General features: G+C 25.7%; 1 protein-coding gene across 1 annotated transcript; it reads left to right on the top strand.

The window, feature by feature from the left end:
* The first annotated feature begins 17292 nt into the window (after window positions 1-17292).
* LOC135924372 (annexin A6-like) lies at window positions 17293-70424 on the top strand. The gene is made up of 36 exons (XM_065459428.1): window positions 17293-17338; window positions 19008-19159; window positions 22492-22591; window positions 22651-22712; window positions 22754-22876; window positions 26390-26521; window positions 26857-26941; window positions 32598-32692; window positions 32744-32857; window positions 33122-33212; window positions 33304-33383; window positions 33429-33485; window positions 33553-33748; window positions 33808-33866; window positions 33907-34029; window positions 40364-40448; window positions 51289-51383; window positions 51438-51554; window positions 54082-54172; window positions 54220-54299; window positions 54354-54410; window positions 54482-54677; window positions 54766-54824; window positions 54875-54997; window positions 55054-55134; window positions 55711-55782; window positions 62511-62592; window positions 64586-64680; window positions 65071-65184; window positions 66990-67080; window positions 67137-67216; window positions 67263-67319; window positions 68370-68562; window positions 69958-70016; window positions 70098-70220; window positions 70283-70424. The coding sequence occupies exons 1-36, from the start codon at window positions 17293-17295 to the stop codon at window positions 70355-70357; spliced, it is 3540 nt and encodes a 1179-aa protein (XP_065315500.1). The 3' UTR covers window positions 70358-70424.
* The last annotated feature ends 1665 nt before the right edge of the window (window positions 70425-72089 follow it).

The raw sequence follows: 72089 nt of genomic DNA, 5'->3' as shown, positions 1-72089 counted from the left end.
GATAAAATATTGTCAATAACAAGTATGGCTTGTACAAATTTGCAAATCATTTCGAATCAAAGGTTTGCAATAAAACAAATTCAATTGGCAAAAGATTGCCTGATTAATTTGAGAATTATAATTTAAATTATTGTCTTTTATTATTTTTTAATCCTAATTGATAATAACACTTAATTTTTGGGTGTTTTTTTCAAAGGCACAAGAATTTATGAAGGAGAGAAATCTACCTTTTGATTGAAAGTTCTAGACTTCAAACATTACAAAGGAGAGGTATATGTACTTTCATTATTTATAATAATTTATTCTGAGTTGATTTGATCATTAGGCAGTTTAATTAAATGATAAATCGATAAAAAAATTTATATCAAACATCACACCCTTAGGAATGGCATAAAAGACATTCATTAAGGATGATATTGAGGATATTTGTGAATTTTACTATTTAAATTCCGGTCAAGTTTTTGAAAAAATGCCCAAGTTTCGAAATATATATTATGGCTTAGAGGTCTGCATAGGGCGGAGTTTCGGCACGCCCGCCCATCTAAGTGGGCGGGCGGGTGGGCGGGTGGGCTAGCAAATATTTTTTAAGAACGGGCAGAAGGGCGGGTTATAAATGTTTAAACTATGGGCGGGTGGGTGGGCAAAATTAAAACAATGGGAGGGTGGGTTAAAAAAATTTAAAATCATTTAAGTAAATATTAATAAAAAATTGTTCCTATGAACTTTTTTGGATATTAATAATTAAAATGTCATTTTTTGGTATCATAAATTTTTTTTATATATTTAAAACTAATTTGGTGGAAACGACTAAAAAGATATTTGCCAAAGCTATCAAGATTAGCAAGAAAAATATTGGCAATTCCAGCAAATAGTGCTTCTTCTGAACGAGGATTTAGCAATGATGGAAGGCCTTTAGAACAAATAAGAACGTGTTTGAATCCAGAAAATGTGGATTCATTATTATTTTTGCATTATTATATACATATAATTCAATTTTATATTTATATTATTTCATTAATATTCTATTTGATCAAATAAATTATCCATAATTTAAATTGAATATTTTTTTATGAATATAGTAATTTACTAAAAACTTTTTGTATAGGTGTAATGCTGAATTTTTTTTTTATTAGATGCTTAAAATATTGAAAGAAGGGCCATAATTAAATTTATAATAGTGGGCTTGGGTTAAATTTTTTTTTATAAATAGTGGATGGGTGGATAAAAATTTTTAGACTAATGCCCGGGCGGGCGGGTAAGGAATTTTAGACTAATGGGTGGGAGGCAGGTATATTTTTTTTGAAAACTATGGGCGGGCTGGACGAGCGGGTTTAATTTTTTTAAAACCATGGATGGGCTGGCTTATGGTTCAAAAACCCACCCATTTCAGACCTCTATTATGGCTAAAACGAGGGATGTAATTATTACACATGACCTGGAGGTTAAAGAATCTAAAGATTTGTCAGATTCTGAAAATTATAAAATTATTTTATTAAAAGTAATATATTTAACTTCTTCTTCTGATGATAATTTTTCTGAGAATTATGATTAAGACTGGAATTCGTTTATTCTACCTTATTGTTTACTTTAAAAATTTTCTCTTTTTTATCAATTTTATTAAATATTTATTAACCAATCCTACAACCTCATCTCATATACTGTCAAAAGAGTGTTAAAAATATAATTAACTGTTTTTTCGGAGGGGTAGGAACTTTAAGCTGAGCAAGAATGAGGACATTCCATATTTCTGTATACGTCTTATCATCCGATCTGTTTTTATATTGAATGTTTTTTTAAATATTTTATCAAAGAATGTTTTGTCAGGTGAAGGAATAACTTACAATAGGCAAGATTAATTGCCACGTCATTGAAATTAAAAGCTAACAATTTAGGGGGTCTTGAGTCATTTGTAGGCGCCAAAGGGGCTGATCGATATTACTTTACTAATACCATACTTTTAAAAATTTTTTAACCCAAATGTTTGGTTTTTAACGTTTAATCTGATTGATTTAATTATTATGAATTATGAACAACATTTTTAAAATTATTATTAGCAAAATTAAAAATATAGGCTTCATACTAATTAAAAATGAAAAATTTATACACCAAAGTGTTGATTTAAATTATATAAGAATAAACCTTGAAATTGTTAATAATATTTAATTTGAAAATTCCCCTAATATAATGCTGAAAGGATAATTAAATTTCAAATTTTTGGAACCCCAAATATATTTTAAACAATAATAATGACAAATCGTTTTTTTATTAAATAACTCCAAAATATTTATAAGTTAAATAATCAAAATTTAATATTTATTTCTTTAAACTAGCATTATAGTACACTTTGTTTGAATTGAAATAGGTTAAAGTTATATAATTTTTTTTCTAATGGCTATATCTATCATTACCCCAAATTTAATTTTTCAATTATTCATTGGAATTCAAAGCCTCATACTACTAAATGGACAAGAGGGACAAAGATTTGGAGTAATCTTTTTAATTAAATACTTTATATATTATTGCACTATGATTTTATTTGTAACAGAAATGTGTATTTTAACTCAAATCCGATAAGTGATCATTCTAACAAAGAATATTAAGTTTGAATAGGAAATATTTCGTAGCTAAAAAGATTGCCACATTTTAAATTATTAATTAGAGATTACATTGTCAAAAGTAAATTAGACAAAAATTGGAATATATTTAGGTGCACATCGTTAAAAAATGATAATATTTATATATAAATTCATATTTATATATAAATTCATATTTATATATAAATTCATATTTATATATAAATTCATATTTATAATACATCATATATTGAGCTATGCGCATTTTATTACGTTGTAACTTAGGTAGGGGTACAATCGTGCCTGCTCCAAATTTTAACCCTCAAGCTGATGCCAAAGCACTGAGAAGCGCTATTAAAGGAATCGGTATATAGTAATATTTAATTTCAATTCTTTAATTTCTAATCTTAATAAGTTGTTAACACTTTTTTTTAGCATATATCTAATCTATATCACTCAGGCGCTTAGTCAGAAATTTTATAGAGGGAGGGGAATTCAATATTGAAATGATATTTTTTGGAACATAAAAATTTATGAATCATCATATAACATTTATTAAAACCAATCATATTCTGAAAAATGAAAATTTCAAACACAAATAATAAAATAATAGAAAACACAAAATATTTAAGAGCGAATATAATATTGTTATAAAATATTATAGCTCTCTAACCCGGAATGCAAATTACAATAAATATTGAATTTAGCACTATAACTTAAAAAGTTGATCAAAATTTAGTTCAAAAATGGAAATTTAATCTTCTTTATATTGCGCCAATTTTTCAATAATTTGTTTTGTAAATGAGAATTAAATCTCTATGTATGTGTAAATTAAGTAACGCCTGTCCATTCAATCGAATTTTTGATGTCGTACTTCTGAGATAGGAATTTATTCTCCGTAATGAAGAAAAAGTTATTTCATTTTAATTGTTAAAATATAGTTTATAATTAATCCTTCATACCAAAATTTAAATTATGAAATTAATTGATTAGATATAACCTCAGATGCACTTAGAACTTCTGAATAAAATTGAGTTAAATAATAACAAGATTTAATACTGATGTTGTGGAGCTTAGTTACTGGTAGTATAATTGGAAATACCTCATCAGTTAGTCCATGGAATTGATTATGAGCCATAATAATATTAAACAGACAGAACTTTATTTAAATTTTATGAGGTAAAACAAGTTATTTTATTATAAAAATAATATTAAAATTTTATGAGGGCGAAACAAAAGAGGAATAAAAAAACTATTTTTAATTTAAGCTCATTTAAGGATAAACAAAAGAGGGAAAAATTAGATTAAAACAAAATATGGAATACCATATTTAACAAATACTAAGACAGATTTCTAAATAATAGTATTTGATAGTTCCTTGATTTGAGTTAAAAATGTATCTATAGGTAAAATAAAAAAAGGTTTATTTATAGTAATTCTCAAACGATTGCCTAGGTTTAAGTCGAGGCTTAAGAATCTTAAAATGATATAATCTCGCTTTCGCCTCAATAATCACAAAAATTTCATGAAATTTTTGGTCGATATTATCTCGTAGTTTTCTAAATTGTAATATAATAACATTCGTGTAACCATAGCCAAATGACATTTTTTTGAAAAATATCAAAATTGTTATGTAATTACAAAATTTATTAATACATATTTCAATGTGAAAAAAAATCGGCTTTCGAATTTAATAATGTATCAGCTTCAAATAAAATATTTGGTTCAGGCCATTTGACATTTCTCCAAGGACTCTTCTAGATCCAAAAATGTTGTAACAGCTCGATGTTAAAGGTTCAATTATGTAGGGCATGCTTTTAGCAGTTTATTCTTCTTCTAGTACACGATGTCTTAAAAATAATTCTGCAAATTCTATCCAAAAAATAATTAATAACTTTCTGAAGACCTTATTTCTTCATTATCTATCTTTTTAGATTCTACATTTTCTACAGTTTTATTTGCAATCATTGTGCGTCAGATCAGTTATTATGATTGGTATTGGGTTTGGGTTATATATTTTTGTAAATATGTTTCAAATTTGTGTAGAAAATTAATATTAATACACAAGAAAGAAATATAAAAATTATTGGAACTTTTTGATAAAATTTATTAGAATATAACCTATTTGAAATAGAATATAGCCTATTTGTGCACAATTAAAACCTTATATTTTTTCAAAATTTTTGCTATAGGGTAAAAGAGAGTTTCTCCCCCCCCCCCCGGTTTCTACGCTATTTTCTGTAAATTCTATTTATTTACGTTTTTAATCTTAATTTTTACGGTAAATATATTTCATGTGTAAAAATTTATTCTGTAATTTTTAGAAAATTTTCCAATGAACATTTGAAATTAATAAAATATATAATAACTTTCCAGAGATTTTTTTTTATGTAAATTTAAAATTGCCAAAATTTTGACGGAAAAATTATCTGAAATTCATAGGGTAGATATATAAACATTGGAATACATTAAGAAAAATGATTGGAGCTAACATATATAATATATATCAATCATTTTCTAAACTTTTTTAAAAGAACTCATCATTTCAATAAACATGATATGATAATATGATTAACACTCCTTTATGAATCATCTAATCATTTCGTTTATTTAGAAGGCATATATAATTATAATACATAAAACATTAGGTATATTATTTTATAGTCTGGACCAATTTTTATTTTTAGTTTTTTAAAAAAAACAAGAACAATTTCTAGCTTACCTTGCAAATTAAAAAAAAAGTATGGATATTTGAGAAGATGGCTTCATTGCACATTTACAATGATGTGATTCTAAAATAAATAAATAAACTAGGTACAAATGATAAAAGATTGATAGGTATCATAGCTGGGCGGAACAATGATCAAAGACAGAAAATTAGAGAAGCTTACAGACAGCTATTCAAAGGGATTTTTGGTTATGTAAGCAAATGAAAATAAGAACATAAAACCTTTTTTTTATAATGTAAAAAAGGAAGAAAAAAAGCAGAATAAAAAATGCTTAAAAATCATATTTAATAAATTTATAAAATGAATTTTTTTATAAAATTTAAAGTTGATTTTTAAACATAATTTAACAAAATATAATCGAATTTGAATAATTCATTATTCGATTTGTATTCGTTTTTGAATAGGTTTAGATTATATAAAAAACAAAACAAACTTATATTTTTTATTCGATTTTTCTCAAAAACGGGTTTACCTCTGTTTTAGCATAAATTAATGTTATTTAATCGTTATTATTATATTATTTACAGAGGGATTTAATCAAAGATATTAAAGGTGATACAACAGGTAATTATCAAAAGTTATTGTTAGCCTTGCTGACTCCAAGTGCCCAATATAATGCGAAATTAAGTTAGATTAATTTACAAATTTAGAAAACACAAAAAATTCTACTTAACCTTTTTTTATATGAAGATTTTAAAGTTACAGGAAATCCAGCAACCTATTTTGCTCGAAGATTGCGCAAGGCTTTAAGGGTACAAACCCATTCTTATATTTTATTACAAATTTTTTTTAGGGATTAGGAACAAAAGATAATGATTTAATAAAAATTATAACATCTCGATCAGAGATTGATCTGGAAGACATTAAAAACGAATATAACAAGCTATATAAAAAGAGCTTAGAGAAAGCTGTCAGGGTAAAATTTTAGATATTATTGATTGCTAAAAAATTAAAACTCTAGGGTGATGTAACCGGAAATTATCAAAATCTCTTGGTAGCTATTATCAAAGGAAATAGAAAATCTTAAATAGTTTTAACAATATTCGCATACAAATAATTTGATGATATCGTCTATTTTTCTAACATAATTTATATATATATATCTATTATTAGATATACTAATATATTTGTGAAGCTAATTATTTATGTTTATATTTCGAGTCGGCCTTCCTTATCAATCCTATTTATTTTTTCATTTAATCTCTTAAATAAAAGAAGTGACAAAACATGATGTTCTGTTTTTCAACAAATTATCCAATTCATTATTTTTTCCAATTAGCATTTCTATACTTATAGTTTCAAATTTGTTTAAAAAATTCTCTTGTTGATTTAAAAACACGATATAGTGGGATGCGCATCCCCCTGATTTGTACTATTCCGTCTTTTTTCGTAATTTTCTATTTTGAAGAATTAGATATATCATGCCCCATGTTCTCGCCAATAGATTTCATAATAACAAGCCCTACTCCCCCTATACATTCTAAAATAATTAATTAATCAGTTTGTATAGTGACTGTTAGGGCGAAAATAATTTGATCATTTTTATATTATAGAATTTCTTTTAAATATAAGAATATTGTAAATGCACTCTTAAAATTGAAAGCCCTAAATGTGTCGGTTTCTTTAATACTTTCATCCCCTGGAACCTGTTCCCTAGTGATTATGGTTTAGATAATTCTATATTAAATACAATTTGTTATTATTAAAAATTAATACATAAAAAAATTTATTTGATTGAAAAAAATATGCAAATCCTAAAACATTCTATTTTGTTGATGAATTACCTTTTATTTTTCAAATTATCTATATATTTGAATAGTAATATTTTATTAAATAGAATGATAGTAAAAAGAAAAATAAATCCAAAATACTAAAGATAAATCAAAGGTATTTTCTAAAAATATATTACCCAAACACAGGAATAACATTGCGTACAAAAACAAATAATAAAAATGAAGTAACAATGATTTTCAAAGAGTTTATTGGTAATCAAAGAGTTAAAATCAGGCGCGTACGCAGGAATTTGGTCTGGGGGGGGGAGGGGGGATAATAAATTTTTTTGAGAAATATTATTGTTTATTTAAAAAAAGCATAAATTTATTAGGACTAATAACTTTTCTAATACACAATTTTAAATTGAATTACATAAAAATTATATTAATAAACCAGCATTGAAAAACTATAAAATAAATGTGAATTATAAAATATAAAGTGAATATAACGAAGATATGAAGACCCAAAATTGAAATTCGAATTTTTTGAGCCTTTAAAATTTATATATAAAGTATAAAAAATTTAAATTATGGAAATATAAATTAATCAAAAAATTTCTTAGGAATAATTGTATTTTGTATGTCTTGAGCTAATTTTTCAATTATCTATCCTTGCTTGGCGTTAAATGCATATGAATATTCAAAAGATCCAAATCATTCAATCTAATTTCAGAAGTTGTATTTCATAGGTATGTTTTCCAGAGACTGGCAGGCCCGGCCTTCCGGGCCGGACCGTATTTTAATTTTTTTAATACCCGGGGCAGGCCAGAAATTTTTTTTAAAAAAACACCCGGACTGGGCCTAAAATTTTTTCAAAAAAAAATATCCGGGCCGAGCTGTATATTTTAAAACCAAATATTTGAAATCGCCATCATTAGCTATAAAAATCAAAAATAAATATAATTTATTTTAAAAAATTTGGGCCGGGTATGAAAATTTTATTTTTAAAAAAGGAGCCGGGTCTGAAATTTTTTTTTAAAAAAAATCCGGGACGTTCCCTGCAATGTGTATTTCTGCAGGGCTCTGTTATTCTTCTTTAAAAGAGAATGTTCTCTCATTAGTTTACTAATGGGAAGAGTTGCTAATATATATAACCATTTTAATACATTGGGAATAAAATTTTAAATGTGCTTGAAATAATGCAAAGCATCAATAGCATTTTTTGGGATTGTATACCATAGTTAACAACAAATATATATTTTTTTTCTATCACCATTTGAAAAAGAATGGAAAAGCTTTTGTGGAAATATCTGCGGATTTGTAAGTGCTGCATGATGAATTAAAAACCATTCATTTATTTGGGTTATAAATGTATCTAAGAGATGGGAATGGGACATTTGTTTTATAATACTTTTCTACTGATGCTATGTTTTGACGATGAACTTGCTTGCTGCAAGTCGAGGATGACAAATATTAAACACGTATAGCTCTGCTTTTGACTCAACAATAACATATAAAATATGAAATTCTTCATCAACATTAGCTCTAATTTCCTTGAGTTCTAATAGCTCTCCGCTATTCTCATCTTCTTATCAAGTCAATGTCATGTTTTTGAAAAGTATTATATAAAATAGTTATATAATTAAATAATACATTCTAATGAGAAAAAAAATTTGGAATAAGTATTAAATCCAATAATTTTCTTGCTTCTGAAGAAATATTTCTTTCAAGCCATTGTGATATTTCAGTAATAGCATTAATAATCGGCTCTTCTAACTCCATAAAAGCTGTTACTGCTTGATGGCCGAGACTCGATCTCGTAGGACAAGCTTGCAATTTCTTTCTCCCTGTTGGGCAAGGAGTTTCAGGGATAATTATTATTTGACTAGAAATTTAGATAAATAATACGCCACTAAAATTTGAAAATAATAAGTAAATTACACCAAGGAAAACTTCAAATCGAAATTAATTGATAAAATAACTTGATGAATGTGATAAATAAATGTAATTCAATAGATATATGAGATTGGAATAATTATTAACAAATATAAATTAATATTAACAATAATATTTTTGAAAAATATAATCCGGCATCTGCATTTTTTGACTTTGGAGGGAAATTTGTCCACCTGTCCCCCCTCCACTGGGTACGCGCCTGGTTAAAATAATATTTTTTCATTCGAGTTGGAACGAAAAAGAGTTTCCTAAGCCTTTTACACTAAATTATTATGATTTATAATCGAAATCTAACCCAATGTATCAAAATAAATTTTAGTTATAAATTTGAATAAGTTTTTAACTTGAGAATCATTTTTCAGCATAGATTTTCGGTGTAGTAAATTTGAATAAAGTAAAAGAAAAAAATTTTTTAAAGGAAAAAAGATGGTTTTGAATATTGATAAAAAATGTTTATATTTAACGAGATTCTGTTTTAATTATATGTTATATATTCTAATTTTTCTGTATGTATAAAAGTAAAAGAAATTTTATAAAAATAATCATTATTAATTTTTTGTTTTCCATTAATAGATTAGTGAGATTTATTCGGCATTTCATTTTAAACTTAATGTTAATATATAAATTTTGCATAAACTTTATATATTTTTACTTTGTAATTTAATGACCTTTAAACATATAATTTCCAAATGAAATTTTCGTAAATTTTATTTTACTTTTTAAGGACGAATTTGTTAAAATTTAACCTTTTAAAAAACTTATGTAAAAAGTGTAAATTAAAAAATTGTATATATATATAAAATTGTAAAATTTTTAGTTTTTTTAGTAGTTATAAAAATAAAATAAAAAGAATTAATTTTTACAATTTATACTTTTTTTTACTTGCCTCCGTTGTCCTAAAATGGTAGTATGTAAATAAAATTTTGACATGATTTTAGATACTGGAACATGATGAAGCTAGAAGAAAGAGGATTAGGGAAAATATTTAATTCTAAAACACGTAAGAGATGATTAAAATATAAAATGAAAAATAAATATAATAAAATTTTAAAGATGAATTATTTAAAATATGAATAAACCTATATAGGACAATAATGATAAAACAAAATCCATAGATTAATTAGAAGATTATTTAGATAGTAAAAATTTTTTTAAGGATGATGAAATACGATGAGCATGATAAAGGGATGAAGTCGCACGTACACAGATATCAGTGGAAACCGAGATACGATAATTATAATTCGAGACATACAAATAATTATGAACCAAATATCGAAACAATTATAATCCTAGAGTTTATGATAATGATAGGGGGTATAATGGGCCAAGACCGTATAATAATTTTATAAGAATTAACAATAAAAATAATTACAAATAATTATGAACCAAGATATCGAAACAATTATACCTAGAGTTTATGATAATGATAGGGGGTATAATGGGCCAAGACCGTATAATAATTTTATAAGATTTAACAATAAAAATAATTATAATAAAAACTACCTATAGATATAATAATAATGAAAATTACAAATATAATGAAAATAATTATAGAGATTATATACATCAAAACGAATCAAGATACATACCAAGATACAATAATAATCGTAACAATAATCAGTCATACAACAACAGATTTGATGTAAATAGAATGGATGATGATGACAAGGCAAATGATGATTACAAAGTTACGATATACCTTAATGATTTACCAATAGTCATGCAGATCAACACCGGGTCGCGGTATTCAATATTGCCGATTAATATTGCTAGAAAGATAGGAATTAAAGTCTTGAATAAATCGGATACGAAACTGACTGGCTATGATGGGAAAAGAATAGAGGTGCTAGGAATCGTTCAAATGAAAGCGAGATATGAAGATAAAACTCAAAACTTAAATGCGTATGTAGTCCAAAGTGACAAAATTGCATTTCTGGGAAGGATGTGGATAAAAGTTTTTGGAAACATACTTAATAAATTTGTAAAAATAATCGAGGAAAATAGAAAAGTAGAAGAAAAATTATGAAGGTACATATTACAATAAAAAGCATGAAAATTATAATTATAAATATCATAATAATAATAACTTGTATAAAATTATATTATGTAAATTAATACCAAATGTTAATAAAGAAATAGATTCTTATAAATTAAATGATATAAATCATTGATAACAATTGAAGAAATAATAGTTATTAAAAACAATAATGAAATAAAAATTAAAGAAAATAATAAAATAAAAAATTTTATAATTAATAAAAAATTTAAAAAAACTTTGGAAAAAAATAAAATTAAAACAAATATTAAAAAGAGAGGCAAGGTGATTAAATATCTTGATGTTGAAAAAGAGATTAAGAGTACGATATGGAGATCGTATGTTGAAGATGGAAGGAGAAAGATAATTTTTTTATAAAGAACAATTGGAGGATAGATTCTGATAAGAAGAAATGATTTAAATTAAAAAATAAGGGAGTAAAATTTAAAATTCAAAATATTCTATATTCTAAATTATGATTCTTATTCTTATGAATAATTCTGATCTGATAAATTATTTATTCCATTATCATTTCAATTATTCCAAAAATTATTTTATTTGAGATATATTGAACATAATATATATTTACAAACATTGATAAATAAAAAATGAAATAAATAACGAGATGAACAAGCTAATGTGAGGATGATGTACAAGGGAATGATTAGACGATAAGGATAACAAGCTAAGAACAAACCAATGAAAAAGATATGACTGAGGCTAAACAACAACAAAATATCAAATGAAAATTCTAATACAAAAAAAATGAAAAAATTTTTAGAGGGGGAAGAAGTGAACAAGTTCAAGTTCAGCAAAATTCGAAAATTCAAAGTCAAGTTTAAAAGAGAATATGACCGACGACATAGAAAATGATTGTTATAAATAAATAAAATTTTGTAAAAAATATTTATATAAAATTTTGAAAGAGAAATGGGATGATCAATACAAACAGCAAATCAACAAGCAATGTTCAACCAAGTGCAACCAACGATGTTTCATGATGTTCGATAATCGATTCAACAAACGATAATCAGATGGTCAAACAAACAATCTTAAGATATATGAACAAATGAATAATGGAGCAATTGAGAAACGAATGACTGGAAGTTAAGATAAGAAACTGAGGAAAGAAGGCATTAAAATAAAAAAAGAGGGAAATGTTAATATATAAATTTTGCATAAACTTTATATATTTTTTACTTTGTAATTTAATGATCTTTAAACTTTATATTTTCCTAATGAAATTTTGGTAAATTTATTTTACTTTTTAAGGACGAATTTGTTAAAATTTAACCTTTTAAAAAACTTATGTAAAAAGTGTAAATTAAAAAATTGTATATATATATATAAAATTGTAAAATTTTTAGTTTTTTTAGTAGTTATAAAAATAAAATAAAAAGAATTAATTTTTAAATTTTGTACTTTTTTTACTTGCCTTCCGTTGTTCTAAAACTTAACATATAATATTAAGACATAAATTTATTTTAATTTAAAAATTGTATTTATACCTTTATCAGGGTGAAATAATGATCGTATTTAGCAGACTTATAATATTTCTGGAATGTATCGAAACCGATACCAATATAAATTTGAAAAGTTATAAAACTTATATTTATGATATAAAATATCGAAAAATATAATTTTTTTTTAGTTGTCCTTAAAAGAACAGAACAAGATATTGATATATAAAAATTGACTTTGGGCAATTTTCCTATAACCAAAATTTTTAATTATTTTATGTGGCATATATTTGAAAACAAATACAATTTAACAGAATTAAAATTCTTCTGCCTATTTATAATGTATATACTTAAATTATCTAAAAGAATGGTTTAAATGTATTCATCATATTCATATTATTGATATTTTATTTAAAATAAAATAAATTTGATTTTGTAGCTATCAAAATTTTTAACTTAACAGCTAGTGATCTGCATGGCCTAATTTATCAAGCCCGGCCCGAAATTTTTTAAAAAAGATTCATCCTGCCCAACCCGATCTAGAACAAAATTTTTTATTTGTCCCGCCCGAAATATAAATTGTCCCCCTGGCCCGGCCTAAATCTTTTAAATATATAAAAATTGATTGTAAAAATTCTACAAATAAAACATAGAGCCTTGTTTCTTGCAAGAATTTAAAATATATCAAATTATTTGACAAAATCTAATAATATATATTTAAAATTTCAAACCCGACCCGTGGCCAATTTTTAAAACATATTATCCCATCCCAGCCTAAAACAAAATTATTTTTAAAGATAGACCGGGCTCGAAATTCGTATGGGCCATGATTTGTAGATCTTCAAGCAGAACAATACAAAACTTTTTAAACTTGGGAGTAATCTAAAATTGATAGTGCTAATTTTCTTTATTTTTTAAAAAGAAAAGAAGATTAAAAAGCTTCGCATAGTAGAACAGTATTACAAAACTTTTAAGACTTAGGTTTAGTTTAAAATTGATAGCGCCAGTTTTCTCTACTCCACGAGAGAAAAATTAAAATATTTAAAATAACTTGGTTTTGGATTGAGTAAAAAGATTTAGTTGTTTTAAATATAACTTTCTATCCAGTTCAAAATTAAGTTGTTTAAATAATTTTACTTCATTACTTCGTACAGAAAAAAAAAATTGGCGTTAACGTTACCCAAAAGTTTTATAATACTGGCATATTGTCCATGCCCTTTTATTTGGTCTAAATCCGAATTATTTTAAACTTTTAATATTTAGTGATAAAGTGCCGCCTTTGTTTTATGTTAATATTCTTTTATTATATTACAGACTTATTTAAAATTTACAAAATATTTAAAAGAAAATTATTATAACAGAGGATGCTAGAATAATTTATATAACTGACAAAATGAATCTATAAATAAATGTTAAATAACAACTAAATATTGAATAATTAAACAATATCATAATTCATATCCAAATTACTACATTTTCCATTAATCAATTGAAGCACCGAATATCTTTTTGATGGGGTGTTCTACCGGAATATGTCAATATTTATTGTACCATGTAATGTCTGATCAGAAATGACTCTCAGTTCTGAAATGTCTGAAAAAGCATCCAAGCCTTCCCTCTTAAAAATTAATTTTCGACTGTGGAATTTATCTGCCTTTTTATTAAGTGGTATTACCTATTAATATTCACTCTTCCCCAAACAAAATCTAAGGAATTCACGAATGATTGGAGTATATTTGTTCAATTTTCTATGTCATTACTATTCTCTTTGCAAATCATTCATTGAATAGTTTGCTTAGTGTTTTTCATTTGGGTACCTTCCTCGTAATAGGATGCATAATAATTCTAATTTGCAGAAATGATAAGTCTATTTATTCACCAAAAATGATGAATAGATTATTCACCAAATATAATGAATATATAAACCACAAAAATGATAAGTCATATTATACACAAAAATAAAATAACTTTTATTCACAAAAATGAAAAGTCTATTAGAAAAATTTACTATCCAATTCCATTAAAATCATTCCCCGAAAAAGTTTTCCTTATTGTTATGTAACGCTTTGTATACTACGGCTTATTGTGTTTAGGGAATTTTTATCAACGACATTATACCATGAGGAGGGATAACCCCATTAGTTTCAGCTACCGGTCATACTGATATCTTTTTTGGACACTCTAACATGGCCAAATGCCTTTAGCTTGGACATAAACATTTTTAATGATCGCGAACACATGTTAATGCTGCAAGTGATTGATCTCTAAACAGAGCTCTAATGATCATTATTCTCAGCAGAGCATCAATATTAGTTAGTGGGAGCAATTGATCTCTCAATGGATAAATAATGACGTCAATTGATCTCTCAAAAGATTATATCGGTTCTACTAGCAATTGAAGTGTCAACAAAACACATCATTTTGCTATATGGCCATTAATTCAAAAGTTCGTACTCATGGCGAACTGCTCAAAATGTTTAATTTGAGATCCCAGGATGAGCAATTTATTTTTAATTTTATGGTTCAGGTCACTCATATTATTTTATTTATCAACGTTAATAATACTAATTTGTATTAGTAGCACCTTGCAGAATTTAATAAAAATTATCAAAAATTACTTTTATTTTTGAATGAAATCTATTCTTTAAATTATATTTCATCGAAATTCGTTATTTTTAATGATTGGCTTATTAATCACCAGCAAAATGTTATATATTATTAAAACAAAATGAAAAAATAAAACTTAATTACATAATTATATAAGAATATAATCCACGGAAATCAAATAAAGCTTATTCAACAAAATACTTCAGACGATAACCCTTTAGTTACTTCTTGAAATATAAATGATGCAATTGTGGTAATCCCCCCCCCTTCCTGTAATAGATCAAAATATCATATAAGCTAAAATTAAAAAAACTCATCATATCACAAAAGTATTCCATTTAAACATAAACCCTTTTAATTGGGATAATATATCCAACCCCAAAATATACCTTGCTTTTAAAAATTTATAAGTCCAAAAACTTATCGCCATTTAGAGATTCTCTGGATACATAATCCAGATTTATAAACTTAATATATATACACCAGAAAAAAAGAATCAGAAGGTCCTGTCATATTTCAATGATAAATAAAGATTGGGTAGCTACAAGAATCTACCAAGAAACTCTCACTGCCTCTTGCCGGTATTGTTAAAAGCTACTTTTAAAAGTGGCGTGCTATCGCTACCGCTATTTTACAAAAAAAGTAGAGCGCTTTTAATACCGAAAAAATTTTGTTATAAAAATGTGACTTTAATCTCAAATATATATATAATTTATTTATTTTTTATTGAATTAAAATAATAATAAAATTTCTATACTGTTATCCACAAGTTTAGTGCGACGAGAAAGTATAAACTTTGCTATACTAAATAGTTGTTCAATACTAGAACTTGAGAATGCATTATTAAATTTAATATACATATTTTTTATATAAGAAAAATTATGAAAAATATCATTTGAGTATTTTTAGATTTAAAAAATGGATCTAGAGGATATCCAATAGTATTATTATTTATTTCAAAAAAATCACCTATAGTAGGTGACATTTTTGATCCGGCTAGGGTATCCTGGTTTGAAATAGTAATAATTAAAGTTACCCTCTATTAAGTTGTCCTTTGGATTCAGTCAAACTAATATATCACTAATGTCATTAAACGCCAGGGTCGATTTTTAAAAACGGCCCGATTAAGATTTTAGTCAAAATAATTTAATAAGATTGGAGATTTTGCCTTAAAGATCCCAGTAAAGTTTGGATCTGTCTTTAAATCTCAAGGCTTACATAATATTTTGGCTAAAATTTTAATCTCGCAGTTTTTAAAATTAGCCAAATCGGGCTGTTTTGCAACACTAACCAATTCAACTTGAAACTAGGGTGAACAATAACGCCATGTTTAACATTCAGTTAATAAAGATGATTTATAATATCATTAAATAGATGAGTCTGATGATAAAATAAGATGTTAATATTAATCCTTTATTGTAATTTTTAATTTATAATATAATTCTTAAATAATATCTTAAGGCCAGTTGAAACTTAACATGTTTGAACTGAGACAGAAAATCAACTTTCAAGTAAACGCGGTTTTATATTTTAAGGTCCCCGGAAAAGGCTGAATTTTTTTTAAAATATATTAAATTTATTTTTAATTTTTATATATAATAATGACGATTTAATGGTTTGAAAATATTCGGAGGTCAGGGTATTTTTTAAAGAAATCTTTTTAAGCACTGTCCGGATTAAAAAACTTTTCAATTAAAATACAGTCTGGCCCGTTCGCTATTAAAAATGTAGCGCGTTAAAGCTACAGCACTGAAAAAAAAGTAGCGCGCTAACACTTTCACTTGCAAACTACAGAAAATATGTATAATATTATTATTTAGAAAAATATAATTTTTTTGCTTTGTTTTTTGCTGTTTTGGTCTGTTCCCTCTAAATTTAATGTTTACTTATTTCGGATCCAATATAAACTAGTTAACCCTTTATCAATCATTGGTCATTTATATAATTTTTTCTCAATGTTACTTTGAAATTTCAGTGCTTACCACGATTACTGATATTATTATAATTTGTAAAGCTCATTTTTGGATGGTAGCGTAGCTTGTTTTACATTGTTTGGCTTAACCAGTCTACCAGATTTTAGTGTTCATATATGTTTAATACATCGATCAGATCTAATATCATTGTCAGTTGGTCAATTTAATTTCTGAATATTTCCAAAATAGTTTTTAGCGTTCAGTCAACCAAGGAACTAATGCTCTATGAGAGTTCCAAATGTAAACTATGGTTCTTAATTTGTTGAGCAAGGATATTATGGTTGTGCTCAGAAGTTTTTTTAAAGGTTGGAAGTGGGCATTAATTTTACCTTCATGGTTGGACAATTGTTTCTTATTTAAATAAATGCAGTAATTTTCAACAGGACAAATCTATTTTCCCGATAGCATTCAGATTCTAAAATACTTGCAATTGATCTGACACCAAAATTTATTTAAAATTTAGGTATTAAATGTTAAACTATAGGTAAAATGAACCTAGTATATTTTATTAAATTTATAAGTGCATGAATCAGTATTGGTCGGATCAAGTATCGCCAACTCTTTTCAATTTTAAGCTGAGCAGTTTAGCTAGGACATTCCATATCTCCGTAGAAGCCAATAATTAAGCATAAATTTATAAAATACTTAGTAATATTTTTTATTTATTATAACATTATTTTATAATAAATGGAAATAATACGCTAAAGAAATTCTTACAAAATCTGATTAGTGTTTATAGAATATAACTTTTTTATTGAAGGCTAAAATTTTATAATGAAAAATATAAATCAAATGCTTTGCCTCTTCAATAAACAATAATTATTAATAATTTTATTAGAGCCCCTCAGATTATAGGCTTATGAATCTGGGGTGCAAAATTAATTGCTCACGCCATTGAGATTAGGGACTAATCACTAAGTGAATCATGTGTTATTTATGGGTGTCAAAGAAGCTGATTAGATATAGCTTTATTAATAACATATTTTTAAAATGCTTTATAACATAGATATATTAGGATTGGTTTTAAACATTTAATCTGATTGATTTAATTATTATGGATTATGAACACGGTTGTGTATTTGACCGACATTTGGCCGGTCAAATATAAATTAAAATATATATTTTTAAGACAATATAAAATAAATTATAATATTAATTTTATAATATTTTTTAAATTTATTGTCATTCAAAATTAATATTTCGTTTTCCATGGCAGAGTCTTTTCTGATTCATATTCATTATCATTTTTTTATTTTTCAATCAATTTATCTGTTGTCGAGATCTTCAATGGATTTCTGTTTTAGTGGAATATTAAACAAATCGACCAATTACTCTCTGAAGAGGAAGTCGAAATAGAAATTGTTAGTAAAATGCCACTTTTTTAATGCCAGATTAAATACTCCTCCCGTCAATTGACTGGTTAATAGACTGAATTTGACCGGGCAATTGACCGACTTGTCAATAAATATTATGAACATTTAAAACATACTTTTTAAATAATTGTTGGCAAAAAATGTATAGGCATGATTCGATTCTAAATTGAAAAATAAAACTTTATACATCTAAATATTAAGTGTTGAAATTTTTTTTTTTTTTAAGAATACTGATTTATTATATAATTTGTGTAAAATAATACATAGCGTTAAAATACTAAAATAAAATAATATAAAATAAAATAAAATAAATAAAATATTATATAAAAACCGAGGTGGGGACTACAAGTTCCCAAAAAACATGTGTAGTTATATTTTAAAATTATGATTTGGAGGTTTTGTTTTAAGAAATAAGATTCTTTAGGTTCTGATGTAAGGGCTCTTATCTTATCCCCTATATTTTTTAAAAACTTTAAAGTTCCACTTGGCATATGTCCAAGGGAAGAGATGACAATCGGTGTAAAAATATAATTTGTGAATTTGGAATATTTCATTGTTTTTTTTTTCTCGGCTATATCAACCGGATTAGAATTTAAATTTTTTGGGAAAGAAGATACGCATGTGAAGTCCCAAATTAAGGATTTCCCTAAAGACCAAGGCACGGAAGTTAAACCATCTGGTCTTAAGCCATCATCTAACGATAAATTTGTAGGCTCCAGGATGTTTGGTATTCGGGCCCTGGTAAGAGAACGGCTAATAGCTAAATTAATTGCTGCATGCCTTGCATGCCTGCCTTGACTATATATACAATTTAGACCATGTCTCCCTTTGGAGTCAACTAATGTTTTACATTTGATGCATGTATGTGGTTGAACAATGTTACATCCAAGTCGATGGCCTATGGCAACTCTTAATTGTTCATCTGATAAGAGGTTACCTAGGTTACGACTTGGTAATGCTTCCAACCATTCATAGCCACTAGTACAGTCAGCATTCTGTAATAGTTGAATATACTCCAAAGGGGGGTTTGATGAGATTATTTTAAAAAATTTTTTAATTAAAGGTTCGAAAAGAGATTGGTGTGTTAAGATCGTGGGTAAGACAGCTTCAGGTGGAGCTAAAGATGTCATTAAAGAATAAACCTTGAAATTGTTAACAATATTTAATTTGAAAATTCATATTGTATAATTCATATTGTATTACGCTAAAAGGATAATTAAATTTTAAATTTTTTGGAATCCAAATATTTTTTTAATTACAAAAATAATGACAGATCGTTTGTTTAATAAATAACTCCAAAATATTTATAAGGTAAATAATCAAACTTTTAATTTTTATTTCTTTAAACATACTCATACATTATTAATTGAAATAGGTTGAAGTGAATATTATTTTTTCTAATGGCTACAATCAGGTCAAATTTATTTATTCTAATTTTCATTTGCATTCATAGCCTCATTCTACTAAATGGACAAGAGGCACCAAGATTTGGAGTTATTAAATTATATGATTAAACTTTATATATTATTGTGCTATAATTCCATTTGTACCAGAAATGTGTGTTTTTACCAAAATCCGGCAAAGGATTATTCTAATAAATAATATAAAATTTGAATAAGAGAATTTTTCGTAGCTAAAAATATTGCCATATTTTAAATTAATAAAGATTAATAAAATAAAATTATCTATTCCACTTAATAGTTTGCTTTATCTATTTATTTTACTAAAAGCCTGCCGAGAATAGAGGTACAATTGTGCCTGCTCCAAATTTTAACCCTCAAGCAGATGCTAAAGCACTAAGGAGAGCAGTGAAAGGAATCGGTATAGAATAAATTTGATCAGCTTTTATTAGATTATGAATCTTTAATTTATAATCATCTTATTATACAGTTAATTCTTTGTTTGCATATATCTATTCTATGTCATTGTAAATTCACTCTATTTAACTACGTTGTTCATAGAAGTATATAATGTTAGCTTTAACATTTTTCAGTCAATAATTTCAACAATAAATCATTTTTTGCCGACTTTATTAAATTTAAAAATTATAATTTTGATGGAAATATAGTTTAGCATGTGTAAGAAAACAAACTATGTGATTAATATAAAAAATTTTCATAATTTTTGTTATATAATTTACATTAGTTATTCCATAGATTTTAGATATAAATATAAAATTACTAAAAAGTTATTGTAAAATTAAATAGAAAGTTGGAATACTTTCCCGTAAAATAAGATATTTAAAATTTAATAAAAACTATTGAAAAACAAATAAAAGTTGAGAAAATAACACATTGATTGGAAAAACATGTTGAGGCTAACTTATAATATATATCAATCAATTTCAAAAGATTTGACTCTTTCAATATACATGATATGTTAATAAGATTATCACTTCTTTATGGTATGTAATACATTTCGTTTTTATAAGATATGTAAAATTGTATTACATAAAACATTAGACATAATATTTTATGGCGCCCCATAGGCGTAGCCAATATCTTTCTAAGGGCTAGGTACCTCCTCCCCATAACCTTTATTGGAAGTCTTAACTTTACATCATGGATCTTAACTACATATTGCAGACCTTCGTCTGTTATATTTTTAAATTATAATTTCGGCTTCTAACTTATTTATTATTAAAATGCTTTTTTCTAAAAGTTTGAAATTATAGTTATTTTAAAAAATTATTAACTTTTATTTATTTTTCTTTAAAAATTACTCCTTATATTACATAAATTCTTGGGTAGAGGAGGTGAGGGCGCGGGATAAAATTTATTTATCTCAAAAGGATATTCATGTAAAAGGCAAATTTCCGAAGATATAATCATCCCATGGCTACGCCTATGCTTGAATCAGTTTGTATTCGTCAGCCCTAGCTGGATCAGGCCATAGTTTTATTTCTGCTAAGTCTTGTTAGAAATTTATCAAAAAAATATAAATTAAATACATACGGATAAAATCGAATACAAAAATTTGATTTGACCTAATCCCAGAGAATTCTAATTACCGTTTTATTTTAATTTAAAATATGAGAATATTATATTTTTAGTTTTTAAAAATATTTCTTGAGCCCTCGTCCAGCCCGGCCCCAACTTATTTTTTTTTAATTTAGGCCCGAGCCAGGCTACGGGTTAACTTTTAGGACCTTTTGTATTATAGCGAGACCGTTTAATATTGGATTATATATTTAAGGAAGCTATTTAGATTGCGCAACTTTATAAAATAAATAAATTAGGCACGAATGATAAAAAATTGATAAGTATTATCGCGGGCAGGAGCAATGCCCAACGACAGCAGATTAGAGGAGCTTACAGTCAACAGTTCAAAAGGATCTTATTTAAAGATGTAAAAAAACAAATTTTTTTTCCCCCTAATGTAAAAAAAGATGAAAGAAGAGGGAAAAATAATAAATAACATGTTATTTTATGACCAATATTTTAAAACAATCAAAAAATTACCCATATAATAAGATTCTGAACCGATTTTTGCAAAATCAGTTATAACTCCTGTGTTTTTTAAGATATTATAAAGAACAATATATGAATCGATATCTATAACTATATTCTATAAAAGTCTCTTATAAATAATTTTTAAAATATAATCATGTTTTTGAAATTATTTGATTTATAAAAGTTGAAATTTTAATAGCGGGGTTAGGCAAACCACTGCAAGGGGCTTCCTAAATAATTTTTAGGCTATAATGAATTGAAATACATTTTTATACTTAAGAAAATGATTGTGATATTGAAAATTTGTAATAATATTGGTAGATTATATTTTCCAGAAAGATTGTAGGCCAATTAAACAAATAGAAATCGAATAATGAATTTTCGAATTCAACTTTTAAAAAATTGAATAATTTATTATTCGTATTTGATTAGTACAATTACAAATAGTAAATTATTCAATGCATTTTAAAAAATCGAATTTAAATAATTTATTAATTCGTTTTTAAAACAAAAAAAATAGAAAACAATACTTATTTTTTGCCCCCCCCCTTCCATAACAGGTATTTTATCCCAGTTATAGCTTAAATTAACATTAAATAATCGTTGATTTATTATTTATAGAGGGATTTAATCAAAGATATCAGAGGAGATACATCAGGCAATTATCGAAAGTTATTAGTAGCCTTACTGACTCCAAGTGCCCAATATAATGCGAAATTAAGTTAGAATAACTTACAAATTAGAAAAAACAAATATTACCTAACCTTTTTTTATATGAAGAATTTAAAGTTACAGGAAATCCAGCGACCTATTTTGCTGAAAGATTGCGTAAAGCTATGAAGGTATAAACTCATTCTTAAATTTTATTACAAATTTTTTATAGAGATTAGGGACAAAAGATAATGTTTTAATCAAAATTATAACGTCTCGGTCAGAGATAGATTTGGAAGACATTAAAAGCGAATATAATAGGTTATATAAAAAGAGTTTAGAGAAAGCTGTCAGGGTAAAACTTTAGATATTATTGATTGCTTAAAAATTAAAACCCTAGGGTGATGTAACTGGAAATTATCAAAAGCTTTTGGTAGCTATTATCAGAGGAAATCGAAAACCTTAGATGGTCTTAACAATATTCGCAAATGATTGATTCGATGAAAATAGAAATTTATTGTTTCCATCATGGCATACTATATATATATTTTATTATACTTTATTTCTATTTCTTAATATCAATTTTTAAAATTATATATTGATGTTTTTCATCTATACAAATTATATATTATTTCTATTATAATAATATAAATTATATATAATATATATACTTCATCATAATTTTAATCCATCATATGTAAAAATCAATGACATATAAGTCATTGGTTAAAATATAAGAACATAAAATCAAAATATGTAAAATTATATACAAAAAATAATAAAATATGAAAAAAGGATTTTTAAAAAAGGTTAGGTTAACTATACTATAATATATTTTTGAAGCTAATTATTTAAGTTTATATTTCAAGTCAATTATAGTTAAATTTAAAGGCCTCCCTTATCAATCTTAATTATAATTCTGTTTAATCTCTTATATAAATGAGATAACAAAATCTAATATCCTGTCTTTCAACTGACCATTCAATTCATTACTTTTTATAGTGGGATGCGCATCGAGGTCCTAACATTTGTGTTATTACCTCTATTTCGCATAAATTTCCAAAGTAGTATTATATTGATACCACCTCCGCCAACCATATCAGGAGGCGTAGCAATTTTAAAAAATGATTAAATTAAGAGGAATGTTGCATTAATTGAACGTCCATTTATTAAATATGTTTTAATCCTTTAAAATTCATAATTTTAGAGCTTTAAAAATATAAAAGAATTTCTTTTTAAATTTTAAGATTGGTAAATTTAAAAATATTAAATGTCATATATGATTAACTCATACAAATATAATATTATATAACTTGTGTAGTAAATTGGAATAATTAAAATTATATCTAATTTATTATTTTATGGTTTCAGACAAAGTAACTCGCGCTAGGAGCAGAAATATGATTTTAAAATGAAGGTTTCAAAAATGCATTGTGAAAGGGTTAAATATAATAATGTTATAAATGAACACATCCAAATTGAAAGCGTTCGTAAACGATATTTGTGTTTTATATAATATCCCATCCCCTATAGTGAATCCTGTCAAATAGTTTTTGGCTTAGCATGCTTATTAAACGACAATGATCTGCATCGATAATTTTTCGAACTCGCCTCGACCCGAAATAATTTTTAAAAAATTAGCCCTATCCGACCTTACTACATACTTAATTATTCTTTTATTTGTCCCCTTGAAGCGAAATAAAAATAATTAGTCTTATTAGTCCTACCGGCATCGCCCGAATTTATTTAAATATAGAAATTTTTTTTCATATATACTGTGATCCAATTGAACTGATGCCTGTTTTACTAATATATCATCAATTCTAAAAGTAATTCAATAAAATTTTAAAGATTGAGAGAAGGATAAATTATAAATATTTTTTGTAAATTTCATCAAATTCTCAATAGGACCTAAAGTTATGCACATTCAAAGTTGTAAACATAATTCAAGTTCTAACTTGTAAAAATTCATTTTTTTGCCAGGGAGAGAGCACAAAATAAGTAATATTTATAAAAACTATTTTAAATTACAAGAGAACAGGAACTGAGGGAATTTAGACAAGTTGAATGGGAAATTTGGTCATTCAAACTAACCCCTTTTATAACATGTAGGTAATATTTGTTTAACTATCTACACAAATGTTGATAAATTTGCCACTTAAATACTTTTAAAAGGATGCTTTGAGCAATTTTCCTTTAACAAAAGATTTTGATTATTTTTCACCAAAGGACTAGGATACTAGCATTCAATCTGATATATTTGAAAACAAGTGCAGATTTGTCACAATTAAAATTGCCTTTTCTAGTATCCGCTGGTAAAACCTTAGAATATAGTAAAATATATATGCGTTGTATTAAATATTAAATCAACCAAATAGCCAACATCCCTTTATCGAGGGTATCTTAACAACATCTCCATGTTTACAAATTCTAAAATGCTGGGAAGAATTTCACACACATTAAATTGTTAATTAAATGTGGCCATAACATGAGTAAAATGAATAAAAATTCGTTGTCAAATTTAAAAAATCAATAAGAGTAACTAAAAAATTTAATTAAAAAATATCAATAATACTTAAAAATTGAATTAAAGTTAAGGAAAATAGAAATATGCGGTAAAAGAAATAAAGTCGGGTTAAAAATAAAAAATATCTAGAAACAAGTGCTTTAAATTTTAAAAAATTATTAATAATTACTAAAAAATTTAATAAAAAATATCTAAAAAGTGTGATAATATTATACATACGTGATTTCTAGTTAAGCTAAAAACGTACGATAAAATTTATTTTATATAGCTATAACTTTAAGTATTGCAATCTTTAAATTAGGAACGTTAATATATTTTGCTAAATGAAAAATAAACTAGAGAGAAATTTTTATCGTTTTTGGGTAAAATACTGTTTTACCAGGAAAATTCTTAAAAAAATGAACATGTATAAGAAATTAAATATAAAATTAAAACTTCACACAAAATTTAAAGTCTTTATTCTCAAGGGTTTAAAACCTATTCGCGTTAACATAACCCATCAATCGCTCTATCCTGGTCTTCCCTACATTATTATAGGTTGTATTGATTAATTAACATCTTAAATTTATTACATGACCAATAAAGGTTAAGAAAATTCCAGATTATATATTATCTTTAAATATAATTTTTTTTAAGATATTTCACTTATTAGTATCCTAAGGGATAAGTGCTACTAGATTCAGGGCCAGTCTGTCAGTTTAATTGTGCTTACATTATGATAATGGAATCTAGGGGGAAAAAATCTAAATTGCCTTAAATGAATATTATATATAATTTGTTTGTAATATTATTGAATACAAGATTAATTTATTTTATTGGATTTGACTATATTCCGACATACCACTAGAAAATCTATTTAAATTAAAATAGATTTTGAGAAGCATTATTTATTTATTTATTGATTTTTATATGACGTTTCATAATAATGATTTGATGCATTGTTTCATACTATTAAATCTAACCATGGTTTCATAATATATTTAATAATAGTTAAAATTAAATTTGGAAAATTAAATATATAGTAGATTTTAAAAAAACTATATTTATATAGTATATAATCAATGAAAACTTTATTATTCCAAAGATTAATGTTGATTTAATTTTTTTTGTATAATATGATTAATAAACCTTGAAATTTTATTTTAAAAATTGCAAATATCATCATTTAAACGCTGAAAGGATAATTACCATCTTACAATTTTTTTCAGCAAATAAGATCAAAAAGATAATTATTAAATAATGACAGATCGTTTTTCAATTAATAATTTCATCTGTTAAATAATTAAACCTTTTTGATAATAAACCTTTATAATATTATTATTTGCTCCTTATTTGAAATAGTTTATTCATATTAATTTTTTCAACGATAACAGTGGTGAGATGACTATTAACAGGTCAAATTTAATTCTCCTGTTTTTTGTTTGCATTCAAAGCCTTATTCTGTTAAATGGACAAGAGGCAACAAGATCTAGGGTTAACTAAGTTTATATTTATGCTGTAAGAAACTAGTTTAATTTTCTGCTTTAATAAATCACGCTCTAATACATGTTGTTTGAATCTTAACTAATTAGAAACTAATTTTTAAATAATATTATGAGTAGTTTAATAATAAGATTAAGACCCTTTTTAAAATTCAAATCTGACAAACTTTTATCAAGAAATAATTTATTCATGAATAAATATTTTTGCTCTTAGAAATTATTATTAGTTATCAAAATTAGATTAAGAGTTTAAAGTAAGTAAGTTACATTGTAAATCAAAATACATTTTTGGATATTGTTCATTTTATCATTATTGTAATAATAAAGTTCGCCGGAGGTACAATCGAGCCCGCCCCTAATTTTAACCCGGAAACCGATGCTAGAGCCTTAAGGAGCTCCATAAAAGGAATCGGTATAATTTTAATTTATATTAGATTTCAGGCGCGTTACCAATGGGGGGGGGGGGATTTCCCTCTCCATCGCAAATTTTAGTGTTTTCATAAATATCATTTTAAGCTAATAAGATTTTTATCCCACCCCCCCAATCAAAATTTTGCAAATATTTGAATATTAATTTTCCAACATAAAATTTATTTTTTTAAATAAATTAAAAAAATTTTTTTTCCTGTGTGAGTCAGTATCCAGGATTTTCTTAATTCTTGATGAATTGGCAAATTTCCCCACGAAAATTATAAATCACATTATAATTATAGTATTTAATAAATTTTTTGTATAATATTGTATTTGATAAGAAGTTATAAAAACTTGCCTTTTAAATTATTTTCTAGTCAATATTTTATACATACTACAATTAGTATTTTCAATAAAAAAATTTTATTCTACTTATACTGTATGAGAATATAAGCTGAGGCTAGATTTTAAAGCAAATTTTATAAAGAAATATGTCACTAAACTTTATTTTAATATTACATTTTAAAAAAAAATTTATTAAATATAATATATCTAGACCTGTGCTCTGACAGCATCATCGGCGGCGGCGTTTCTTTTTTTTAAAACGATCAGCTTGCGGCAAATCTATTTAAATGCCGCCACAAAAATCGGCGGCGAGGCGGCCTCATTTATTTTTCTAACTTAAATATTTTTTAAAATTATAAATTCATTGGAAACACTTTTAAGATAAAATTTATGCTTTTATTATGTTTATAACTATAATTTAACGATTTTATTAATATTTAAAAAAAAACTAATTTATGTATTTTAAAATACTACCTGAAGATCTGATATTGGAAATCTATGATCAAATTTATTAATCAAATTTATTAAGCAAAAGCTATGGGAAGACTATTCATTATAATTGTTTAGTCTTGCTATGTTTATATATAGACCTGCGCGCCGACGAAATATCGGCGGCGCGCCGATTTTTAGCCGCTGTCAATTAAATCGACGTAAATCGGCGCATATATAAATTTTTATAAGATAAATTTTTTTAATTGCTTATTAATTTTTTAAAAAAAAAACAAATAAATATATACACTATTCTACAGATATCTCAGCATATTTTTTAATATTCATTTATTATATCCAAAATCGATTTCGTAATTTTATAAATATCATGTATAAAAATTATTTTATTTAAATTTTTGGGACATAATGATGAACTCCTTGAATTTAACGTCAATCCAGCGGTAGAGAAAACTCTTTCACTAGGTGTGCTAGTCGCCGGGATGCAAAGAATTATTTTGGCGAGCCTGGAAAGATTGGGAAGTTCACTCTTCTTTTCGCTCCAAAAATTTAGAACGTCCATATCTTGTATATGTCGTTTTCCAAGAAAACTGTAGCATTCTTGTTCTAAGTCACCTAATTTGGAATCATAATTTATATATGTTGAATGTTTATTTGCAAATTTTGTCAAATAACTTGAATTTAATAATACATCTTCATCCTCATTAGCTATATTTACTACCTGATTATCATCATTCTCTATAAGTGTAAATAAATTCTGAATCTGAGCAATTTTGCTCTATTAAATATTTTGACACAATTGTCAATTTTTAAAATCTTGGATCTAAAAGAGAAGCCAATACCTAGATCATTTTAAATAAAAAATAAAAGAATATACTTATATAATATTATTTGCAGATTACAAACCGGAAATCGTAACGCAAGTTTTTTTTAGCATATTTTCCTTAAGTGAAATATTTTCAGAACTATCACTATCATTCAGTATTAAATGTTTTTCAATTTCACTTCTAAAAAGTAACGCCAAGTTTAAAGTAGGCCCTTTTTGTACTGAAAGAAATTCGACAATTTCTTTAAATTTTGAAAGTAATGCTAATAGTTCTTCAACCAGTTCAGATTCATAATTTGAGAAAGTGCTTCCCAATTCTTTTCAAAACATTATAAATTAAATTCTTATTTAATCCAGATAGGCTTTCTAGCATAATTAATATACTATGCCAACGTGTTGGGATATTTAATTTTAAGGTTTTCATATGTGTAGAATTATTGTTATTATTATCATTGGAATTGCCAATTTCGTGTATCCGGGTATGGATCAATGCTGTCAAGATCTAACATGTCTGATGTTAAATGTATTGTACTTAGGCATTTTCTTTGATATTCCTCGAATTCAAATTCAACCTTTGCAGTTTTATATCTTAGAGCAGTAATAATTTCTCTAATTCTTTTGCAAAAATTTCCAGACTATGGATTTATTATTATCAGAGTTAGGATATTTAAAAATATGTAAGCTTATGGTAACTTTTGGAATTATAGATTTTTGATTGATTGAATTCTATAATGTTGTCAATATAATTAAGATTTTAAAATAGTAGAAAATAAAAAATCATCAAAATCCTGATTGACATTAAAAAATTACAAGAGTGATGTTGACCAATTATTAGAATAAAAGGTTAGAAAGAAATTGCGCCGGCGTGATTTTCTTAAACGGCGGCGTTTTCGGCGTAACCAAAAAAGAGGTCAATTTATATAAGTTATAATGACAATAAAATAATAATCATTAATTAAAATTTCCATTTATGATAAAAAAATAAATTTTAAAGATGAGTTGTAGATAGCATTAGGAAAATATTGTATTACTTCTTATATAATAATTAATGGTCTTATAAAGATTTGAAAATAAAAAATTAAAAGAATAAAATATATAATAATATTTAAATGCCTTTTTTGTAAATTACTAGCTTAATAATACATATCAACTTGTTACAAATCAAATATTTTTATAGCAAATAATATTTATTAATTTTAAAAATCGCATTTTTTAATAATTTAAAAAATATTTAATATTATTTTTCTTCTAATTACAATTCATAAATAATATATAAAATAAATTTTATTTTTAATAAAAAATATGTACTATGCTATCACGCCGCCGAATTTTTTACATCAGCGTGGTCAAAAATTACCACCGGCGGCGTATTTGATTGGCGGCGCATAGGTTTAAGAAATTAAGTTATAACTTTTTTCTTCTTTAAATATCCATAAGCGCGAATTAGTAATTAAAAGCTAAAAATATTAATAAAATTATTATTGAATTATGAATAATTTAATAGAATAGCTCAAACATATGTGGGGGCGAAGAATCCCCCAAAAATTTCCCCCTATAGGAAAATCCTAAATATGTTACTGAATGAATTATACTATTTTTTTAAATTACCATATTTTTCGAAACTAAATTTTTGGCGTCCATAGTATTTATTAACCTCCTTATAAAAATGGTGGTTGAATAAAGGAGTATATCTATTTTGGTTACATTTTTAACACATAAATTCAATCGTAGGCTCTTACAATGGCTAGGAGAGGTATGATACAGGTATTGATTTGATAGTATCTTATTCTTTTATTTCTAAAATACTAAACTATGATGGCTGAGTATATTTTATCCAACCACATTAAAAATGATTTAACTATGGTTTATTTAATATAGTTAAACGGGTGTCATTATTAAATATACAATAAGAGAGGGTAGACAATGTGAGATTTTATTTTAATTTAATACATATTGAAATTAAATAAGGACAAGCAATTAGTTAAGATTAAAAGTCTATTTAAATATAAAAATAAGTTATGTTGGAAATTTAATTTAAAATAAAAAAATGTGTTAAAATATCTTAAATTTTTCTAAAGTAATAAAAAAAAGAAGATTATTATAGAATTTTTATTATTCAATAGTAGTATACTAATTTTTCCAATTTAAATGAAAATAAAAACTCCCAATCTTCGTCGAAAATATAATGACCAAAAAGAATACACAAATACTGCAATGCCTGAAAAACAACAAATGAAAATATAATATCGCAAAATGTATTAAAATGTCTACGGCATAGGGCCATAAATTTAGATACGACACATTCCCAAAAATAAATGGAGATCCTCTAAAAGAATGCAATATTTCAAAAAAGAGGAAGTACTACCATATTTGAAAGAAACAACATTAGTTTATTAATGTAAATAACACTCTTACTTTCCATGAAATGATAGAAAATTTGTCCCCTACAAGTACAAAAACGAGAACAACTATTATTAGATATATCAAAAATATTGGTCCAAAAAAACAGCTGGCAAGGAGTCTGATAGGAGAAATACTCCCGGACAATTAATATTCGTCAAATAAGTTTATAAAGAACTTAAATATCCCAATAGAAAACTTATATTTCTTAGATAAAACTGGAATAAACTTGCATGCTGTACCAATCTACCCCTAGTCGTCATACAATGACCGTCCAATGATAAAAATTTTATCCTCCAAGAATAAAAATGTAGGTATACTTTCTATAATTGGATTGGAGGGGTAATCCATTACAAGATAATCGAAGGAGCTTATAATGGGTTATTATTCAGTGATTCTATGACAGAGTTTATTAGTATCTTACCATCGGATGCAATCATTGTATTAGTTAATACATCTATCGATAGAAGCTATTTTATCAATACCTTACAGGTACCTACCACCATATTCACCTCAACTTCCCATCGAAAATTTTTTTGGAGTCTTGGAAAATAAATATCGAGCAATCAATCCCCGTCCCAAATAAATTGTTGGGAATATTTAGCTCTTGCGTGGATTTATTCCTTATGGTTTTACTAACTTTTACAATCATATGCAAAGCAATTTATATTAGGGTGGGCAACTGATTAATTAGAAATCCTCATAATTGATCTGTATTAATAATTTTAATGTTGACTTTTATGTTCTAAAAATGCAAAGCAATTTATATTAGGGTGGGCAACTGATTAATTAGAAATCCTCATAATTGATCTGTATTAATAATTTTAATGTTGACTTTTTTATGTTCTAAAAAGGTACAACATTGAGTACAAGGAACAAATGGAATGATTTGATAAATTTTAATTATATTTTTTTATATATTTATTATTTTATCAAGATTATTAATAAAAGCTTTAATAATGGTTTATAGTATTAATATATTTTTATTGAAATAAATAGATATAAAATGGATTACATTTAAGAAATTCTAAAAAATTTCAAATTTAAAAAAGACTTTTTACAAAAAAAGATTTATTAGATGAAATTTAAACAAAAAACTTACTAGAGTATTCTCAAAGAAGATCAAAAAAAATTTTCATATTTCATCACAAATTATATTTATATAACATAATTTCTTTATTTATCAATATGTAATAAATTAAAATCTTACTTTGTTTTCCCCTTTTATTGTATATTTAATAATTACTACACTCGTTTCGTTTTAATAAAAAAAACTGTCTCAAAAAATTCTATTCTATACTATATCAATTCGTGAATTGATAAATTTTTTCTAAATATATTTTTGTTCATGTCATTTTTCTGTCCCTACACTTGTAAAAAACCAATCGAATTTATATTTTCAACAAACTTCGAAATTATTTGAAAACACAATCAAATATTTCTATCGGTAATAAATATGATAATGAATATTTATGTTTTTCTATGCAAACATTTCTCTTAATTTAGAAGCTCATTTTAAAATGTAATTATGATAAAATAAACATTAAGCATATTTCATTTTTAAGACTCAGATTTTGAATTTTTAGCTATGTAAGAAGAATATTACTGTTAGATTAACAACTTAAAAAAAAAAAATCAGGCACAAATGATAAAAAGTTGATACGTATCGTAGCTGGGAGGAACAATGTTCAAAGACAGCAAATTAGGCAAGCTTATAGACAGATATATAAAAGAGTAACAGTTTGAATTTAATCATACTTAATAATTGACATTCTAAATTTATAGGATTTAATCAAAGATATTAAAGGTGACACAACTGGGAATTATCAAAATTTATTGGTGGCTTTAATGACCCCACCTAACGACTACGATGCCCAATTAATCAGAAAATCTATTAAAGTACATACCTGTTACATGAGTTATAATTTGTTAATTTATATTGAGAGACAATTATTATCAAAATTAATTTATCATAATATATAATGTAATATTTATTAATCTTAAAATTAAAAAATCTTTTATAATACATAAATTCTAAGACTAAGAATAAAATGCTATTTTTTTATGATAAAATCTTGGAATATCTCCATTCATTTTTTTTACTTTGATTAAATTATTCTTTGAAAATAAAGACCTAAAAATTTATTTTATTTTATTGACTAGGGGCTAGGTACAGATTTTGATTTATTACTGGAAATCATGCTAACTCGTTCACCAGAACAAATAAATGCCCTACGCGAAGCTTATAAGCGATGTTAATAATTATAAACATTTTAATTTATTTAAATACAAAATATAAAATTATAAATATATATATGTTAATTAATGTAATTTGAAATGTTAAGTGTACAAAAAGGATCTAGCAAAGTCTATTAAAGGAGATACACATGGGAAAGTGGAAGATTTACTTGTCTTATTAAGCCAAGTTTTATTTGATTTTTATTTTTTTTTCAAAATATCACTTATATAGGGTAATAGAGATCAATCACGGCAAACTGATCCCGCGGCAGCACTGAGAGATGCCCAGGTAAACTTGATAATAAAATTATTTTTGTATAATATTTAGGATTATATTTTTTTAAAACATATTTTAGAGGTTGTACCAAGGATCCGGGTCTAAGTTATTAGGGGGAAATAATGCTAAAATATTTTCGGATATATTAGCCACGAGAAATTTAGATCAGCTAAATTTGATATTCGATCAATATAGTCGATTGACCAAAATGCCGATCGAAGAAACCATTAAAAAAGGAGCAGTTGGGAAATATCGCCAAAGCCTGCTTCAATTAGGTGAAAAAAACATTTAGAAAACATAAATATTTTTTTACTTACCATTATTTATAAAACAGTGGAAATTATTAGAAACCCGCCGACATATTTTGCCAAAAGATTGAATAGAGCTATGAAAGTAAAAACACATTCTAAAATTGTAAAATATAATTTTTAAGGGCCTAGGGACAAAAGATAAAGTTTTAACTAGAATTATGGCTTCTCGCTCTGAGATTGATTTAGAAGACATTAAAAACGAATATTACAAGTTATATAAAAAAACTTTGGAAAAAGCTGTTAGGGTATAATTTTAGATATTATTTGTTTGTTTAAAATTATGAAAAATTCTAGGGTGATGTAACTGGAAATTATCAAAATCTTTTGGTGGCCATTATTAAAGGAAATCGAAAACCAATATAGATGATCGAAATTAACAATATGGGCAAATAAATAAATAACTAAATGAAAATAAAATACTTTTAGTTTTCTTTCATGTTTATATATATATAATTGTTGCCATAATTAATATTACAATTAGAATATACCACTTTATAAAATAACTATACTTGTGTTCGTGTAACATTCCACTTATTAGCCTATTAACAATCAGATTAGCATTTCTCTTTCTACTCTGTCTCATATAATTTATAGTCTTTGTCAACCGTGTTCTCTTTTACAATTAGTCAATTATATAACAATCATATTTATATCTGATTTTCAGCATATCTCCTAATTACTTGATTTTTTTGATTAATTACCCTGCATTTAAAATCTTCTAATGATTAAAAACTATCTCTTATTGAATTCAGACATGAATGGTGTTGATACTATAAATATTACCATGCCCGAAAACTACTTGATAATAAAGCCCTTATTACAAATGCGTACCTGGAAGTGATGGTGGAGGGGGGGGGGGGGTCAGCAAATTTTATATATATTGCTGCTTCCTTTTTAGAAGAGTACTTTTTCCAGGGGAATATGTTGATTCATTTATTAAAGGGGGTATAGGAGCCCCTTGATGAACCTGTCATTTACATATTTGACAATCATCTATTTACATAGGATTAACATTTTTCTACAAAAGAATCAGTAAAATTAATAAATATGGAGGCATTATAGGAAAGGTAACCAGGTATTTTTGATAATTTGTAAATTTTCATCTTTCTTAAAATTTTATATTTATTAAAAAGTATCCAATTTCTTCGTATTTATTTCTACCGTAGGAGATATATGAACAAATTAAATTTAAATAATTTGGAATATTTGTAAGATATATTTTATAACCCTTCAACTTTTATGGATAATATAACCTTGGACTCTCTTACCTCTTTCTAGAAAAATTACACTATAAATATTTTGGTGAATAAACTACCCATTTAAATTACTGGTATTTACAAAAATATCTTTCTTAGGCTTTTAGACCTTACAAGCCTTATTTGCTATACATATATTTAGATGAATCTGGTTAAATTATTGAAATAAACAGGTATAACATGTTGTTAAGTAAATATAAGCGTAGACAAAAAAAAGAGTATCCTGTATCTAAAAGAGTCTTTTTTAGCGAAGATATAAATATCTTATATCTTATAATATTTTTATATTTTTAATGTATCTACATGCTTTACCTGCCTAATTCTGGGATGCCCGTAGAGGGTTTTATAAAAAAAACTCTAAAAAAGGTCATTATCCCAAATACTATGTTAAGATCAAGCAACAGCCCGAGTCGAATCATATTAGTCCCATGGTATTTTGGAATTTCATTTAATTTGAGTCATACTTGCATCTTGCAACATCTTATAATTGAAATGCTCGAGCTATCAGCTCATTTAATTATTTCCCTTACCTATTTCATATTAGAGAGAACACGAAATGAATCAAGTTTAAATTATAGCTAATTTTACCTATATAAAGATATATATATAGCAATAATTAAGAAAGGGAGAATCAGATATTTAAAATAGCGTGGCTAATATCTAGAAAGACAAGGATGTAACGGAAAAAAATTAATAAAAGTTAAATAAGGGAAATCATTGATAAAGGCTTTGAATAAAATGTGTGTATTCTGGGTAAATTAGTGTGAAGGCACATATAAGGTTAATTATGTGAATGCTATTAAAGCATAGTTGAAATCAAACTTCAAAATGTCGAGATTATCATCATCATATTATAGGATTATGCGGATAGAATGAACTGCTAAGAAACATCCATTTTTTGTCCCAAAACCTAATTACTTTATAGTTATAATAAATTCCAGATTTTATTCAATTATTTATTATCTGTTATTCTGTTGATAGACTACATGGCTATTAGCCAGACTCTATTATTTGGCAGTGCGATAAGCCGTGCTAACAACAGACTAGGTATATCCATCAGAGGGATCTCGTCCTTTATGATTTTGTTTAGGAGAATGGTCATGTTTGTTATTAAAGTTGGTGGGGTTAATTAGGTCTTGAGGTGATATTTGATGTCCTCCTATTAAATGTTTTTTGAATAAATTTACACCTGATTTTAAATGAAATTTAAGGATAGAGAAATTAGGGTGTAGGCGCAATTAATGATATACGATCCTGAGGCATATCTTAATTCAGTAAGTTGAGTGTGCTAAAATTTACGGGTGCCAGTCTTTCATTTGAACTGGCTATTTTAAGTGCACTGATAATATTGAGAATATTTTTAGGAAATTAATTTGGCTTTAATGTTGAATGAATCTCTATTAGAAATATTTGTTTGTTACAGATTGGTACTCATTTTTATTATTATAGGATGATAATTTTTACTTATTTAGCTTAAATAAGTTGGATCTATTCTTGGGAGATGTACATAAGATGTAAAATGAAAATAAGAAGAAATTGGAGTTGACCAAAAATTGTATGCTGCAATTTAAGGATTTTAATGAGGTTAAACATTCTGCCACTGTTTTCTCAGCATCTCTGAGGATTCTTATAAATATATGCGAAATTTTAAAAGTTTGAAAGATATCTAATCTCTGATTTGAAATTTGGTCGATGTGAAATGAGTGTAGTCCGGAAATATATTACGTGAAAATGAATTGCTATTTTACCTAATCTGGTTACTAATTTTAATTGATTGCAAGAGCTTTTGAGTTATGATGAGAGAACATGAATGTGTGATCCTATCGTGGAACTCCATTCAGAATGATATATATTATTGAATTATGGTAGACTGATTTAAGATAATTTTCCTTAAAATTATCATCTGAAAATAGCGCTTTTTGAACGTCCAGAAATTAGTTTTACATTACCAGTGCTATTTATGTGCCTTTCAGTGTTAAATATCCCAATATCTAACTCTTTAGAAATATTTATTCCAAATATATTTTTCATATGATGCTGGAATGATGCTTCCCAGAGACTTTCAATTAGTTAAATTTAAAAAAAATGGACTAAGTAGAATAGTTGGCGATAATATTTATATAAAAAATTATATTTGAAATCGAAAAACATTAGGCGTTAGCCACACAGTGAATCATTTTTGAAGAGTTTATAATGTTTTAGTTATTAATTTATTCTCGATCATCAAAATTTATTCATTTTCAATTTTTTGGTTGTAAATTTTTTAAAATTATTAAACACTTTTTTAATTTTAAAATTAACATTAGGAGAAACAAGAGTGACCAAAAATTAACGATGTTCGGTAATATTTTCACTTGGGTATTATGCTATTTTTCTTAAAGTTTAATAAATTATATGCTAACAAAACTTTATTTACCTTAAAGATTAATTTTTATTTGTTATTCTTTATTCGTCGAATAAACCTTGAAAAATTTATAACAACATTTGCAAATGTCACCTTATATGCTGAAAGGATAATTTTATTATTTTTTGGAACCCCAAAAAACTATTTTTAAGAAAGTATTGATAGATCGTTTGTTAATTAATAATTTTCATTATTAAAATGTTCAAATTCCAATTATTTATTAATTCGCATAAAACTACATATTATAAATTCAATTTTGTTTGAAATAGGTTTAAATATTATCTTTCTTTTCTCATAAGAAATGATCATTATCAGATCAGATTTAATTCTCTTATTTTTTATTTACCTTCAAAGTCTCATTTTGCTTAAAGGACAAGAAGCACCAAGATCTGGGGTAACTATAAGTTTATATATTTATAAATAAATTGATTTCATTCTTCTTTTATATATCACGCCTTGTTATCTTAATAAACCATTAACAACTATTAAAATGTATTTTGAATGGTAATCATTCAAAGATATGTGATTATTTTTTTAAATATAAGGAGTAATGCAATTCATCTAAACTAAAGCATCATCCAACCCTTTCCCTTTCAAATTAGGCAAATGAATGATACTAAATAGGAAATGGTAAGGAAATTTGTAATAAAAATGTTATATATGCGTAACTTCAAAATTATTAATAATGAGTACTCAAAATTAGAATAATTGTTATTAAGAGGTGCTTCTAATATTAAGGCGTGTTAAAGATACTAAAAATCTACAAATAAAAAAATACTAAAGATAAATTTATTTTTAATATTTAAAATATGGAACATTTCCCAATGATGCTATAATTTGAATGTCTTACTGAACAATCGTTCTACCTTAGCATTTGAGGTTAAAAAATTATCTATTTCAATTGCTTTCAATTTCACCATAACCAATATATCTTATATTAGCAGATCTATGCTTAGATTTTTGGCTGTCCTGGGTAAAAATATTTTGGGCAACCTGATTAAAATTTAGGTTGCCTATGTTTATCATTATTTCCCCTATATTTTACTTTTAAAAAAGATAGAGAAAACAAGATCTATTAAAATCTAATTATCACATAAATAGTTATTTTACTGAATAATTATAAGATACACTATAAATTTAGCTTGAGACAATATATGTTGATATTAAACACCATTGTATAATGTAGCTAAAAATTAAATATAATATCTTTGCAATCAAAACAAATAACGATATATAAAATTGAGAGATAGGGTAATAAGAAGATACTATGTTTTGCTGGATCTGAGACAGGATTAATTTAAGCTTTAAAATGCTACACCCATCCAAAGTGTCATCGAAAGTGTTAGTAAAATCGAAATATCTGGGTTCATTATTATGGGAAAGCCTATAAATTTGTTTAGAAGTGTTTATGGTAAAATATAGTAATTAGTTATTGATCAATAAATCTAGTTTATTAAGGTTACTTTCCAGTGAGCTTTGGTCTGTAAGCAAAATATATAATTTATTGTAATGAATTTGTAAATCTGCTGAAATATTAGTGATGAAAAGTTTGATCGAGAAATAATTTGAAAATTTTATTACGATATTCTACCAGTGCATTATGTTAGGTTCTTCTTATCCTAAAAACTGCTATCGAGTTTTCTTACATCAAATTAGCGTTTTCAGTGGGAAGCAGTTTCTTCTAAACTCATCTCTAACTTATTAGTAAGCTTTTTTGCAGTGATTAAGAAATAAAATAGTACTTTTAAATCGATCCATAAATTAATTCTTTTTTTTATAAAGGTTACTACATTATAAAAGTAGATAACAAAATTTGTCTATGACAAACCATCTTGCAAATAACTAGAGTAACCATAATTAACATTAAAAATATTTTAATCTAGAAATAGAATCTTAAAATATTTAGATGTAATTTTTGAATCGCCATTTAAAATCCGATATTTAAAACTCAACCTTAAGGCTTGCCGTTATAATTTTGGTCTCACTTATAACTGTTTCTCTTTGATTGAAAAACTAGTTGATAAATTAGGGAATCAAGCATTACATATTTGGTAATTTTTTTCCTATTTTGCCAATAATGCGCTTTTTTAAAATTATTTACCAAACTCTAAATATGCATTAATAATTGATATAAGTTTCAGAAAATTAATACTTCCAAAGGTTTAGCTGGCGTCACGCTTATTGACCTATTATTTTACTTTTTCTTAAGGTTGCAAAATATAATTCATCAAACATTAATGCAAACCAGATTTATATTACGCGTTCTGAAACGATGACTATTTAGCAATTTTTTTCTTATTCTTATAATTGTTTTCCCCCTTTAAGCTATTTAACTAACAGATAAAATCAATAAACTAATTATAAACTACTTAATGTAATGGCTCGAAATAAATTTATGAATTATTATTTCTAAAAGCTTGGTTCACTTTACGCTTAAGGTGTGACCTCATATTTTTTATTTTGCCTATAAACGTTTTTTTATAGTTACTGTAATGATTACTAGTTAAACACTAAATATAAGTACAACGAGATATTTAGTTCTTCTATATTTTTTATTCTGGTATGATGCCTATTTTGGTTAATTTTTTTTTAGTTTGTAAAAATTTTTTTTTTCTTTATACTATCTTAACAAACGTATATACAATTGAGGGCTAAACATTGATAACATTTCGGAATAAATTCCTTCAATCTCTTTTTGTTTCTAATAACTGATTCCGTTATATTGGCTACTATACTGGTTTTGATACACTCATAGGTACTAATAAAACACGAAATATTGATATAGATTTAATAATTAGTGCCCCCAATTGTTAAGCCAAATTTTAAAGAGATGATATAAATACATTAAATATTTTTACTTCTTGGATAAATCCTGGCTATGCATTACTCTACTCTTTATATTATGGTAATATAATAAAGTTTGCTGGTGGTACGATTGAGCCTGCTCCAAATTTTAACCCACAAGCCGACGCTATTGCACTGAGGAGAGCAATAAGAGGAATCGGTATGGTACTAAATTTTATTTGTTTTATTGAATATAAATATTTATTTTAAATTAATTATATTATTTATACAAATTATTATAAGTAGGGGGACTGGGGTTAGGTGAATCCCGGGGCTTGGCAAACCATTTAATCTCATTTTTAAATTAAATATACATATAGTTTTCATTAGTATACATCTATGGACAAAAAATATTTTGAAATAATTAATTACTAAAAATTTATTTAAGAAATAAAATTTTGATGAAATTTTCAAAATATTTTTACATGACAGAAATTTAATTTTTATTAAAATATATAATAATTTAAATTTTATTGCAAAGTTTAAACACTCTTCTATAATTTGGGTAAGTGTTATGAGTATTTATCAAATTTAGATATTATTTCAATCATCATTTGTCAATTTAGAGCTTGCGGGGTTTGCTGAACCATACAATGTCATTTATGGCAGTTAATAATGAAAAAAATTTCAAAATCTTGAAAAGTCAATTTCATAGTTGTTCATGATTGGTATTTAGGATTTATGCTAAGAAATCTTAATCTCTCCTTAAAATTCATATTTTTTTATATCCAAAATGTTTATTAAATTAGCCAAAATTAAGTATCAATTTTTATAAATAATTAGCTTCAATTTATAAGTAGGGGAGACCAGGGCTAGTCGGCACAATTAGGGGTGGGACCAATACCAATATAATATTGGTTTACAATACCAATACCAATATAAACCAATATATAATTAAATATTGGTATTGTTTTTACAACCAATACCAATACCAATTACCTAAATATATTGGTTTTGAAATATTGTTTAAATACAATTTTAACCAATACCAATACCAATATTAAAAATTTAAAATAGATAAATACATAAAATTATTTGGTTTTATCGTGGATAATTATATCGTGGATAATTATATCGTGGTAATTTTTTTACTTTCATTCATAAACATATTACATCTGTTATTTCTTCCAAATATTCCTGTGATATCAATATTGGTGTTATTTATAATTATAGTTTATTTTTATTATGGAAGTAAGTTTTCTATATGATATCTATCAATTTTATCTATTAATTCATTTAGGATATTATAATGAATGAAAACCAAATCGAGTTAATAAATATAGATAATGATGTTGATACTAATAATAATAGCGATAATGAACAAGAAGAATCAACGATATCTAATAAAAGACGAAATACAGCAAAAATCTGGGAATTTTATACTAGTTGTGATAACAAAAAAAAGGCTATTTGTAATAAATGTAAAAAAAAAAAAGAATTATCTATTCCCAATTTTGGAACCTCAGGATTATGGACACATCTTAAATCCATCCACCCAACTTTTTATAAGAAATGTGAACAAATAAATAATGGCAGTAAAAAAATTAACACCATAAAATCATTTTTAATTAATAATGTAAATAATAAAGCTAATTTAAATAATTTAATTATGGACTTTTTTATTCAAAATAATTTAGCTTTTTCAATGGTTGAAAATGAGTCATTTAAAAATTTAATAAGCTTTTGCAACCCCTCATTAACATTAATTTCTAGAAAAACACTTAAAAAAGAAATTATGAAACATTATCATAGTTCTTTTATCAATTTAAAATCTGTACTTTCTAAAATTACTTCTAAATTTTCTTTAACAATGGACATTTGGTCCTCTCCAAATAAAATACCCTTTATGGGCATAACCATTCATTATATTGATAATGATTTTAAATTAATTAATCATTTATTAGATTTTATTTCTTTTAAATCAGCACATAATGCTATTAATATTTATAATATTTTTAATTCTGTATTAAAAGTAAAATTTGAAATTGATTTTTTTTGTATTACAATAGATAATGCTAGTAATAATTTAGATTTTTAAAAATTTTAAAACTAAAAGACAATTTTGATAATGTGTGCAAATGTTTTTGCCATATTATCCATTTATCTGTCATGGCTGCATTGGAACCTCTAAATCCAACTTTAAAAAAAATAAGAAATTTTTTAAAAATTTTTAAACTTTCTATATCTAAATTTAATAAACTTGAAAAAACATATCTTGAAAAATCCAAATTTAAAATTTCCTCACCCTATTTTGGATATACCAACACGTTGGAATTCAACGTACCAAATGCTCGAAAGGGCTATATTGCTCAAACCTTATCTCACAATATATACCAATCATCAACAAAATACTAATGAAGAATATTATTAGTGCCTTATATATACCAATCATCAACAAAATACTAATGAAGAATATTATATTAGTGCCTTAGCTTGGAATAATATTGAAATATACCGAGAATTTTTAGAACCATTTAATTTTGCTACAGAGATGGCCTCATGTGCTAATACTCCATCAGTTTCAACAATCATTCCTTTATATTCCAGTATTTTTGAGCACGTTGAGAGTTATGCCTAATGCTATTTTAAAGACAGCTTCATAGCTGCCTTGACAAAACTTAATAAATACTATAATTTTAATAAACACCTATATATTATTTCAACAATGATTGACCCAAACTATCAAGTCACTTATTAAAGCATAATAGTATAGAAACTCTTATTGGATGTCTAACCAATGAATATAATATTTATAAAACAAATAATTACAATTCAGCTGAACCTACAAATGAAACACAAAATAACAAAAAATTATCCTTTTTTGACAAAATATATCAGGTTAAACCTAGTCACAACAATAATAACTTAGAAATAAGCAAATATGTGGATGAAACCACCATTTATAATGATACAAATCCATTAGACTGGTGGAAATTAAATAAAAATAGATATCCAATATTATCAAAAATTGCCAGAGATTATCTTGCAATTCCAGCTTCTTCATCTAGCTCTGAAAGGGCTTTTTCAGAAGAAAGGTATCTTATAACATATCAACGTTGTTCACTAGATGAGCATACTATCCAAGCTTGCATGTGCTTAAAAAGTTGGATGCGCATGAAGGATTCTTCTTAAATACATAAATTTTTTTCTTTATATTACAATCTTTTGCACTATATTTTATATAAATAGACATTTATGTTACATTTTTAGTGTATTCATTTTGCTATATTCTTTGTGCTAAATAAAAAGTTTCAAAATATACGTTTATTATTTGATTGGTTTGTTGATTTCAAAAATATATTAGTTTAAAAAAAAATTTGGATTTAGTAAAATTTTGGAAGTTGGTTCTTAGCCTTGTTTTTATGGTAATGCTTCATGATTTTTTTTTTCCATGTTTATTTAAAACTAGAAATTAAGAGTTTTATAATCACTATTTCTATTCTTTTAATTAGTAATTTGAATTTAAACCAATACCAATATAAACCAATATATACCAATATAAACCAATACCAATAGCAATACCAATACAAGAAATAGAAAATATTGTTTAAACCAATACCAATATTTTAGACCCAATACCAATACAATATTTTGTTTATATTGGGTTTTTAATATTGGTTACCAGCCCTAGGCACAATTTTTGTCAAAATCGTCTAGCTCCGAAAATAATGATCATATAAGTTCTTACAAAATACCAATAGATATTTTTAACATCTACCTATAAATATATACTGCTATATTTTTTAAATATTTAATAATTATTTCTCTAGAAAGGTTTTAGTAAAAGTCTGGTTTTTCCTTTAAAATTTTTAATAATGATACGGGTTTGAACCTAGTAGCCCCGAACCCGTGGTTAGTCGGATCATCGATGGGGCTAGTCGAATCAAGTGGTTTAGGCTTCTTATGGGACAAAAAAATTTTTTCCAGATTTACTTTATTTTTATATTCTATTTACAATTAAAATAACAATCTTTTTGACAGAGAACCACTCTGCATTGAAACCAATCTTCAAAATTATGAAAACTTTTATAATCCTATTTACATATAACAATCTTTTTTGACAGAGAACCACTTTACATTTAAACCAATCTTCAAAATTATGAAAACTTTTATAATCCTGTTTACATATAATACACACATCTTTTATTTTATTAATAATAAATATACTCAAAATTTACTAATTCTATATTTTAATATTAACATCATTTGATTTTATTATCAGGCTAAATATAATCTGATAACTAAAATGTTCATGTCCAATAAAATGAATTAATTTGAATCATATTATATTGTCAATTAAAAAAAATATATAGATATAAATATTTGTTTGTTAGATATAACATTTTAAATATATTGATTATCAGGCCAAAATTTATATGCTAAAATGTTCATATTTAATAAAATGTATTAATTTGAATCATATTATATTGTCAATTAAAAAAAATATATATATTATATTTGTTTGCTAGATAGATATAATTAATTTAAATAATTGATCTTATTATCAGGCTAAAATTAATATATGCAATATATATAATATCTGTGACAATATATAATATATTATCACAATATGTATATGAAGATTTTAGTGTGCAAGATATTTATTTAGGTCTGATATTATATTAAAATTGAAATGTATTATGAAAAATCAATCACATTAATAAATTTATATAATAATTATTATTTAATATATTACTTTATAAAATATTATATTATCTGTGACAATAGATAATATATTATCACAATATGTATATGAAGATTTTAGTTTGCAAGATATTTATTTAGGTCTGATATTATATTAAAATTGAAATGTATTATGAAAAATCAATCACATTAATAAATTTATATAATATTTATTATTTAATATATTAGGGGAGACCGGGGATAGTGTGTTCCCGGGGTAGGTATTTCCTTCTCAAATAATTTAAAAATTAATAAAGTTTAAGATTTGACATTTAAGCCAAATATGTATTATAATAAGGTGCTTAAGTAAATTGTTTCGGACAAAATTGCTCATGAAAAATTTTAAATGCAAATTTAAGTTTCAACATACCCAAAGTAACTTTTTTAAATTTTACATTTTCACGAATAACTTTTTTTATAAAAGTTGTTCAGACTTAATATAAATTCTAAATGATAAAAAAATCTCCATTTTATCATATATAAAAATATTGAAAATCATTATGTTAATTTAATATTCTAAATTTAATTTTTAAATGATCCTGTGGACCTGGGGAAGGTATTAGCGGGGTGCGTCTTTTCCTTTTACATACATTCATTAAAATATTGGTTCTGATTTTGTAAAATGGTTCGAACATATATTAGAAAAACTAACAAAGAAAATAATGATAATCAAAAGGTAAGTATTCTTCAAATGCTGAAAGATAAGATGCCTTTGACAGTTATAACCATGAATACGAATTTAAGTTATGGGAGGTATAATTATATATTTAAATAGTATATATTTAAGAAACTAAGCATTAAGAGGTATAATAAATTGTTCAAAAGGAATGAAGATTTTCAAGAGCTATATCTTCACAGATCAGTATTTTCTCCTATTCAAGAAGCTAAATTAACAGATTATTTAATTAAAGGATCAAGATTATTTTGAGGATTATGCCCTAAATAAGTATTTTAATCCTTTGTTATATCATATATCTCTGTAAAATGAATTTTTTTATAATCTTTAAATTTATGCCATGGTATTTCTTTAGTTAAATAATAATAAACTTGAGAAAATTTTTTAAAATTATTAACATTATATGTTATAAAATACTTTAAAGTAAGAATTTAACTTATACATTAGAATGATATTTATTTAAGTGTGTATGATATATATGTAAATAAAATGAAGCTGCCATTTATGTATAAAATGATGCTGCCATGTATATATATTAATTTTAAAATGATGCTGCCATGTATTAATATTAATTTTAAAATGATTTATTAATTGTAGCATTATATATATTATATCATGCATTAAATCATATCTTACCTGTATATTAAAGATTTAATTATGTGTGTATGATATATATTTAAAATAAAATGATGCTGCATGTATATTAATTTTAAAATGATTTATTCATTGATTCAGCATAAATTATATCATGCATTAAAACATATTTTGGTTCTTACCTATACATTAGAGGTTTAATTATGTATGATATATTTTATTATAAAATAAATTCAGAATAAAATTTAAGAATTAGGATTTCAATTAAATTGCCTTAATATATAAATAATTTAATGTCTTATGTTTAAATTTAGGTTAGAGTTTTAGCTTATCAAATGGCCAAGAGGTATAGTTTACAAGTACCAAAATCTTGGGAAATAACTCAATCAGCTGGTGAAGACTGGTTTGGAGCATTTATTAAAAGAAATCCAACTATTTCTTTGAGAACACCAGAGGCTACAAGTATAGCCACATTGGATAGAACTGTTTTTGAACCTTGTTGCGTTATTTCTTTATCTAATTTTTTGTTATAATCTAATTTTTATTATTTGATTTTTATTATGTGTTATAATCTAATTTTATTTTATAAACGGCGTAACCTTACTTTTATATTACTTTTTTGTTTTTCGTTTATATTCTAATTTGGACTTATAAAAAAATGTATATAAACGAAGTGTGAAATGAAAAAGTTAGTTAATAAAATATATTTTTACTGACTCGAACCTCGCACCATATCGTCACCATCCTTATTCTTTGCATGGTGCCCTTTGGGTGGTGGACTAGAAAAAGATGACTACCTAATCTGCTGAGATGACCATCTAATCTATGACGATTGCTTAATCCATTGAGATGACTCTATTTATATGACTACCTATTGTGACGATTGTTTAATCCATTGAGATGACTCTATTTAGACTACCTATTGTGACGATTGTTTAATCCATTGAGATGACTCTATTTATATGACTACCTATTGTGTTGATTGCTTAACCTATGGAGATGACTACCTATTATGACTCTACCTTGTGCTTAACCTATGGAGATGACTACCTATTATGACTACCTTATCTATTGTGATGTTATGACTACCTTATCTATTGTGACTACCTAAACTACTGAGATGACCAAGAATCAAACCTTAGTACGTTCTTTCATGCAAAAAGCTTCTTTCTTTATGGTGTCCCGGCTCTGGATGTTGGACTGGAATATAATAGCCAGCACCTAACCTAATGTGACAACCTAGGAAGAACTGATATGGAAGTTGAACGATAGGTTATGAATTCTATTTTGTGAGACCAATGATGGTTACTTATTATTCTAATCCACGTAAGAAGTATTATAAATTAAAATTTTATGCCAGGATAAAGGCATGTTATAAATTTTTAAAATTACTAAAATGTAAAATCATAATGGATAATATTGATATTTTTTGATTTCTTGAATGATGACCAATTGTTGTAAATTAACATAAACCTAAAGATGAATTCTTAAATATAATTAAAAATATTAAAAATCCTAAACAAGAAGATAAAACTTAATTTTAAATATGTTAAAATGTAATTTTTAAATCACATGATTGATTCAAATAACCCTTATAAGTAATACTTAATATGATAAAATGTTTTTGAAATTAAAAGCTTTGAAGACAAAAAGTTATGTAAAAAAACATTCATTTTAGAAAAATATATTTAAATTATGTGGTGAATTTTCAAAACATCTTATGAAGAATTTTATTTAAAGAGAGGGAAATGTGAATAATATATTATTTGCATATTTTAACCTGGGACATAGAAAATAAACAAAAATTAATTAAACACTAAAACACGAAAAATTAAACGCTTATAAAATATAAAACGCTAAAAATATAAAACGCATAAAACGCTAAAAGTATAAAACGCTATGATTAACTTAAAAATAATATAATAATTATTATGATTTATCGTTCCTTATTCTGGATTAAAATTTTATTCCTTATTCCATAAATTATCATTCCTTATTATATATTTTATTGTTCCAAAATTCAAAATTTTATTCGTGCATATTATTCATATATTTGATTTGATCAACTATTCCAAATTATATATTCCGATTTATTCCAAATTCCAATATTCGACTGGATTAATTATGAAATTTGAGAAATGTGAACAACGTACGATAAGGATATCAAGCTAACGATAACGTTCAACGATTTCATCAAACCTACGAGAACATTTGAGACTTATGCGCTAATCAAGAAGAAACCGAATACAATCGAAACGGGAAAAACTTCTAGAACAACAAACTCTCTATGACTTCTCCGATGAAATTATCAGAAGAGGGAGAATGTTGCGTTATTTCTTTATCTAATTTTTTGTTATAATCTAATTTTTATTATTTGATTTTTATTATGTGTTATAATTTAATTTTATTTTATAAACGGCGTAACCTTACTTTTATATTACTTTTTTGTTTTTCGTTTATATTCTAATTTGGACTTATAAAAAAATGTATATAAACGAAGTGTGAAATGAAAAAGTTAGTTAATAAAATATATTTTTACTGACTCGAACCTCGCGCAATATCGTTAGTAACCATATTCTTTGCAAACCTCTAAAAAAATATTACAACAGTGCCTTGGATGCTTGGATTAGAATGCATCCAGGGAAAAGTTTTACTATATATGATATCCCTAGAGTAGTAAAGGATGTCCTTCCAAAAGCCACCTCAGCTTCAAATATCCAAAAGGGTTTTGAATCCTCAGGTATATGGCCCAATACTTTAATTTTTAATGACGAAAATTCTAATCCTTTATATTATAATAATAATAACGATCCTAAATGAGAATTTAAATTTATCTGAAATTATTTCGCAACCATCTGTCAGTGATAGTCCTGTTCCATCATCTTCTCACGTGGAAAAAGATTTTGCTCCAGAAATTATTAGTCCCCATCCAACAATATTTAAAAAAACAACATGTAATCAAATGACTTCAGCCATTTTAACCTCTTCACCTTACAGAAAAATAGCCAGATCTATGACTAATAATCTGGAAAAAAAATCAAACCAATAATAAAAAAAAGTAAAAAAAGTTTAAATATGAATGCTGGCAAAAAAGAATTTTGTTCAGTGTGCCACAAAAACTATCAAACTCACCACCATAATGAAGATTGGTTCCAATGCCGTAATTGTCATTTATGGGCTGGATCATGTTGTGATTTTAATCCATTTTTTATATGTAATAAATGTGTTGTATGTTAATATTATATGTTTGTTATGATTTTTGTATGAAAAAAAATGAATAAAATGCTTAGAAAATGATAGTCTAAAACATGCCCCACAAAAAGATAATACGTCCCCCGTCTCTTTTTCATGACTCAAAAATTTTCATTTTTTTTAAATTTAAATTTAAAAAAATATATAATATTTTTTTATTAGATATTAATTTATACCGTAGATAATTATATAAAGAATAAAATAACATCAAAATTATTTTGATAAATTATTTCTCCTCCTTTTCACAGCCTCTCAATTTTTTATGGACAATATAACCCCGGTCTCCCCTACATTTATTATATCTTAACCTGTAAAAAATTGTATTTTTCTTAATGAGATATCATTTTCATACAGTTTTATAGTTTCTTCATAATCTTTTTTTAGTAAAAATTTTATTATTTTGAATTTTGCTTATATATTTGGGTACCATAATAATATAATAAAAATTGACTGATTGCGCCGACTAACCACGATTCTACTACACCTCAATGGTGGTAATATTACTAATTTGATCTTAACATACATTTAAGCATTATATATCAATCTGAAACTTTCCCAAAAATTAAAATAGATATTTAACACTAATATAATGTTCATTTTGTCATGTTTAAACTTTTAATTTTTTAATACAACCTAATAATATTAAGTGAAAATATTGTAATTTTTATGTCAAAAACATGTCATAATGGATAAAAATTTAAATAGCTAAATATTATAAATTATTTTCATCCCCAATTATGGATATTATAGAATTCTATTTTGGAATTAAATTTCAAATTTTAATCTTTACTGGTTTTAAAATAAAATATTTTGAACCGACAAGCCCCTTGCGCCGACTAGCCCTGGTCTCCCCTATTATGAGATTTTGAAGAATAAAACAATAAAATTATTCTATACATATCATTATTAATAAATAAAAATGCATTTCAATTTATTATGACCTAAAAAAAACTAATGGTTTAGGAAGCCCCTTGATGTGGTTTGCCTCACCCGCTATTGGGGCTTGTTGAACAAAATTTTCACTTTTACAAAAAATAAAATTAAAAAAAATGATTATATTCTAAAGATTTTTTATAAGGCACCTTTATAGAGTATAGTTTTAGGTATCCAATCATATATTATTTTTTATATTATCTAAAAAAACAGGAGCTAATTTTGTAAAAATTGGTTTGACTAACCCCAGTCTCCCCTAATGTGTTTCGGTTTCGAGTCATTTATAAAAATTCAATTATAAATAACTAGCAAATGTACAAAATTTCTAACCTCTTAAATCCTATTTATCTTGTGATGACCTTGCTAGATCATAATCATAACCATTGCGTTTTTCTGCCAATTTATTAATATAATAATAATCTATCATTTAATTTTAGTTCAGACATAAATATTAGGTTTAATAAGTTTCAAACACCTATTTTTTCTTTTGACCAGTTTATCTTAATTATAAGCAGAATTTGGAACCTGAGGCGTTCTGGTTTTTAATATTTTTTAAAGTAGTTCTAAACACTCTAAAATGAATAACACAATATTTTGAACAATATATATAAATTACTTGCACTTGTACTGAAACTGGTTCCAAAACCGGTTTTTGGGAATTTTAAAATGGATTCTAATTATAAATTTTAAAAAGTGGATTTTAAGCTTTGGTTTATGTTTCTAGATTTGACCTTCTTCCGAGAGTTCCAGGCTTAGGGTTTCCAATTTCGAAGTTTATTTTCTTATAAGTCTCTATGGATTTTATTTGATATTTTATAAATAAGAAGATTATTTATCCATTATCTGTTAAATATAAAATTAGGTACAAATGACAAAAAGTTAATAAGTATCGTAGCTGGCAGAAGCAATGATCAAAGACAGCAAATTAGGCAAGCTTATAGAGAAAAATATAAAAGGGTTATATATCGCTTAAACTAACATACGTTACTATTTATATCATTTTAATTATAGCGTGATTTAATGAAAGATATTAAAGGGGACACGTCAGGTAATTATCGTAAATTATTGTTAGCCTTAATGACCCCACTCGCCGAATACGATGCGCAATTAGTCAGACGATCTATCAAAGTATTTTCCAATTTACATTTTTTAACTACTTTATCAAATGAGAAAGAAATATGACGTATTGGAATATGGAATCCATTGGGATTCGGAATATCTCGATTATAGATTATTCATTGAGAACGATTTTTAAATTTGAAAAAATATTTTTACCGGAAATATATTTCAGTATAATTAGATAATCCACACCATGGATTTCAAATTATTCTGTCATGAACTTTAGAGAAAAAGCCCTTAATATATATTACAATTTATATGGTTTAAAATAAATTTTTTTAAAAATATACAAATGCTTTATGGATAAAATTGTCTTAAATTTAAAGGATAGGTACTCTACACATGCTGAAATACATTTCTGGTTATCTCGGATTTTAAAAATTTTAATATGCCTTCCTAAAATGATTCAAAATTGAGAAATTTCGAATTCCCTGAATACGACATATATACATTTTATCTTACGGTTTGTTTATACAATTGGAAATCTGGCAATATGGAATTTATATATATACTGGAATATACTCAGCAAGATAATTTTTAAAATTAAAAAATTAACACTATCAATAAATTTATTTTTTGTATTATTTTAAAAAGTAAAGTAATTTACTGAGGGACCTTTTTTTAAAATATATATTTCAAAAATCTGATTTCGCCAGAATTTCGTTATAGTATGTGCAAATTACCAACCTTCTAAATTTCAGACAGACAATTTATAATGGTGCTAACCCTGATTTCCAACATTTGCTGCAACATATAATATCTAAATCTTATCTATAATATATCAAAATCTATTAAAGTTATAACTTGTTTAACTACGATTAAAGTATGAACTTTCTAGTTATTAAATGGGGTTTAATTGCTTCTTTATACAATCAAGGTGAAAACAATTTATTTTTCTTTTTTTAATAGTAGATTATTATAGTTATAATGTGTTCTCTCAAATCTGCCTTTATTGCTAAATATCCTTAGATTCCATTTCTCAAAAGTCAGTTGATTGCAATCCAGGCTCCCTTCTTTTTAAAAAACTACTGCAGGAGCTTTTCTGCTCATTCATATAAATAAATAATAATCAAAAGTGTTTGACCATATAAAATGAAAACTGAGTTTATGAATTGTTGTATTACTAGTGAATTATGAAACAAAAACAACCTTCTTCTTATTGTGGGCATACCCGAATGTATGCCTTTATATGAAAATTAATTTATTTAAAAGTTTTTTTTTGTATCATGGCTTAGTATTATAATGTTCTACACCCATTTTATTAGATTGTTCAGGAGAATATTTAAAAAAATATATATTCCTGTAATTTGAATAGGAGATTACAATGCAATAATTCAATAAAAGATTCTCAAATAATATTTTAAAAAGATAAAAAAAAATTTACAAAAAAGTGGATAGAGAACACTTTAATACTCACACGACAATATGTATAGAATTGTACTATAATATCCTAAAAAGTTATTTTTAAAAAAATTAAGTTCTTAGGCCGTGTCCTATGTCAGCTTAATTTGGATACGTAATTTCTTTTTAGTAAAGGCCAAAAATTGATCAAGAACACCCTATTTAGGTTTATTTTAAGCATTTGACATTGCTATTTTTCGTATTTTATTCTTATTTTTTATTTTTCTTCGTTTTTTTGGTTATGTTTTCTTTCGTTTTTTTTGTATTTTTTCTCTTTTTATTTTATTTATTTTTTAAAAAAATATTATTCATTTGTATTTTTGACTAGGCATCGGGCCTAATTTTTCAAGCCCGGCCTGGCTAAAAATTTTTTTAAATATAGAAATTAATTTTTATAATAACTCAAAATAAACGATATATGTTATTTGGCGTCTACTTTCTATAAATAAAATCACATATTTTTATTTTACATAAAAAATTCAACATAAAATTGATAAATTTAGATATATTATAAAAAATTTCTAAGGCCCCCGACATGTCCCGGCCCGAATTTTTTAAAAAATATGAGGCTTCGGACAGGGCCGGGTTTAGGTCGGATACGGGCCTGGCCTACTTTTGCAGATCTCTATTACTATTTAGTCCATACTTCAAAGACGGCTAAATAATAGTGTTGTTAAACGGCTCGATTTGAGCCCTGACACAATATTTAATCAAAAAAAAAAATAAGCCTGAAGATTTCGCTCATAGATGGCACAAAAGTTTGGACATCTATTATAGAAATCTAAAGGCTTTGGCAATATTTTCTGGCTAAAATCTTGAGTTAGCCGTTTTTAAAAATCAGCTCAAATCACATTTAATAACACTACTAAATAGCCAATTATTAAGTATTAAGTCGACCTAGAACACAGCCTACGTTTTTTTTATTTCCAAAAAATAATACGCCGTTGAAAATTTAAAGTAGTTGTGGGTTTTTTTTAATCATATTTAATTATTTTTCTTTATATTTCTAAATAGAATTTACAAAATTTTACATTACGTTTTCATTATCATTTAACAAATAAAAAATTCAACTAAAAAAAAATATTATTTAGATTTAGAATTAAAAACTTAAGTGAAATTTATTTTAATTTACTAGGGTTTAGGAACTGATTTTGATTTATTATTGGAAATCATGTTAACGCGCTCACCAGACCAAATGAATGCCCTACGTGAGGCGTATAGACGATGTGAGTAATTATAAAGATTAGATACATATATTTTTGAAAATATAAAGTATATAAAAAAGACATAGCCAAGTCTATTAAAGGTGATACTCATGGAAAAGTGGAAGATTTATTAGTCAAATTAAGCCAAGTTATATATTAGATTTTATAAAATTTTTGAATGTTGTAAATATACCTATATTAGGGTAACAGAGACCAATCTCGACAAACCGACCCTGCAGCGGCACTTAGAGACGCTGAGGTAATAAAATCATTTTTTCCAAAGATATAATATTAAATTTAATGTAATTTATCGAATACATTATGTAATAGCGTTTGTACAAAGAGTCGGGGTCAAAGTTTCTCGGTGGAAATAATGCTAAAACATTTACTGATATATTAGCCACCAGAAATTTTGCTCAACTTAATTTGATATTCGATCAATATAGCCGACTAACTAAAAAACCAATCGAAGAGACTATCAAAAAAGGAACCGTTGGAAAATATCGTAAAAGTCTCCTTAGATTAGGTTAAAATAATTTACAATAACTTGAGAGACAAAAAAAATATAATTTTATGGGAAATTTTTTTTTTATACTTGATTTTTATGAAAATAGTGCGAATTATAAGAAACCCACCTACATATTTTGCTAAAAGGATGCATAGAGCTATGAAGGTAACAAAACACCTTCATAAGTTGCAATATATACCTATATATTATTTTAGGGATTAGGAACCAACAATAAGGTTTTAACCAGAATTGTAACATCTCGTTCTGAGGTAGATTTGGAAGACATAAAGAACGAATATTACAAGTTGTATAAAAAGACTTTAGTAAAAGCTGTTAGGGTAAAATATACAATTCGTTGTTTAAATTTGTTTTTTTTATTTATTTTCAATTCTAGGGCGATGTAAGTGGAAATTATAAAAAGCTTTTGGTGGCCGTTATCAAAGGAAATCGAAAACCAATTTTAAATGGTCGTAAATAATATCCGCAATGATTAATAGTTTAATGTAAATAAAAACTTATCGTTTCCTATATCCTAATTGTCACATCTCTTTATTATTATAATGCGAAAAAAAATATATTATTTAAGAAATATTTTATTTTGAGTTTTCAATAAATGTAGGATAAGATTATTTTTAGAATTTCAAATTAATTTAATTCGATAGGAAATTGAAAATTTTATTTTTAACCAAAATACGATAAATTAAAATGCAAAATTTTTATTTTTAAAAGCAAGACCTTGAAACGTCAAATTGAAATAATAATTTGAAAAATCTGGAAGTTATATTTACACCTTTTTCATTTTACTCTACATATTTTGAAAATCGAAATCGTTTAAATATTAATAATTGATTTTTTTTAGCAAACTTGCCAATTAATTATTATTTTTAAAATATTGAGAAAACCCTTTTGTGCTTATTTTACATTACACTAATTGTGTTTATAGTATGAATATGAAAGATGATCAAAAAAATAAATCAATTTATCATTTGAACCTTTAAAAAATAATTGATAAAAATATTTAACTAGAATTATTTCATAAACCAACAAATATATTATCATGAACACTTCTGGGTTATTGATGCTTGCTATATTATTATTACAGTTGAAATCATATTTGGTCAAAGTAAAAGAATCATAATGCTATTTTTTTAAAATATTTCAGTAATTTTTAAATATTAACAACACTTGACTATTGTATCGGAGATAGGCAAAAGATTACTTTTATTAAAATTACTAACATATAAATTAGAGGCAGGATGCTAAAAATTCAATCACTGCAATATACCAAATTCTTATAATATGTTTGTGTCTGTTGTATTAATGATTCAATAAAATATTAGAAAATATATTGAATGAGGTGGGAGGATTTAAAAATAAATTAAGCCCCCCCCCCCCATAGCCCTAAGACATGTTCAACGGTATTTAGTTAAATTATAAAAACATTACACATGCGTTGAATTATATTACATTATCCACCTCCTGTTGGATAATCGTAAAACCTATCCTAATCGTCTAATCCACCTTCTTGGGTGTTGTTACCTAAAATATATTCTCTTTGTGTGTATTTAGAATTGTGTGAAAAAAACTAAATTTGTATATTTAAGGGTCCCGGGAAACATCTATTCTGGAAAAATTCGGCTTAGATTTCTTTATTTGGTTGAGACGGTCGTTTAGTATTTTAATATAATACTACCATATTATATAATACATTATTTATATCTGGATCTGCTCATCAGATATATAAGTGTGCATACCGCTGCATACTAAGATGTCCTTCATGAAGTAATGATAGAAATCTCTTTAAAGAAACAAGTGTTGCTATAAAACCAGAAAAATCACCTATTGTCAATTATAATTTTTCTTTGATTATACAATATAGTGCGCATTCATTGAAATCTTGGACTAATTTATTTGATAATAATTTAATTGTTTGTGTTTATATAAAAATTATATACTATAAAAACTCTACCTGTACAACTATCTATAATATATTAAAAGCCTTATCACACTTTCACAGTCACACTTTCAAAGTTTTAAATATATATTTTAAAAAATCGCTAATTTTGAAAAGTATCTGTGGCCCAATCGGCAAGAGCGTAGCTTTCAAATCTGATGGCATTAGGTTCGAATCTCAGCAAACATTTTTTTTTATCTTAATCCAACTTGGTATTTTTTTTCTTCTTAATCCAACTTTGTATACTTTTTTTAAATTATATTAATTTCCTTATTTTTTTAAATTTATATTATTTATTATTTATGTACTCAATAAAAAATATAATTTTGCTAGATGAGGGTTTTGTATATTGTTATCATGGTAACAAAGAGTTTTTTTTAAATTGGCTTCAAGAAATTAAAAACCAATTATTATAGGAAGAGCATCACAGATTGTTCCATCATCAAGATACCATATATTTATATCTTAAACAAATTTAGATTTAAGATAAAAGATGAGATAATGAATACCAAGGTAAAATAAAGACGCTTGCCCCCTGCTGGATCCTTTTGTCAGAATTTATGACATGTGGGCTGAATAAAGGTGTTTTAATGTTACAGTATGTCTCTAGGAATTTTGAATAAACAAGAAATTTGGAGAACAATTTATGAAATTCTTAAGAGAATTAATAAATATCATTACTCACAAATCATATTTTTTCTATTCCATATTTTCCATAATATATTTGGCCTTTTCTTTAAAATTTATAGAAATCTTGGAAGGATAAATACGGATAATCTATTCATCTCGTTTGACTATTCTGATTCATTCATCGTCAAATGAAGGTAAAATTTATTATTTATTCATATGGAGAAAATTCAGACTCCCTGTCATTCTTGACGGGCTATCAGCTAGTATTTAATAACTTACACAATTTACCAACACAACTCTAAAACTAAAAGTAATAAATTTTCAACTCCAAATTTTATTGTCCAAATATATATCTACAAAAAAACAATAAGTCATTATAATTATAAAATCTCGTTCCTTTTACACTTTTTTTGGACGAAGAAATACACATCAGGCGACTATTTGTAAATACGATAAATATTAAAACAAATATTCGTTCGTAGGCATTTTTTGGCAGTAATTAGTGTTGCTAAACGGCTGGATTTAAGCCTATTTTTTAAAAATGGCTAACTCTATAGCCAGAATATTGTCTCTCAAGATTTAATAAATGCTTCCTTTATGACATCTATGAGAAAAATCTTAATTCTTGCATAAAATATTTATTGATAAAATATTGAGTTAGCCGTTTTTAAAAATCATCTCAGAACGATCCGTTTAACAATACTATCAGTAATTGATAATTCGTAACAATTGGAATTCTAATATTTTCATATAGAATATTGCATTGCTAGGAATAATTTCCATCAGGCTAATCATAAATTTCTAGACATCTTTCTTTGAACTAAAAATTGACAAAGGTTTGCGATTGGTCAAGATTACGTTCGGCTGCCCCACGCAAAAATTTTTCAAAAATTATAACAGGCCAGGCAACTTGTACAAAATTCTTAACGGGCCGGTTCGGACCGGACTTAACAGATTTCTATTTAGGAATAATTCGGCCTTGTTTTGAAAATACAAAAGCGAAAGCCATAAGTTTATAAATATTAACTAGGAAACTATGTAATAAAACGACACTTAGCCAATAATTTTAGGAGGGACCACGAAAAGTTATCATGTTGATAATAGCATGTCGTTGATATCGATCCTAAGTTTAACCCGACCTTTGGAATCTATAGGCAGATTACATTTCAAGCAGTATGAAGTTGTGCAATGTGACACCCTAGACAAAAATTAATGATAACTCTCAATTGTTCATTTGATAAGAGATTGACAAGGTTACCATTAGGGTGTACTTCCAATCATTTATTTCCTAAGATTTATAGTCCCCCTGTAAAAGATGAACAATTTCGTTCTATGATAATTTTGGGATTAATCTTCTAAAGAAATAATTATTAAGGCAATTAATTAATCTCCAAATAAAATTTGATGTATATGAATTAGGAAGTCTTTGTTTCGGATATTGTTGCATTAAAAAATTGATGAATGGAATATGGGAAAATGTTTTTTCGGGTTGATGAAGTATAGGAAATTAAAGGGTCTAAAACCATCAAGACCATCGAACCACCGGTTTATATTAAAAAAATTAATAGCTTTGACCATTTATTCGTTGATAATATTTAATGTTTGATAGATAAAATTAAGGTAGAAGCCTAGTGGTGAAGTTACTTCAGGTATGATTAAGATATAGTTTAATTATTAGAAAGAACAATAAAATCATATGATGATGCAAGTTTAATTGTTCCACTTATAACTCCATGATTTTTATTTTAAAAATGATGTTCTTGTGAGTTAAATCATTCCTAACTCCACTCCTGGTGCTAGAATATGTTAATGAATCAAAAAAAAAATTTTATATGAATTTGTGAGGTTTGTAGATCTCCCAGGATTTAAAACAGTTTAGTTATTCATCTATTTTCATGATAAGTTAAATGAGAAAAATGAAAATTAAATTTCTAGATTTGATTAGTAGGTGAACCAAGGTAGGTCCTCTCTTTCACTCAAAATTTACTTCTAAGTACTCTTTATTAGGCATAGCTTTAGTTTTTGGTAGCTTCGATTTAGATGGTATCAGTGTTGTGCATTTGACCCAAATATGAATCGGTCAAATATGGTCAAATTCAAATGAATGTTTTTTATGCCATTATTAACTTTAATTTGTATATATATAATATTATATAAATCTATGTAACATTAAATTTCATAATATTTTTTTAATTCATTCTATAGTTGTTTCGTCCTCCATAGAAGAGTCTTGTTCCGATTCATAGATAATATCATTATTTTCTCTAATATTTTTAATCAATCTTAAATTATGGTATACTCTAACCAATTTTCCTGTCGTAGAAATCTTCAAACGATTTCTGTTTTTCATATGAATATTTCTCCAAACCGACCAATTTCTTTCTGATGAAGAAGGGGAACTAGGAAATGTTAACAGAATATTGGCTATTTTTCTTAATGGGCAAGGTGGACAAAGTGCATTCCACCGGCCATTACCCCTTTCCACATATTTTGGCTATTAATATGCCGCATTTACTTTTAAAATTTATTATACCACTTAAAATATTTTGATTATCACCACCCTGTAAAATACCTAATTCTTGTATCATATTACACGCTTCATCAAATTCAACGCTAGTAAGGTGCTCCCCTTGATATTGAGGGTCCAATAAATAAGCTGCATTGTGAGCACATGTTTAGATCATTTCTTCTCTTTTCAAACATAACTTTAATTTTTTTTCTTCAGATGGAGAAAATATAGAATAATGGCATGATTGTATTTTGTGTTTTTCCAAATTAAGCATTTCGTTTTTTACATGAGCTAAAGTACATTTATCCCCTTGCACTTTCAACAATGAGGTAGCTAGAGGTTTAAGTATATCTAAAAATTTTAAATTTTTGTCCAAAATATTTATTCATCTAATATATTATTTGTAATCTCTATAGGACAGATATCACATATAGCTTCTTCGACAATGGATGCTTTCAGAGCTTTTTTACATACTTGTATTCGCTCCATACATTTTATTGAAGATGTCCATCTTGTTTGGCTAATTGTACTTAATGTAGATGGTATACCATGTTATTCTTATTAAGGGAAATACTGCAGCTGGTATGTGTTTATTCTTGAAAAATTTAACAAATTTTTTAATTATTGAAATATGGTAACTGAAGCCGTTCAATCGTTCAAAATCGTGAAAGAATAACTGCAAAGTATGCGCTGCACAACCATAACATTGTATATGATTATAAATAGATTCAGATTTTAGAATTCTCAAGGCTGCTTTCATGTTAACGGCATTATCAGTAACTAAAGAATATACTTTTACCGGATTCAATTCATGAATTATATTTTTAAATTCCTGGGCAAAATCAGCCGTATGACGATTTTCCTCATTATTTAAAAATTTGTAGAATACTGGAACAGGCGTCATCACCATAAAATTAATAATACTCTCGTTTCTGATGTTGCTCCAGCCATCTGATACAATTGATAAGTGAGGAGATTTTTCTATTATATCTGCAACTCTCGCCTCCATATCTCCTGACGCTTTGTCTAAAAGAAAACCAATCAGCTGCCTTCGCCTGGGTAAAGTGTAAATAGGACGTAATTTTTTAAAGAATTCTTGGATGTAGGGATTTTCAGTGATGTGGAAAGGTAAAGTGCTCGCATATACAGCCTTTGCAAACAATTGATCTAGCTTAATTTTTTCTTTGGGATTAATTCTATCTATAAAACCGGTTATACAAGATTGAGATTTGCATTTAATCGCCTTGTTTGTAGATTAATTGGAAATAATGGAATCAAATTTTCTTGAGTCACAAGACAAAATATTGTCAATATGATAATCATTCTCGATAATTTCACCTTTTTCTTAGTCAGAGCTAGAAGTATTACAGACTACATTTATGGGATTTTTTGTAGAGGTTGAAATTTTGGAATTTGAATTAAATTTTTCCTTAATTATGGCAGGACACATAGTACAGCTGCTTAATAAATGTTTGACCATTCTATCAACGTGGCTAATATAGGACATCTTGCAAAACCTGCATACCGCTTTAACTGATTTTCCATCGCGTACTTCTTTAAAATGTTTCCAAACTTGATGCTTTGGTTTGACCATAATCCTTAATATATAAAAATTTAATTAAAAAAGATTTTGATTATTGTAAAGTTAATCAAACTTAATTATTTTATAATTATTGCTAATTATTTCAATAATTTGTTTAATATTATATTATAATATAATATATAATATAATAATAATAATATAATAAAATAAAATATATATAACATTTTACCAGAATTGAATAAATTATTTTGTAAATCTGTCCAGAACAAATAAAAAGAAAATTAATTTTTATATTGAAATGTAGCAAGTGGAAGTAAAATAAATGAGAATTAATATAATTTATACTGGGCAAAATATTAAATAAATTTATTAAAGTATTTGACCGGTCAAATACTCCTCCTCGGTCAATTGACCGACATGCCAACCCTGGATGGTATTATGATTTTATTTGAAGAAAGTTTCTGAGAGGAAAGACAAATATTCATCTGCTGCCATGCTTATAAAGATCAAATTTTCATATGAATAATATCCACTTGTGAATAATTTATTTTAAAATTAAATCAAATTAACTTAATTACAGAATACTAGTAAATTTAAAGAAATCAAGCGCATGAGGTTAGGGTTTTACGAGTTTTTGATGATTTAGATAGGCCTAGTTGAGAACAGTTTAGAGCTAATTTAAACTTGTTCGAAAGCATTTATAAGAGCTGAAATACGCAGTGCCAAGTTTTCTGAAACGTGATATAAAGGTATCTAAATTCTCATCATAATATTAAGAAATAGATCCATTGAAATGCAAATATTTTATCAAGATTCCAATAACTTATTTTATGTTTCTTGCCCGATGTAGTTAGATCGAATTATATTAATTACTAGTATTGATGATATTGAACTAATTGTAGAAAAAAAGTTATTAACAAATATAGCAGACCTGTTCCATCCTTTATATCCATTGAATGTGTGCTCACCATAAGGAATTAACCCTTCCTGTTTATCATATGTTTTGAAGATAATTATTGTCAAAAAACAAAAGTTTATTATAGAATTTTATAAAAATGATCCAATTATTATTTAGTACAGCTCAACAGTTAATTACATGCCTATGAAAATTCAAAACATTAAAATATTTTAATAGCTTAATTTTAAGTATAGTAATGGTCATTAATTATAATGTTTACAGAGGTATTAAATGTAAATGCATTTATATTTTAAAAGGCTGGTGGAACTATCGAGCCCATACCAAATTTTAACGCTGAAGCTGATGCAAAGGCATTACGAACTGCACTTAAAGGAGCAGGTAAAATATACTGCACCGATTAAAGAGATATTTTATATTCATATTTGCAAAATTTTTCTATTGTATTATTAATAAACAATATGTTTAGTAAATCTATATTGAGCTGAGCCTTACAAGAATGATTCCACTTCCGTATTTTATCCAAGTCTGATCCAACTGAACCTGAGCCGATTAGGTCGGACTCGTTCGGATTGAACCTTGATTTTAATTTTTCCTTTAATTCCGACCAGGACAAACTGGGTCTCCACAGAATTTAAAATTATTTTATTTTCCTAATGTTTGTATAAGTCAGAGACCTGCAGAGGTACCATATGCACACTCAGCCAGGATTTGGCTCGGCCCAGATTAATTTAATTTTTTTAGGCCGACCCTGGTTTTATATTTTTACCTGATTTTTTAAAAAAAAAATATTTTAAGCGCGACCCGGCCATAATTTTTTGAAAAAAATTTTCTGTTCGAATTTCTTTAAAAAATAAATCTATCAGGGCCTGTACATTTTTCCTAATTTTAATATACCTATTCCGCATTATACCAATCGTTTATCAGTGAATAAGAAATCCATATATAATAACTTTTCAAATTATCTGACAATATATTTTTAAATCCCTCCTCCTCCCACCTTCTTGTTTTTTAATATTTTAGTTTATATAATTTTTATATTTACTTTTTCAATTTTTTCTTCCTATGATATAGGTTATAATATATTTTTTCAGAGACCTGTAGGGATACCATTTGCACGGCCCTGACCTGAATTTTTTAAAAATATATTTTATTTGTTTTTAATTTTTATAACTAATAATGGCGATTTAAAATATTTGGTTTCAAAATATACGGCTCGGCCCGGGTATTTAAAAAATAATTTTAGACCCAGCCCTGCCCTGGTATATTTAAAAAAATTAAAATGCGGCCCGGCCCAGCTAGGCTTAGAGCTGAGCCTGCAGGTCTCTGATATTTTTTAAACGTTTTGAATATTTGAAATTGAAAATTCGATAAAATTATTTCTTAAAATAGAAATAAAATAATCTTTATCTCCCAATTTTTAGTAAAAGGACCTTTTCAATTCGGGTGGATGGTAATTATCTTATTTCCATTTCATCTTGTAATTTAATAGACTTTATAAAAGAATCAGTCATTTTGCGCTCTCTATATGGGAATATACGTAATTGCCTGATTTGGGACAAAGAGAAAGAGAGATAAAATGATAATTTTCTAAAATAAATTTTTCCTTAAAATGTGTATTATATTTTAAATATTGAGTGTATTCTTGTTGCTTTTAATTTGAAAATATCACCTAAAATGATAATTATTTGAATAATTAATTTAAATAATATTTTACTAGAAATATCTAAGGATAGAAAAAATGAAAATATGAAATATGATGAATGAATGAATGTGATATATTGTTCTATGATACACAATTTTTAATTATATTTTTTTTATAGGCTATTTAAAATAGTCTGCTTTAAAATATTCGGCCCAACCAGTGTAATTTAAAAAAAAATTAGGTCCGACATTTTAAAATAAAAAAGGCCTAGCGCCTGCAGGTCTCTAATAAATATAAATGTTCTTTTCAAGAATAATACCAACATCTTTTATTTTCATTCAGTGTTTATAACTTTTCCACTTTCGTTTGAAACATTCTACTTTTTCAACAGGTTCAATATTTAAAAAATCGGATCGTTTCAACCCTATTTTTTCTAGAATAAAATTTTAGAACGGACTTGGATATAACCTTGTGTTCACAGTTAACGCGCAAATTTACGGTATATATAAAATAAGCGCGAATTCGAGGCGGAGTATACAAAATTGCGGAACTGAAGAAATAGGTCCGATGCAGTGCTTTTAAAGAAACTATCTAACATAATATTACATTTTGTATCTTGTTATATTGGTAGTATTCATCTTCTATGAAAAACCATTTCTTAAAATATTTAAATAACTATGCATGCATGGTATATACTATTGGATATCATAGTTTACAATTTTAAATTAGGTACCGATGACAAAAAATTGATAAATATAATTCCTAGTCGAACAAATTTTGAAAGGCAACAGATAACAAGGGCTTACAAGAGTTTATTCAAACGAGTATATAATATTATATCTTCATTCTCATAATACAAATCATTGTTTGGATTCCTGATTTCCGTGGGAATATTAATGGCTAGGATTTGTACTATATTATTATGAAAGATCCTTCACACATAAAGACCACAGAAAGTTATAAAGATTTTTTCAAAAATGAGCGAAATTTCAAATTTACAAAAATAAATCTTCACATTTTTTTTCGACCTTAGAAGATTTTTGCTCAAGCTTAAGATTTTGTTAAACGTTGAATTTAACTACGTTCAATTGCAAAATGACAAAATGAATTTAATTGCAAAATGACAAAATGAATTTATAATTTTCATAAAAGATTAGTCTATAAAAATTTATTAAAACTATTATCATAAATTTTTAAATGATTAACGGGATTAGGATTTGATCAATGATATTAAAGGTGATACCAGCGGTGATTTTGAAAATATTTTGGTTGCACTGATGATGCCCGCGGCAGAATACGATGCTCAACAAATACGGAAGTCAATCAAGGTAATACTTATGATAAAATTTTTCTTGAATATTGGACAGATTTATGTTTATCATTTTAATTTTGAAATAGTTGATGTTATAATTAAAAAAATATATTAGCACAAATAAGAAAGTTAACTTTATTAGCTCCACTAGCGTCATTTAAAATTTAACTATTGGCATAACTAGGGTTAGGAGGGGGACGGGGTATATTTCCCTTTCCATTTAGGATTTTCAGTTTATATCATTTTAAACAAATAAAAATTGATTCACTTACACCCCAGGGGTTCCAAAATTTAAATGAGTGGAGGGAGGGTCTAATTTTCTTTAAATAATATTTAAAAATTATAGTAGATTTTTTGGTCGAAAAATAATTCAAATTATTTATAAAATTATTATTGGTTATTTTTTAAATAATTGTTTAAAATTTACCAGATTAATCAAAAATTTTAAAATAATGTATGTAAAATTAAAATTTATTTAATATTTATCAATCTAAATAAAAAAATATGAGATTGTAAAATTAAGAGGAACCCTACTCAGTCCAAAAATTATAACTTTTAAATAATTAATCAACGTCACATTATCATCTTTAAAATAAATTAAATTATGCTAGATAAACGAGAAATAGGGAAAATTAACAAATAGAGAATACACACTACTTATTTAGGACTTTCTAAACATACATTTAGATTGTTTAGGGGCCTGATAAAGTTTTCAAATAATTATAAATATAATTAAAATTTTAATATTAAATATTAAAAATATTTAGGTAAAATAAATTTTCGGGGGTTGTGGAGAGGGAAAGCCCCAATAGTTTTGTCTTGAAAGTGCCTATGCTCAACCCTTCTTTTCCAACAAAATGAATAAAATAATTAAAACAGTAATTTTCAATTTTTTGAAATAATGATTATATTTTTTTTCTTTTTCCAATTAAATGTTATTTTATTGCTTTATAAAAAATTATAATAACCAACTATAAAAATATATAAAATTACCAAATAAAAATAAATATATATTAGTTTATAAGGCTCTAAAAAGAGCTTAATTTAGTAATGAGTGTGTGTTATTAACTTTTTAAAGTAATGACTAAATGATTATAATTCATATAATTCAGAAATAAAACATTTAATAAACTTTTTTTAAAAAAGGAAGTCTTACCTAAATTATTATTTTCTAAATATAACCAGGCCAAAGGCCTGAGAAAAACCCTAAAGCTTTCAAATAAAATTCTTAATAGAAAGGTTTCTCAAAAAACTTTTCCTCTTACGAATATCCTAATTACGCCTATGAAATGATTTACCATATATATTATATAAATTTATTGAATACCAAATATAAAATTTTAGGGTTTTTTTTAAAATAACTAGCATTTCAATAGAATATAATATTGACACAATCGTTTTTCTTTTTTTTTAAATAATTTTTTCTTGGATATATATTTTTTTTTCATTTGCTTTAGCTATGCTAATGTTCAAAATTTAACAAAACCCTTTGTTAATTTGTCATAAACGTTTATACTATTTTTAATAATAACTCAAATATATAAGATTTTGGAGATTAAGTTAATAGTAAACTGTATTTATGATGATATAAAAGTTTAATGGATATATTTTATGCTTTTATTTTTAACACGAAAACCAAATATAATATAACATCGGAATAAGACTAATAATGATATAATAATTTAACTATAGATACTTTCCTTTTAAAGTTTAATATATAAATGGCTTTCAAAATTGGCACAAGAGACTAATTTTCTTTTAACATTACCTTTCTTTTTACATTTGAATAATAAATTACAATATTTTAATTTATTATTTAAGGGATTTGGCACGAATTTTGATCTGCTGATCGAAATTCTCCTAACAAGATCGCCCAATCAACTTAAAGCTATAACTGAAGCATATAAGAAATGTAAATTTGATTATTTTTTCAATACATTTATAATTTCCTATACTCAAATATAATAGTGTTTAAAAAGGACATAGTTAGTGATATCAAAGGCGATACAAATAGGAAAGTGCAAGATTTTTTGGTGAAAATTGCCCAGGTAATTTAGTTGACTTTATGAATATTTTAAAGAAATATTATTTCAGGCACAGCGGGACTCTTCCAGGCAAACTGATCCAGCAGCGGCTTTGAGGGATGCAGAGGTAATTTGTACCCTTTTATATGCCGATTACATATTTAAAGATTATACTTAATAGTTTTATATTATGATTTTTGTTTCATATAAAAAATTTGATAAATAAAATCATAAACTCTAAGGGAATGAGACCATAATAAACTTTTAACAAACTATAATTAACGATTAAAATCTTCTCTTAATATTTAGTGCTAATCTGTTTGATCAAATCAACTTCAAGGGTTGAGAATATATAATGCAGATTTAAAATTACAACATTATTCTCCCCCAAAATTTTTAAATAAATTAGGATTTATGGGTTATGGTATTATTATTAATCTCATATTTTTTACTCAAACCACATATAAACTATATAACATATATTATTGTAATAATCATATGTTTTTATGCTATATAGACAGATTATTGCTATATATCCAATGTGATCATGAATAATAATTTTTTCTTAAAATAAAAGCGCTTTATATGTTTGGCCATTTATTTTAAAATTTAAACCTAACCCTAGCCCATATTTTAGCACTGTTCAGATCAAGGCCAATTTTTTGAGAAGCGAATTTAATGTTAGATGCGAAATTTTTCTAAGTAAAATCAATCTGATAACTTAGGGCGAACTGGGTGTGGTTGATTTGAACGTGTCTAACATCAAATTTGTTTTAGAAACAACAAAAATGTCTAAAATAACGATTTTCTTTATGTCCTAATTTTATTTAGAATTTATATGAAATCTTAGTTTGAAATCATTTATACTAGGACGAGTTTTTAAATTTAAAAATCTGATTTTATCAATGTATTCCAGTATGGAAATTTTTATTAAAATCATATTATTTAAAAATTGTCTTCCAAAATGATTTATAATTTAAAGATGTTCCACCGATCATCATTAAAAGATTCTAGATAAGTTTTAATTCTAGAAAGACTTATATAAGTATATTATGATCATTTTCCACAATTTCTCACCACATTACTTGAAACAAAGTCTTATGACTATATTAATATTATATTTAAATTAAGAATTATAAATAGTTATAAATTATCTATAATATATATATTTTTTTAGAAATTATTAAAGGGTGGTATACAACAATTATTTGGAACTAATGAAAAGGCTTTTACTGATATATTGGCCACTAGAAACATAAATCAATTGAAGCTTATTTTTGATCAATATGAGAGAATATCGAAACAATCAATCGAGGACGCCATCAAGAAAGAAACATCAGGAAAATATCAAAAAACCTTATTGACATTTGGTTTGACAAATATTTAATAGCTATTATTAAAACATTAGAGGAAATTAAAATATTAGAGACATAAATATTAATATGGGTTATCCACAAAAAAATGTTTAAAAAATTAAAATTAGTTTCATATTAATATAGAAATAGGGCTAAAAACACTATTTTAAATCTATTCTATACACTATTGCACAATTTATAGAGCAAATAATAACGCATAGCGCTATTCATAATCCTGCATTCACAGTTAACACGAATTCGCGGCAAAGTATACAAAATATCTGTATTTTTATATATTTCACCGCTAATTCGTGCTAACTGGGATAGCAGGGTAACAATGAGGAATATCAAAATTGAACAGAGACATCGCTATGAAGAGTGATATAAAACTATTTTGGCTCCTGATATAAATGAGCTTTCTCATAATATAAATACACTACAAATTTTTGTAAAATTTTATCCTTTATTAGACATGAAACACAATTATCTAATATTTAAGCCTCAGTCAGAAACAAATTTGAAAATTATTTTAATAATTTGAATTAATGTATAATTTTGGAAAATATTGTTTTTCTAGCCCCTAGGTTCTCAATATTTTTTTTTACTCTATTACGTCTTTAATATAGTTGATTAAATTAACATCTTACGATTAGTGTAATGAATTTTCGATATTACATTAGAAATAGAAAAATATCATTTTAAATTTAATTTTCTACCTGACCAATAGTACTTACATTGAACATTGCGAGTTATATCGATTCAAAAGATATTTTAAACGCACAGAGCCTTGTTAAATTGGGGTGATATTGAAAATTTAAAATAAAAAATGAATCACAACTTATTTGCCATTTTTTAATATGATATTTGTAAGCAACGATAGAATAGAGTCACTTTAAACAATATCATTTATTCTTTATTCCATGGCTTGATTAAACAGCGTTAACAAACAGAGCGCACTATAATAAAAATTTTAGTTTTCGATTCCATATTATTGAGTCAAAAAATTTGATTTTGAAGTCCAAGATATCCTTAATACTCCTTTCCCCAAAACAAACTAATAACATATTTATTTTTTTTCTTTAAAAAATTTTTTTTTTATATTATCTGTTCTGGAAAAATCTTTTGGGAACGTTTGAGTTTTACCCGAAAGAGTGAAAAACTAAAATTTTTTAAGATTTTTGCATTATATGATTACATATTTTTGGTAAAAAAATGATAATTATTGTTTAATACTATAAAAAAAACTTCGCGCTAAACCTTGGGCTTATATATCGTCTCTATATCTCCTGCAATTAAGCCAAAAATTAACTTTAACTGCTAGCTACGTTTTTTCATAATCTTTGACACATGAAATTATTTTTCTTTTATAATACTTTAGGATGTGTTATATTTTTTATTATCATTTTATAGTTGATATTATCAAAAATCCTGGAAACTATTTCGCAACAAGATTACACAGCGCTCTAACAGTAAAGCAATATATTATATTCAAAAATATATATATCCCAAAAAATATTATAATTATACACTGTAACTTAATAAATATAAAGGGAGTTGGAACGAAAGAATCTGATTTGACTCGGATCATGGTAACTAGATCAGAAGTTGATATGGAAGAAATTAAAAATGAATATCGTAAAAAGTATAAAAAATCATTGGAGAACGCCATCAAAGTAATTTTTTTAAATTTTATGGCACATTTTTATAAATAATTTATTTGTTTTAATAAATTTAGGGGGACGTGACAGGTACTTACCAGGAGGTACTAGTTAAATTAGTTCAGGGTAATCAAAAGCCAATCCAAAAATGACAAACTATAACTTAATAAAATTATATGCACTAACTTTATAATGATACATTTTGTTGATCACACGTTTATCAAATTTTATTGTCATAATTTTAATTATACATTTAGATAGTAAATTCTTGTAAATAAATATACTAAATTTATATATAGTTTGTTTTTAAAAGCCACATTTAAAAGTAGCGCACTAATATTATCGTTAAGTAGCCTTTCTATATTCTATGCTTAAAGAAAATGATAATTTACACTTTTATATTCAATACATTTTTAATAACGAAATCTTTCGAGATGATTACCCCTCCATATTGGTTTTGCCTTGTTAAACAATAAGCCAATAACACTCTAGGACAGGGGAATTTAATTAGGTTATGCCATTCGTCTAAAGTAATTTCGCCTTAAATGAGAAAAAGGCAAATTTAATAGTAAAAGTTTAATTGTTCATTTTAGCTAAATAGGGGCAAGTTTAATATAAAAAGAGTAAATTGGCAAAATTAATAGAAAAGGCGAAAATTTAATAATAATAGCGCAATTTTAATAGTAAATGAATCACAGGATTTGTTTTAATTAAATAAATATTGTCAACATTTTTATACCACAAAGTAAAATTTTTAAACAAATTTAAAATTTGTATTTTATATATATTTTAAAAGTGTGTATTTTATTGAAAGTCAAAGAATTATAGAAGACCTTATTCAACCTTGGATCCGCCATTGATTAAGATTTATACACATTCTTTTTTACAAATGTATGTGCAGTTGGAAAAAAAATTAGTTCACTGCTTGCTGAATAGCTTGGATAGCAAGTTAACTTTAGTTACTTCCGCAATTTGGTTCCACCTATAAAACTTCTGTAATTATATAAGATAGGAATATGGGCCGCCCTTGACTAATATTTTATTTTCACGGCTCAGGCTATGAGCTGGCTCGGCTGCTGACTGTTGGATTCTAGGGTTGGCTTCTACAGGTGCATAAATGGAGCAAAATATATTATATGGGGGGGGGGGGGGTAGATGAGTAAACTTTTGGCATTGTCTCCAAATTATTTCATTAATTAATATAAATAATTTATTAAGCAAATTAATATTATGTTCAAATTAAATAACACATTAAAAGTTCACGTATTATAAATATATATATCAGAGAGCCTGCAGCCCCGCCCTGTCCGATTGGCTGGGCTGTATTATTTTTATATATACCCGGACTGAGCCGGGTTTAAAATTTTTAAAAAATATCCTAGCCGGCCCGAATATTTTAAAGCTTGGATATTTTAAATCGACATTATTATATATAAAAATTAAAAATAAATAAAGTATTAAAAATTGTTATCATAGAACAATATATCACATACATAATATATCACATTCATTTACTCATCATATTTCCTATTTTCTTTTGATTCTTAGAAAATATTTATAGTAAAATAATATTCAAATTTATTATTCTAAAATCATTACTTTAAGTGATATTTAATCAAATTCATTATTCTAAAATCATTAATTTAGTTGATATTTAATCAAATTTATAATTCTATAATCATCATTTTAGGTGATATTTAATCAAATTAAAAGCAACAAAGATATTCTCAATATTACTTTTTAAAGGAAAAATTTATTTTAGATAAGTATCATTTTATCTCTCTTTTTCTCTGTCCCAAATTAAGGCAATTACGTATATTGTCAGGGAGAACAAAATGATTGATAATTTTATAAATGACTATATTAGATTACAAGAGTAACAGG

Source organism: Gordionus sp. m RMFG-2023, chromosome 2, assembly GCF_954871325.1.
Source record: "Gordionus sp. m RMFG-2023 chromosome 2, tfGorSpeb1-WG-v2, whole genome shotgun sequence".
Taxonomy (NCBI): Eukaryota; Metazoa; Nematomorpha; class Gordioida; order Chordodea; family Parachordodidae; genus Gordionus; species Gordionus sp. m RMFG-2023.
The sequence above is the reverse complement of the archived record's forward strand: the minus strand, read 5'-3'. Positions and strand labels throughout refer to the sequence as shown.

Excerpts from the sequence above, each read along its gene's own strand:
- LOC135924372 (XM_065459428.1), top strand. The coding sequence starts at position 17,293 with ATGGTTCTTAATTTGTTGAGCAAGGATATTATGGTTGTGCTCAGAA. Across the intron at positions 51,555-54,081 it reads TAGTCAGACGATCTATCAAA|GGTTTAGGAACTGATTTTGA; the intron begins GTATTTTCCAAT and ends TTAATTTACTAG. Across the intron at positions 68,563-69,957 it reads AAAAACCTTATTGACATTTG|TTGATATTATCAAAAATCCT; the intron begins GTTTGACAAATA and ends ATCATTTTATAG.